The sequence below is a fragment of the Carassius auratus genome, unplaced genomic scaffold, assembly GCF_003368295.1.
Source record: "Carassius auratus strain Wakin unplaced genomic scaffold, ASM336829v1 scaf_tig00216085, whole genome shotgun sequence".
Taxonomy (NCBI): Eukaryota; Metazoa; Chordata; class Actinopteri; order Cypriniformes; family Cyprinidae; genus Carassius; species Carassius auratus.
The window spans coordinates 28,060-100,148 of NW_020528400.1; the positions used below are offsets into that span (position 1 = coordinate 28,060).

The 72,089-nt window shown below is 38.0% G+C and overlaps 1 protein-coding gene across 1 annotated transcript; it reads right to left on the reverse strand.

The window, feature by feature from the left end:
- Positions 1-8,507: 8,507 nt before the first annotated feature.
- Positions 8,508-12,670, reverse strand: pnmt (phenylethanolamine N-methyltransferase). The gene is made up of 2 exons (XM_026262272.1): positions 12,411-12,670; positions 8,508-9,042 (listed from the first exon to the last, which is right to left on the reverse strand). Exons 1-2 carry the CDS (start codon positions 12,668-12,670, stop codon positions 8,604-8,606), a joined length of 699 nt encoding a protein of 232 aa, XP_026118057.1. The 3' UTR covers positions 8,508-8,603.
- Between the last annotated feature and the right edge of the window lie 59,419 nt (positions 12,671-72,089).

Below are 72,089 nucleotides of genomic sequence, written 5' to 3' on the forward strand. Positions count from 1 at the left end.
AACCCATATCAGACGTAAATTTTCGCCAGTTCGGAGGTGTGTGCAAATTGAAAAAAAAAAATATATATACTTTTTGAGTATATTTAGGCCTTCAAAAATACGATCCATTGGGGAGAATAATAATAATAATAATAATAATAATAATAATAATAATAATAATAAACGGAGCAGATACAATAGGGTCCTCACACCTTCGGTGCTCGGGCCCTAATAATAATTAAAGCTGCAAGCAGCGATGAACGGGCCCTCACACCCGGGCTCACCGCCATCATGTGGCTTTAGTAAAAAAGTGAACGGTGAGAAATATGCATTTCAAATTGTAAATATAAGTGGAATGTGTCAAAGTCAATTATATGTGCCAATTTTCCTGTTGCCAACAAATGGCGCTTTCATTATAATGGAATATTGTCCTTCAAATGTGTTCAGGCCAGGAGTCTTATCGAACATGTGAAGTTTGGGGAATATTAAACATTTTATGCCTGAGTTACAACAACTTCTCTTCCTATGGCGAGACATCAAATTTTGTCACAGCGCCATGGACACGCCCTTTAACAAAATCTCAAGATCTCCACAATGTAACATTGCAAAGACCTTTAGATTAGACTGACCAAAGTAAAATGTTGATGTCATAAAATTTCTTGGAGTGTAAAACATGACACTTCCTATTGCCAGCAGGTGGTGCTATGACTGAATATGGGCACGTAGATCTGTCAAGGGCAGAAGTCTTATCTAACATGTGAAGTTTGAGGCAGAGTTACAGCAACTTCCTTTTTCATGGCGAAACATCAAAATTTGTCAGGCCGCCATGGACACGCCCTTTAACGAAACCTCAAGATTTAAGATTTAAGATTGCAAAGGGCTTAAGGTTACACTGACCAAGTTTGGTGATGATCTGAATAAATCCCTAGGAGGAGTTCGTTAAAGTACAACCCCTGAAAATGGCAAAAATGTGTGACCAAAAAACACCAATTTTGCAGGGAAAATTCAAAATAACCGAATTCCTGTTGGGATTCGGATTTCATACCAAGAGACTTTTTTGTAGCTATTTGTGTGTTACATATGTGTACCGATTTTCGTACATGTACGTAACATTTAGCTTGAGGTGCACTCCATTGAAATTGTATAGGTGGCGCTATCGAGCCATTTTGCCACACCCAATGGAATATGGGCCTCCAGATTTGTGCAGGTCAGTACTCTTATCAAACATGTGAAGTTTGGGCAATCAGGAAACATAGCTCAAAGTGCACATTGTTGAAAGTGTATAGGTGGCGCTGTCGAGCCATTTTGCCACACCCACTTCTGAAACCCATATCAGATGTACATTTTTGTCGGTTCTGAGGTGTGTGAAAAGTTTCATGACTTTTTGAGTATGTTTAGGCCCTCAAAAATGTGATTCATTTTGGAGAAGAAGTATAATAATAAGAATAATAATAAGAAACTGAGGAATTCCTAGAGGGTCCTCGCACCATCGGTGCTTGGGCCCTAATAATAATAAACAAAGCAGATACAAGAGGGTCCTCGCACCTCGGTGCTTGGGCCCTAATAATAATAAACAAAGCTGATACAAGAGGGTCCTCGCACCTCGGTGCTCGGGCCATAATTAAAGCTGCAAGCAGCGATGAACGGGCAACTCGCACCCGGGCTCACCACCACCCGGTGCCCATAGGAGGAACCGTGAACGTTGGGCCATATGCTTATACAATAGTAAATATTTTTGCCACATTTCCTGCTGCCAACAGGTGGCATTATGATTATAACTGAATATCGCCATGTAAATGTCATTAGTCCAGGACTCTTACCAAACATGCAAAGTTTCAGGTAGATCAGACATCTCATGTTTAAGTTAGTATGAAATAAGTCATTCCTGTTGCCAGCAGGCGGCATTATACTTATAATTGAATATTGGCCTTTAGTTGTGTTCAGGCCAGGACTCTTATAATACATGTGAAGTTTGGGTCAGATTGGGAATTGTATGCATGAGTTACAACAACTTCCTGTTTCATAGTATTAATAGCATTTTTTAGCACATAGTAAGTGTTGTTAGAATGTTTGAAAATATTTCTAGCATGATTAGCACACAATGGCAAATTTTATTGTGTTGCAAATAGTGCATAACATTTTTAAACATGACACTTCCTGTTACCAACAGGTGGCGCTATGACTATAACCGAATCTGGGAATGTTGATGTATTCAGGACAGGACCCTTGTCAAACGTTTGAAGTTTGTGGCAGATCGGACGTTGCTAGCCTCAGTTACAGCAACTTCCTTATTCACTACATTAGTAGCATGCTTTAGCACTTAGCTAAGTGTTTCTAGCATGTATTAATATGTATGTAGTATGTTGCCAGCCTATTTAACACTTGTTTACACTTTTTAATTTGTTCCTAGGAGTCCATAACATTGTTAACCTTGTCACTTCCTGTTACCAGCAGTTGGCACTATGACTTTAACTGAATATGGTCATGGGTGTTTGTTCAGAGCCGAACACCTATCACACGTATTAAGTTTGGGGAAGATCGGACATTGCTTGCCTGAGTTACAGCAACTTCCTTTTTCACTGCCTTAGTAGAATGCTTTAACACTTAGCTAAGTGTTGCTAGCATGTTTTATTATGTTTCTAGCATGTTGCCAGCCTATTTAACACTTTTTGACACTTTTTAATTTGTTCCTAGGAGTCCATAACAGTGCTAACCTTGTCACTTCCTGTTACCAGCAGGTGGCGCTATGACTATAACTGAATTTGGTCATGGGTGTTTGTTCAAAACAGAACAACTATCACACGTGTGAAGTTTGGGGAAGATCGGACATTGCATGCCTGAGTTACAGCAACTTCCTGTTTCACGGCGAAACATCAAACTTTGCCAGGCCGCCAGGGACACACCCCTTGACGAAAACTCAAAACCTTAGCAATTTAAGATCACAATGATTGATCTTATGATGACCCTCACCAAATTTTAAGATAATCCGATTAAAACTGTAGGAGGAGTTCGTCAAAGTACGAGGCATGGAAATGGAAAAAACTGCACAAAAATCATACAGGAAATTCAAAATAACTTACTTCCTGTTGGGTTTTGGATTTTGCACCAATAGACTTTTTTGTAGGTAACAGTGTGTTACATGTGTGTACCGATTTTCATGAATGTACGTGAAACACAGCTCGAGGCGCACTCAGTTGAAATTTAACAGGTGGCGCTATCGAGCCATTTTGCCACACCCACTTCTGAAACCTATATCAGATGTACATTTTCGACAGTCCTGATGCGTGTGCAAAGTTTCGTGAGTTTTGGAGCATGTTTAGGCCCTCAAAAATTCCCTTCATTACGAAGAAGAAGAAGAAGAAGAAGAAGAAGAAGAAGAAGAAGAAGAAGAAGAAGAAGAAGAAGAATAAACAGAGCAATTCCAATAGGGTCCTCGCACTGCAGTGCTCGGGCCCTAATAATAATTATAAACAAAGCAGATACAAGAGGGTCCTCGCACCTTGGTGCTCGGGCCCTAATTAATGTCTTGTTCACTTTTCCTTTAATTATCTGAAGGACTTGGTGGCCAATAAAAAGAAACAGCATAAATTAAATTATTATTATTATTATTATTATATATATTTTTTTTTTTACAATTAACAAAAATGTAAACAATGATTCCAACCACAATAATATAGCTGCAAGCAGCAATTACGGGGCCAAGCACTCCACCGGCAAATTGAGGAGCTAAGCATGGCATGGAGCATCACAAAAAATGCAACAATGAGCAATTAAAGCAATTTTAGGATGATTGTAATTGAAATGGCGTAAAAATCATAAATACAACCACTAGTAATATGATTCAATGGCTTATCACGTTTGACCAACAGGTGGCGCTGTAATCAAATAATTTTAGCGTGTTCTGTGTGAGATGACAATAAAACAATAAATATTTGGTGTTAATATCCTTAATCATTGTAGAAATACAGCTTGAAGCGTCATTTTTACATCATGCCACAAATTCATCACTGTGGTATGCGAATAAGGATTTATCTATCGACACAAAATCCATAAAATTTTGCCAGCACAGTCTGAAAATCATCTGATTCAATTTTGGTGAAATTCGGACTAATGGTTGAGGAGTTCAAAAAGTAGGTTTTCAACATAAATCAAAATGGCGGACAGCAAGTTCGGCTTACTCTGGCCTATTTGGTATCTATGTTATCGGCATAAGCCAGGGAATATTTAGACACCAGTTTAATTGCAATAGGCTAATGCATTAAAAAGTTATTAGTATTTGTATAAGTGTAATTATTCATGGTTAATGAATGGTTTATTACTCTTGACCAATAGGTGGCGCTGTTACCAAATGTATGGGGCATGGTCAGAGTGGGGTGACAATGACACATACAAAGTTTGGTGCAAATATGTCAAAGCTTTGCAGAGATACAGCCTCAAATGCAGTTTTTTGCACCCTTCCAGCAAATTTGTTGATCCGCTAAATGTGAACCGTTTTGTATACCAACACGAAATCCATAAATTTTTGCCAGCATGGTCTGATGATGATCCACGTCAAATTTGGTGAAAATCGGACTAATGGTCTAGGAGGAGTTCGAAAAAATAGGTTTTCAACATTAATCAAAATGGCGGACAAGAAGTATGGCCAATATTCACATAATTGCTATCGATGTTCTCGGCATGACCCAAAGAATATAGGGAGACCATTTTCATTTCAATAGTCTAATTTATTCAAAAGTTATTAGCATTTTTGTGATATTTCATTATGACTTTTGATCACAAGGTGGTACCTTCAGGGCATGGAGCCGAAGATTTTTGTCATTATTTTTGTAACGATACGTTAAAGTGTTAAAAAAATACAGCATTTTAAAACATAATTCAAAATGGCTGACGCCTAAAATGGCTGGCATGGTAAAATTGGATACCATTCGATTCGACATGGCCCACTGAATCCAAAGGGACCAGTTGTGTGATTTTTGGCCAAACCATTCAGAATTCATAAGCCAAAATATGCATTTTTCATATCTACTGACCACTAGGTGGCGCTGCATCGAAAAACTGCAGGTCGTCTCAGGACATGGTTATCATAACACACACCAAGTTTGGTCTCAATATGCCAAACCGTTGCCGAGATATAGCCTCACATGCATTTTTGCATGCTTTTCGTCAAATTTGTTAACGTGTCGTTCGAATCAACTTGAATTCCATAACTTTTTGCCAGCATGGTCTGAAGATGATCTGAGACAATTTTCATGTAAATCAGACTAACTGTCTAGGACGAGTTCGAAAAAGTAGGTTTTTCGAAAAAATTTAAAATAGCCAAATAACTAAACCTTGCGGGTTTTTTTTTTTTTAATTTTGGGGTTTATTCGACTTGGCATGAGCCAAGGATTCAGAGGAAAAAAGATATTTCATTTTCTGGCTTACAGTTCAAAAGTTATTAGCATAAAAATATTGAAACTTTGGACAAGTGGTGGTGCTAGAGAGTTGGAGTTAGAGACTTCAAATTTGCTATAGTTAATGTTGGGACTGTCCTCTATCACTGTGCCAAATTATACAACTTTCCATAGCACCATAGACTTGCTGCGGAAGAAAACAATTACGCTAACGAATAGAATAGGTGCCTTGCACCTTCGGTACTTGGCCCCTAATAACGCCAACAATTTCAATAGGTGCCTACGCACCTTTCGGTAAAAATGTCATTTCTACATATCTGTAAAAGTATTTTGACTAGTAAAAAGGTTATTTAAAATACCAGTAATTTTATTTTCACTAGTTGCAGGGGCAATTTCAGATATCAGCTGCCTTTGTCGATATCAATAATTACTTTGTTACTAGTTGAAATGTTAATTCTTGATATCAGTAAATGTATTTCAACATGTTACAATTGTTATGTTTGATATCTGAAAATTCATTTCTGATATCAATATAATTTCTGATATCTAAAATGGCTTTCTTACTAGTAACAATCACATTCATGATATCAGAAATAAACATTTTCACTGGTGACAATTAAATTGTTGATATCAAGAATTAAATTGTTGATATCAAGAATAGACTACTGTACTAGTAACCGTGTGATTACTGATATAAAAAATAAAGGTCTTTACTAGTAAGAATTGTATTTCTGATATGTGTAATCTGAATTTCAACTAGTAAGAAAGTAATTCTTGATATCAACAATTAAATAATAATGGAAGCCTATGGTGACATTTAACTAGTGAAAATACAATTACAGATATCAAGAATTATAATTTTTACTAGTTGAAATATAATTCCTGATATCAAGAATTAGCATTGTTACTAGAAATTTAATTGTTTATATCAAGAATTAAAATTTTTACTAGTGAAAATTGAATTGTTGATATCAAGAATACATATCCTGTAAGTGATAAAATTCGGCTTTCCATAGTGAAGCACAACTTGAAGATTTTACAGGTAATGAGCATAACAAAACTTTGGTTTTTAACAGGACTTGGTGTGTGGGGGCTGCACTTGAGAACACCATGTAATATCTGATAACCATCCGTAGGGGGGGTACCCTAATACCATAAATCTTTAATACTCATACATGTATAAAATTGATTTATGCATATGCAACAACAGATGCAACATCTTTTAGATTTTTTTTTTTTTTTACAACTTAACTGACGGGTGCGATCTACGCCAGAGTCTGTCTGGTCTTTATTACATATCCTGGTGCATAGACATGACCTTTCATCTCGGCGGGATAGATAAAGCCTTAGCTTCGACTATTTGAACACGATGGGGTTTTTAACACCTCAAAAATCAATCTCACCCGATGTATTGTGAACCATTTGCATTTGAAGTTCTTCTGTATTACACTGGAAATCAAAGATCTCAGTTCTCTTGTTTGTATTAGGTATGTCTCATAAATGTGTGTGTGTGTGGGTGTGATTGTTTGTAAGTTATATTCTGTATGCTTGTTTATACAGTGTGTTTGCATTTGTAAGTTTGTGTTTGTTTGCGTGTATGTTTATGCTTTCTGTATATTTATGTGTGTGTGTGTGTGTGTGTGTGTGTGTGTGTGTGTGTGTTTGTGATTTTATATTTGTGTTTGTGCACTTGTTTACATTTGCAGTACGTTTATGATGAGGTTGAAAGATCTAGGGGGTTAATAAAAATAATAAATGTAACTAAAATAAACTAAATTAACTAACTAAAATTATGCAAACTTTCCTATACCATAGTCTGACCTGTTAAAAAAAATCATAGGTCTCACATCCTTTTGACCTGTCGTTGAGCTTTTGGCTTAACTTTGGCAAAGTGCACCCTCACATATGTATGTCATAAAATAGTTTACATTTTCACCCTTTGATCAGTGAGCATAATCTATTTTTGATCACCTAACTTTAGATGACGCACAACACCAACATTTAAATGTCAGAACCCTCAAAACTCATCAGTTTCAAAATCCTTTCAAAAATACCATACACTATGTTCGCATCAGTAATCACACAGCCCCCAGACACTCTACGCAGTTTTCATTTCGATGCACTACTTGAAACAAAATATTTACGCTTCGTACCATGTTGTAAAACCTTGTGCTTTTAATGACCTATGTCTGTTTTATTTGCTAGATAACATGACTCGAGCATTACAGAAGAAAATCAAAGACATTCCAAAACACCTCGTTTCTGTTAGATATTTGCACACACGTGTGTGTGCATGTTTTAACTGATATGGCATGTTAGAAGTTAAGATTGACAAAAATAAAAGATCTTTTGGTTATGCGTGATTAACTAAAAAAACTAAAAACAAACAACACTTTTATTATAATAATCATTAACCTAGTTTTCTTTTTATTTAATTTGTAACAAACTATAACTAGTTTTTAAATAGTTTTAACAATGCTTAATGCGGTTTTTATTCTTTAAAAAAAAAAAAAAATACATTGTTTATATTTCAGTTACATAGTTTATATCATTACATTGTTTCTATTTCATTTATGTTTTAACCTTTTTCTTTCAATGCATTGTGTATGTAAAAACCTTACTAAAAACTTCCCTTGTACCGTTAAATAATCATACCACATTTTCATATTTTAAAGTTTAAGTTTTAGTTTTTAGTTTTTGAACAGTTTTCGACAGCCCCGCACACAAAAAACACTTCCCCCCCAATCGTAAATTCCTCCAGATTATTGAAATGGAATGCGCATATGGCTGTACAGCAACAGGTGTCCAAACAGGTGTCCAGTAGGGTGGGAAGGACTCTGGGAGTGGTGACATTTTTATGACCCTCATTAATCAAAGTTTTTGCGACAAAGCATACTATACTCTTTTTTAGCATCTTACTATCATTTTGATTCATCATTTATGTCATTTAGATAGTAATAGACTATCACATATGATGCTCAAGAGACAGACAATATTAGCTGCAATGTATGTGGGGGGAATGTTTATAATTTTAATCAATGAAATAAAACATAAGCAAACACTATTTATTTATAGTTGTATGTAATTTGACAAGCTTTCTTTCATTACAATGCTGACAAATATTTTGTTTTCAAAAACCTTTTTTTTTTCATGCACAGATAAACCAGAAGAATTAAGAACATACATACATCTATCTTTCCAGTCCATGTTTTACTCTTCAACTAAAATTGTTCATGTTTTCTTAGCTTTTGCAAAGAACACACCAGTAACATCATCCACTCCCACCTTCATGTCCGGGGGAAGGTGGTAAATACACAACTGCAACAGCTTATATCCACTGGCCTTCAGGCTAGCACAGACCTGAGACTCATCCAGAGGGACCACAGGGATGTACAGCCCTGGTGCCCCCATGTAGAAGCTCTCTCCCAGGGCACCAATAAGCAGGAGGTAACCGCCTTTTTTAAGCAGGCTGGAGATGTTGTCTAATGCATGGTTGAAGGAAAGCAAGTCATGGCTCACACTCTCCAGACAAAAAGATGACACCAGACAATCTGCTCCAGAAGGTGGCAAGAACTCTGGTGATAATGGAAAGGACTGGTGTACATCAACTGGCAGCACATCAGACACAACTGAACGAAGACGTGTTGCTTTTTCTGCCCAAGTCGTTGAACTAGAGAAAATTAAAATGTTCAGTACATTGGATTAGATTATTAGATATTAAGTGTGCATTTTAGAAAAATGTGTGTGTACAAAACTTTTTAGAAAGTCATTTTTATATAAACTGATTATCACAGAATCACTGGCTCTTAATGTCACTTTTACTAGAATCACTTCTACTAATTACACAACACCTACTTCATTAGACGCCATACAGATAAATAATGGATGATTATCATCATCGATATAAAGTATAACAATCTACACCTAGTTACAGGTTAGCACCTGATGGCATTTCTTCTGGGCTTTTCAGTTACAACAAATGTGTTTTAGAAACACATGGTTATAACAGCCAGAGAAAAGACTAAGACAGAAGTCAAGGCTCAAGAGCCCAACTAAAGCAAACACTGATCTCTAACATGGTTACTTCAAATGAAACAATAAATCAAGATCTAAACCTTAGCTCATTCTCAATAAGATCTTCTGTAGACGTCTGACAGAAATAAAGTCAGTCTGGTTATTAATAAGTGGAGCTGGTGATGCTGTTTGTGGGGTTGTTTAATCAGATCTTGAGAGATTTCATTTATTTTATTTCAGTTGATTTCATCTAAGGCTGTGTCTGAAGTCAGTTGTAGTAGTTCTTCTGTTTCTCTTTTCTTCAGTGATTCTGTTTGTTAACAGCAGCTGTTCATCACTAATGCTCAATCAGCACTTAGTTAATCAATGAATTACTTAAATGCAAAGTTTTAAAACTTACATGGTTTAAATCAAGGCAATCTATTTACTCAATCAGTTTGAGTAAAGTTTACTTATCAGGTTTTACAGTGTATTTCAAATAGAGCTATTAAAAAAAATCAATCAAATTAACTTTGGCTACATCTGGAAAAAGAAGACCCATTATATGAAGAAAGTAGAGATGATAAAACAATATAAAGAGGGACGTTTACAAGCTATTGATTTTGACTCTATAAATGGGACCCTTAAAATGAATTGGTTAAAATCCCTTTTAAATAATAACAGTTTTTGGTTTCATATTCCCAGAGAGTTATTTAAGAAATTAGGAGGAATAGAGTTTCTTTTAAGATGTGACTTCACTGCTCAACGTCTCCCAGTTAAATTATCCCAGTTTCACCAACAGGTCTTGTTATATTGGAAGATTTTATGTAACCATAATTTCACACCACACAATACACCATTATGGAATAATAGATACATTACAGTTAGAAACAAATCATTGTATGACAAGGATTGGATGGAAAAAGGTATTTGGTCAGTGTCCCATTTAATTGAGAATAGTGCTATTATATCATATGAGAATTTCTGTTTTAAATATTTAAATTGCAGTCGAGCTAAATTTGAATCCATTGTAAAAGCTATTCCTAACTCTATTATTTGTTTGATCAAAGAAACTCTTCTTTATTCGAACCCTATGACCCTGTGTTTACCTCCACTGTTAATTGAAGGCTGTGAATTTAAAGGAGGTAAACTATTGTATTCTGTATATTGTAATGTGAAGATGTATTGTTTGGCCAAGTTGTTTGTACATTAATGTTTGTTCAATAAAAAAAAAAAAATACTACAAGGGAAACTTACATACGAAACCTGGCTAGATGGATATAATTAATGTTTTTTTTTTTTTTTTTTTTTTTCAAATTTAACAGCGAATAGTGATATATCAAATACACGAGGAAACATCCTACCTAGATTTTGCGTACCTCTGTGTGAAAATTAATCAATATACAACGCGGAGATTGCTTTATTCTTCTGTTGATTATGTGGATCAGCGTCAGCATCAGGTTAATCAGTCCACAGGGATTTCTTCTTTCAAACACAAACCACTCAAATATGCAATACTTTACATTTTCGGATAGCTGATTTTGTTCTGACTGTTAAATATAAGATCATAAGGTTTCTGACTGTCAAACGAGACCGATATTGTTGATAAAGTATGTATGTTTTATTAACTTTTAAAATTATTTTACAATTTAACGTAATGCTATTAGGTTTGCATTAATTAAAATATTGCTGTTTGCATCCATGTGTGTTTTATCGGTTTATCTGTTTTGTAAAATATCTGCAGCATAAATAATTTTGTCTATAAGCAATGCATGTATTTTGTTACGAATTCTTCAGATAAAACAAATATCAAAATTAGTCATGTGTTGTATTATTTTACAGCCCGTTTTTTTTTTTTTTTTTCATTTCAAAATGTTTGATGCAAAGTTGGCTGTCAACTTGAAAATGATGAAACAAACTAATGTATGTGCACAATTGAGAAATGTGAAGATAAATCACAGCCCATGTCTCACAAGGTGAACATTTCACTAAACAAAAAAAAAATAATAATCAATGTAATACAAACATTTTCGAGAAATAAGTAATTTTTACATTTACATAATTGGTAAGGTAAAAATAAATTATGTATCTGTGTGTACACACCATGAGTTCAATTTTCATTTTGTGAACAGTAGGGAACATTAGTGTATTTAATTCATTCACCGGACCCGCACTGGCTCAGTTAACATTTATAGAATAGTAATAATAGCAGTGTATATCTTATTTGCATTTGAAGTGATATTATAAATCCTTTAAACATATATAGAAGGTAATATTTGGATTTCTTTGGTTCTCTGCACTGGCGTTTAGCACAAACGGAAATATCTACGCACACACTCGCAAGACCGGAAATCCAAGATGGCGGAGATATGCAACTAGCCCATTAGTGAAATGAAATTAAAGTTAAGCTGAGATATTTAAAGTTCTTCTACATGACATTGTTGTCATGACATCCAGAGAGTGTTTGCTGTAATCAGTTGACACTTCACCACTGTGTAATATGATTTAAAGTTTTTACTATTATTATTATTATTATTATTATTATTATTATCACTTAGATCAGCATGCCCAACCCTGTTCCTGGAGATCTAACTTCCTGCAGAGTTCACTTTCAACCCTGAGATAACAGGTCATGCAATGATGTCACAAGCCAAAATCTCCGATTTCATTGTCTAGACGATAACAACGCAACCAGAGTAAAAAAAAAATAATAATAATAATAATAAAATCTTCACCCTGGAAATTAGTTTTCAAACATGTTCGGTTTTAGTGACCTGGTGCTGTATTAGCGTATGGACGATCATCCAAAGCTGCAGTCTAGAAAATACCTGCTTTCGTGGGGAACCGGGTTACAAGGGTTTGAAGAATGGATATCAGGATCCTAAAATCAACAAGAAGAGGCTACCATCTTGAGTTCAGCTCTAACTAATATATTGATATTAAATGGTCAACATTGTTTGTTTGTGCTTCACCTTTCTGTTTTGTTTTTTTTTTTTTTTTTTTATGGGATTAAAATAGAAAAAAAGTTATAGATGGGAATCTCACCTGCGACCCTCCAGTTGACACACATACTTGAAGTAAGCTGTCCAGTCTATACTGCTCTTTCCCTCCTGTAGCCAGTTTTGCAGCTCTCTTCGATTCACTTCCAAAAAATCCGACAGGATGACACGATCAAATCTCTCACAACCACTCATGACCTGGTAGAGAGTGGGGCCAGATCCAACATCAACTAAAATCTCCCCTCTTATATCATCTGTAAAAGAGAGTGAATATTCTAGAGTGACTGCAGTATTGAAAATTTTCATGTTTATTCTTGCACTTATATACAATAATAATAGTAATTATTTTAAAAAATCCCTAAAACTGTCAGAAAAGGATAAGGCCTAAGATATTTCTTAAGCTGTTATGAAAGAAAAAACAGCACAATTATCAACAACAAAAACTATAACAATTTGAAATACTGATTTTTTTTTTCTGGTGATTAAAAAGATGTTAACTCTCTCCCTATCTCTCTCTTTCTCTCTCTCTGTCTGTATCTCTGTCACTCAGCTCATCACCAGCCCCTCCCCCACAGACACACATTCCTCACACAGAGAGAGTGGCCTCAGAGTGAGCTGACAGTTTTTTAAATTTTCTGTTATCCCTACAGTGTTTTAAAGTCATGAAATTATGCATATTTCATCAGAATGACGAGCTGTAAGTATGAAAAAAGTTTTTGGAAAGCTGCAATTTAAAAATACAAGACAATTAATAATTCCCTTTTTAATTTAAAAAAAATCACCACAGCAAAACCGTTCAAGCTATCCAAAATCTGCGATTTAAGTTCTTCAATGTTTTGGCATCATGTAGACAAAGTTTGGTGTGTATAGTGTACTTTTCTCTTCTGCGGACTATGCATTCATTCACAGGTATATTTTTCCAAAAATCCACATTCAATTCAAAATAGCTGACTTCCTGTTGGTCGTAGCTGATGACAGTAAATTAGGAAGTTGTCCATCTTGATAAGAACAATATATGTACTGTAGCTGCACTGGGTAGTAGATTAAAATTAACTCAAATGATATATAGGGAATTTTAATAATTAATCAGGAATATGATTAATATATATCACATATGACTGTTAAATAAAAAAAATTTGAAGATGAAAAATAGGTCAATTGTATATATCAATAACTCATTACAAGGCACTGTAATTTAATCTTTAATATGTCAATATTCCATTATTCACATCAATTATCTTGATACCTTTTTCTGGGAATCAATGCAAATCTAACAGTGGTTTGTCCAACAAACGGCCGTAAGATTAACTTATCACTTCTTATAATTTCAGGAAACATTGCTTCTGGCCATGAAACTATTATCCTGCAGGAAGATTTTCAGATTTTCTGCTGCTTTATATAAAGATAGTAAATGTGGAGTCGCTGATACAGTGGTGATCTCTGTGTTAAGTACTTCAGCACATACATATGTCAATAAAAAAAAATTAAAAAAAACCTTTGCTGAAATTTAGACAGACACATCAAGAATCGGCATATGAATCATAACAATGGTGACAATCCACAAAATAAATAAACAGATAAGTTCTGAGAATTCAAGAAAATAAGTGAACAATTCAGGGGCATAATTTATTAATGCCGCAATGCATGCTGGGAGTCATGGATGAGTTTTATCCTGTGCTGGTACCCAGCATGCAACACTTGAGTGTTGTGGACACCGTTGCCCAAAATATTTAAAACTCAAACTGTTGTCAAAAACATATGTTCTGGTCATCACATTACTGTTCAATCTTATAAAATTCACGAAACAAGAAAAAAAATGTGTCATTCTCTCACATATTTCAACACCAAATTATTATTTGACTACTATAGCAACACTTTAAGTCAGTCTAGTAGATCATGCCTGACAGAAACAATCATAATCACTTGACCATCAAAATTAACATTGCTGTAACAGATGTATCATAAAGATACAAATATAGCTATGAAACAAAATTTAAAGTACAAAAGTCAAGGGTCAGGATCCCAACTAAAGCAAACACTGATCTCCACAATGGTGATGTCAAAGGAAACAGTCACATTATCATCTACATTTCTGTAATTCTGAATAAGATATTTTGCTCTCTGATCTGACAGAAATAAAGTCAGCCTGGTTAGTAATGAGTGAAGCTGGTAAAGCTGTTTGTTGATTGTTTAAATCTTCTGTTGATTTCATCTAAGGCTGTGGCTGAAGTCAGATGTAGTTCTTGTGTTTGTCTTGTTTATTTTTTCTTCAGTGATTCTACTCGTTAACAGCAGCTGTTAATCAGTGTCTGAATTCACTCATTAGAGTTCATTCTCTATGTCAGGTGGACTATATTAGTAAACTCATTTAGGCAATAGTGAATGATTTGAAACACAGACGCTGATGTTGACTTTGAACGTTGTTAATTTACGATATATAGCAGCAGGCTACCTTCTTGAAAATGATGAATATTACCCAGAATGCACTGTTTTAATGAAAAACAGTATGTTACTGTCGAAATTTGGCCGTGTTTTTACAGCGATTTTTAACAGTGTACACTGTAAAAAATTGTGCCGTTAAATAACAGTAGTTTACTGGCAGCAGGGGTGCCAGTAAAGTACTGTTAATTTACAGCTTTCAACCATTAATTTACCACTCTTATTTTTTACAGTTTTTTACCGTAAATTCTACCATGGAACTGAACTCCACTCCCACACTGTTAAAAATTGCGGTAAAAACACGGCCAAATTTCGACATTTTCGACATTATTTAACATTGTAAAGGCCTTAAGATTAGGCATCCAAAATTTGGTGTTGATCTGATTAAATCTCTAGGAGGAGTTTGTTAAAGTACAATGCCTGAACAATGTACAAAAATTGTTTGTGAAAATGGCAAAAACGACACTAATTTTGTCAGGAAAATTAAAATTAACTGTCTTCTTGTTGGTTTTCGGATTTTGTATCAAGATACTTTTTTGTAGGTATTGGTGTGTTACATGTGTATACCAATTTTTGCACATGTATGTGAAACACAACTCCGTTGAAAGTGTATAGGTGGCACTATCAAGCCATTTTGCCACACCCACTTCTGAAACCCATATCACATATACATTTTCGCCAGTTCTCATCTGTGTACCGATTTTTGTACATGTATATAAAATGTAGCTCGAGGCGCACTCCGTTCTGATGTATGTGCAAAGTTTCGTGACTTTTTGAAAAAGTTTCAGAAAAAAAAAAAAAATAATAATAATAATAAACGGAGCCAATTCAAGAGGGTCCTTGCACCACCGGTGCTCGGGCCCTAATAATAATAATAATAATAATAATAATAATAATAATAATAATTAAGCTGCAAGCAGTGATGAAAGGGCCCTCGCACCCAGGCTCACCACCACCCGGTTGCCATAGGAGATTTGTAAATGTTGGACCATATGCTTTTAAAATGGTAAATATTTGTGCCACATTTCCTGCTGCCGACATGTGGCACTGTGATTATAACTGAATTTGTAAATGTCTTCAGGCTAGGACCTTTACCAAACATGCAAAGTTTCAGGCACATCAGACATTGAATTCTTAAGTTAGAGTAAAATAAGTAATTTCCTGTTGCCAGCAGGTTGCGTTAAGACTATAAATAAATATTGGCCTAAAGATGAGTTCAGGCCAGGACCCATATCAAACACATGAACTTTGGGCAGACCGGATATTGAATGTTTAAGTTAGTTTAAAACAAGTAATTTCCTTTTGCCAGCAGGTGGTGGCATGATTATAACTGAAATATTGGTCTTAAGATCGTAAGATCTTAAGAATCATATCAAACATGTGAAGTTTAGGGCAGATCAGACATTTCATGTTTAAGTTAGTTAAAAATAAGTCACTTCCTGTTGCCAGTAGGTGGCGCTATAATTATAACCAAATATGAGCATGTAGATATCTTCAGGCCAGGACTTTAATCGAACTTGTGAAGTTTGAGGTATATTGGACTTTGTATGCACAAGTTACAGTAATGTTCTGCATCACTGCATTAATAGCATGTTTTAACAATGAGCTAAGTGCTGCTAGCATGTTTTAGCATGCTATGAATTTTGCAAGCCTATTTAACACTTGTTGATGCTTTTTATTAGTTTGCAAACAGTCCATAACAGTGTTGCACATGACACTTCCTGTTGTCAAAAGGTGGCGCAATGACTATAACTAAATACGGGCATGTTGATGTGTTCAGGACAGGACTCTTGTCAAATGTGCAAAGTTTGGGGCAGATCCGACATTGCTAGCCTGAGTAGTAAAAACTTCCTTTTTCACTGCATTAGACACATGCATTAGCATTTAGCTAAGTGCTACTAGCATGTTTTAGTATGTTTCTGAAATGTTGCCAGGGTATTAATAACTTCATGACACTTTTTACTATGTTGCTAGGAGTACATAACAGTTTGAAACATGACATTTCCTGTTGCTAGTAGTTGGCGCTATGACTATAACCAAATACGGGCATTTTGATGTGTTCAGACCAGGACTCTTATAAAATGTGTGAATTTTGGGAAGATTGGGCATTGTATACATGAGTTACAACAACTTCCTCTTTGATAGTATTAATAGCATGCTTTAGCACTTAGTAAGAGTTGCTAGAATGTTTGAGAATATTTCTAGCATGTTTAGCACACAATGGCATATTTTACTGTGTTGCTAAAAGGTCATACCAGTTTAAAACATGTCACTTCCTGTTGCCAGCAGGTGGCGCTATGATTCAAAGATGAGCATGTACATGTCTTCAGACCAGGGCTCTAATCAAACTTTTGAAGTTTGGGGTGGATCTTGCCATTGCTTGCCTGAGTTACAGCAACCTCATGTTTCTGCATTTGTAACATGCTTTAACACGTCAGTGTTGCTAGCATGTTTTAGTGTGCTTCTAGAATTTTGCCAGCCTATGTAACACTTGCTTTTTATTATTTACAAGGAGTCCATAACAGTGTTAGGGTGTACTCACACTAGCCAGTTTGAACCGTGCCCGAGTGCGTTTGACCACCAAAGCGCGGTTCGTTTGACTAGTGTGAGTGCTCCAAGCCGTGCCCGGGCGCGGCTCGATTGGCCGGCCCTGGCCCGCTTGGAAGAGGTGGGCCAGGGCACGGTTCAGTTGGACTCGGGCGCGGTTCGCATGCAGTGTGAGCGCTCATCGTGCCGGAGCACGGAAAAGGACGCGTTGCGTCACGGTTTTGCGACGCTCCAAAACCAACATGGCAGGGAAAGGGTCGCTTTGGTCTACGGCAGAGGTGCAAAACGCATAAAAAAATAAAAACTGCAAAGTCCTTGCTGCACTTCAGCTGGTACCTTGCAAACACCCTCATACGAGCAGCACGATTACGTGAAAATTTTCGCGCCACTAAGGCGACACATCTGTTTAACAACAGGCTGTGGACCAAACAACACAAAATTATCCACAAAGAAAACAGAGCGATGCACTCCATTGTGTTCAGAGAGCGCCGCTCTTCCTGTTCATCCCGAAACCGTCGCACCATAATGATGTAAGCGTGCTCCGGCACGAATGCTGAAACCCTATATGTGAGTGCAGGCCAGAGGGGGAGTGGGGAGGGGGGACATTCGTACTCGGGCCCGGTTCATGGCAACCGTGCCTAGTGTGAGTACACCCTAAAACATGCCTCTACCTGTTGCCAGCAGGTGGCGCTATGACTGTAATTACAGGACTCTTATCAAACTTGTTCGATTTGTGGCAGATTGGACAGTGTATGCCTAAATTACAGAACATTCCTGTGGTACTGCATTACTAGGATCCTTTGTGTTGCTAGCATGCTTTAGTAAGTTTCTAGCATGTTGCCAGTGTATTTAACACTTGCTTACACTTTTTAATATGTCGCTAGGAGTCCATAACAGTGTTATACATTACACTACCTTTTGTCTACAGGTGGCACTATGACTATAACTGAATACGGGCATGTTGATGTGTTCAGGACAGGACTCTTGTCAAACGTTTGAATTTGGGGGGAGATCGGACATTGCTTGCTGAGTTACAGCAACTTCCTTTTTCACTGCATTAGTAGCATGCTTTAGCATTTAGCAAGGTGTTGCTAGCATGTATTAGTATGTTTCTAGCATGTTGCCAGCCTATTTAACACTTGTTGACACTTTTTAATATGTTCCTAGGAGTCCATGACTGTGTTAACCCTGTCACTTCCTGTCACCAGCAGGCGGTGCTATGACTATAACTAAATTTGGTCATGAGTGTTTGTTCAGGACAGAACAACTGTCACAAGTGTGAAGTTTGGGACAACTTGGACCTAGCTTGCCTGAGTTACAGTTAAGTCCTGTTTCATGGTGAATTTTGTCAGGCTGCCAGGGAGACAACCCTCGAAAACTCAAAATCTTCACAATTTAACATCACAAAGTTCTTATGATGATGCTCACCAAATTTGAAGATATTCTGATTAACGATATTACTTAAATCTGTAGTAAGGACTGTGAAGAGATGGACCAGCGAAACAGAGCAGGATTTACAATCTTGTTTTGACATCACTGATTGGAGTGTTTTTGAAGCTGCTACCACCGATCTGGACGAACTCACAGAGACCGTAACATCCTATATTAGTTTCTGTGAGGATATATGCATTCCTACCAGGACTTATTTAACATTCAACAATGATAAGCCATGCTTTACAGTAAAACTCAGACATCTTCGTCAGGCCAAAGAGGATGCCTACAGAAATGGGGACAGGGTCTTGTACAATCAGGCCAGGAACACACTGAACAAAGAGATCCGAGCGGCTAAAAAGACCAACCAGGTTTCCCACACTTTCATGAACACCAGATTCAAGGACTTTCAAGGACTTTTTAAAGCACCATTTTATTAAATCAAGCACCTTTGAAATTCACACTCCCAGCACATAACATCTTGAATGTCTTTACTGTACTTACCATTTCACTTACACTTAATATTTATATCTCAGCTTTTGTTTTTTTTTTTAATAAAAAGCTGTTAAATGTTTTAATAACATAGTAAAACCTGTTAATATTAAACATTTGCACATTCACTCAATAAAGACGTGAAGGGACATATCCATCTTTTCAGAAGTGAGGGGGACCGAAATTACACACACACACACACACACACACACACACACACACACACACACACACACACATATATATATATATATATATAACATTACAATATAATAAAAACATTACGATATAATATTTCTGTAATCAATATAGCCTACCAGTCTACAGTTTTTTACATAAGATTTTTAATGTTTTGAAAGAAGTCTCTTCTGCCCACCAAGCCTGCATTTATTTGATCCAAAGTACAGCAAAAGCAATTGTGAAATATTTTTACTATTTAAAATAACTGTTTTCTATTTGAACTTATTGTAAATTGTAATTTATTTCTGTGATCAAAGCTGTATTTTCAGCATCATTACTCCAGTCTTCAGTGTCACATCCTTCAGAAATCATTCTGATATGATGATTTGCTGATGATCAATATTTAAAACAGATACTACATGTTTCAGTATTCTTTGATGAATAGAAGGATCCAAAATTCAGCATTTATGTGAAACAAAAAGCTTTCGCAACATTATACCCTATACCATTCAAAAGCTTAGAGTCTATTTTTTGGATAATAAATTATAGAAATGAATACTTTTATTTAGAAAGGATGATAAAGACATCATTTTACAAAAGATTTATATTACAGATAAATGCTGTTCTTCTGAATTTTCTATTCATCAAAGAAACCTGAAAAAATTCTACTCCACTGTTTTCAACATAATCATAATAAGTGTTTTTAGCAGCAAATCAGAATATCAGAATTATTTTTGAAGGATTGTGCGACTGGAATAACCCTTTAAGCTAAAATACATTTTTTATAATGTTTAAAGTTAATACTTGTTCAAAACAATCACTTAATATTTTATATATATAATTTTTTTATAATATTTTTATAATATACAGATTCACTTAATAAAACAATTACTAAATATTTTTTTGTTTAGTCTATGCATATAGGCGTTTTGTGGCATACCGCCGAAAATAACTTAAATTGCACTTTCAGTTTTGATCATACAGGTAAGAGCAATACATAAATTGAATCTGTAAAGAATCTACTTTAATTTGTATGCACACATAATGAGAAAACTTTGTGCATTTATAAAATAAAGAAAACAGAGTGCGCTGTCTGCAGCATCTTCATTTAGAAATGAGTCATGAAAATGAACTGAAACTCAACAAATACTCCACAAAGAGATATGAGAGATATTTCTATAGAAATCTTGACTTGTCTACTTTTAAACTAAGCAAGTCTTATCAACAACAAATATTAAGTAATAAAGTAATCCATATGAAACCAACGCAATGTCCAGTCTTTTACGTCTCCCTTCATTAACTCTTACGCGACCACACGCTATAGATACATAATCATCCATGTGAAGCGTGCTGCGTGTAAACATTATTAACCCTTATGCGTTGTTGGGGACGTTTTCGTCCACTAGGGGGTAAAGTTGAGTTTTATTTTGGCAACAACTTTCTCTGCATTTCAGCTAATGGAATGATTTTTGGTGACAAATCTTATTTTGAAATTTTTCAAAAACTCAACGGTAAACTGTGGGCAAATTCACTACCCTTTCATTATGTTTGTGGATGAAAACATCCACTAAGTTAAACTGCTGTAAAAATGTATCAGATAAATATATATATTTTTTTTTTCAATTTTCTTTTGCATAAATATATTAATCAACCTCAGTCCTGATCAAAACTACAAAATGTAAAAAAAAAAAAAAAAAGATTTGAACTCTTTAATTACCAAGGTCATTTTCAATATAAAAATTGATTGTAGACTGGATATTATTTTACCTTTTATCACAGTGTTGCGCATATCAAAGATTAGTAACAAGATTGGCTTTGATGCATTGTTAGTTTTTGTGTAGCATTAGATTTTAATTTTTTCTCCCTCATTTGTTGTTGGTTGCTGTTTTTGCCCCATTGACTTCCATTATAATGTCATTTTTTGATTGCAGAGCCATGACACCATATAATCATGCATTCTTGATCTTCTCACCATCAAATGACCAGCAGGATGGCATGCAAGTGTCTAAATCCACGTACTTTAGTCAGTCTATACTTATCACCACCATCAAAAGGCAGCAGGTGCATAAATACACTTTTGTTTACTCCATGTAGTTCTGAAAGCTGAGGTGTACATTTTGATTTTCTCAAATACATCAAGGTAAGTGCGCAAAGGTCTCTCTCACACTCTCTCTCTCTCTCTCTCTCTCTCTCTCTCTCTCTTTCTCTCACACACACACATACACACACAATATAATATGGTGTTATACTCCATATAACTCCATATACAAGCCAGAAACTAAGCCTTTTTTGCACAGGCCTATCTAAAGGGTTAATGGTCCCACCTAGTGATCAACTGTAAAAATAACAAATGTTACCTCTTACCAACAGGGAAAACCACCAACAATCAAGAATCTCACACACAAACACTATAATTTGCTGTTATACTCCATATAACTCCATATACAAGCCAGAAACTAAGACTTATTTTGCACAGACCTATCTAAAGGGTTAATTGTCACACCTAGTGATCAACTGTAAAAATAAAAAAAAATACCTCTTCCCAAAAGGGAAAACCGCAAACAATCAAGAATGCATGATTATATGGTGTCATCATCATTTTGCAATCAAAAAATGTCATTATAATGGAAGTCAATGGGGCAAAAACAGCCACCAACAACAAATGAGGGAGAAAAAATTAAAATCTAACGCTGCACAAAAACTATCAATGCATCAAAGCCAATGTTTCTACTAATCTTTGACATGCGCAACACTGTTATAAAAAGTAAAAAAAAAAAATCTGGCCACGATTAATTTTATATTGAAAATAAGTAATTTTGTTTGTTTTTTTTCCCCCAAAATCAGTGCCATCATTTATGAACTTGGCAATTAAAAAGTTAAAATCTTGGATTTAAAAAAAAACATTAGGTAGTTTTGATCAAGACTGAGGTTGATTAATAGATTTATGCAAAAAAATATATATATTTATCTGATAAATTTTTACAGTTCAATTGAGTGGATGTTTTCATCCCAAACATAATGAAAGGGTAGTGAATTTGAACAATGCACATGGATTAATATCATGTTTTTAAATATGATGGTTTCATTCTAAACATGGTGATTATCTCCAAGGACACCCAACATAATATGGTATTTAGCAACTGAATCTAACCATATCATGTCAACAAATGGAAAAGTCAGCGGTCTATTAATTATAATGTTAATCACGGCACCTTTAGTCACTACAGCAGGGTCGCTTTTCACCCTAAATACCATACATTTACATATTCTTTTGTTATTTAAAAAACGTTGCTTTAATTATCATAAACAAAACAGAAAATCATAAAGAAGACCTTTGTCTCAAAATATATGCATTGATTTTTTTAGCTATTCTGATTTGCTACTTAAATTGACAACATTTAAAAAAAAAAAAAAAAAAATATTAGATCAAGCAATCACAGAATCAACTTTGCGGTGCTGCGCACGATCACGTCAGAGATCAAACAGATAATCTCCCGTGTTTAGTTCTGTTTTTGACAGAAGCACATATTGGACAATTTAAAAAATAGCAGCACAAACAAAACTGATTTCAAATTTAATTCAAGCACTTTCAAGGACCTATGTTAGTTTTCAAGTACTTTCCAGGCCTTGAATCCATATGTCTGAAATTCAAGCACTTTCAAGTACTTTCAAGAAGCGTGGGAACCCTGACCTACGCTAAAAAGTTGAAAGACCAGTTTACTTCCAACGACTCAACTTCAGTGTGGAGAGGTCTAAGAGCCATCACCAACTACAAAACACCATCCCCTTGCACTGAGGCTAATCAACGACTTGCTAACGACCTGAATGAGTTTTATTGCAGATTTGAAACCCCCAACACCCATTCTGACCATCTCCCTACACAACCATTAACACATCCTGCAATCTCACCCTCCACACCTCCTGCTCTTCAAATCTGTGAAGATGATGTGCGCCAGGTCTTCAAGAAGAACAAAAGAAGAAAAGCACCAGGCCCAGATGGTGTTACACCAGCCGGTCTGAAAATCTGTGCTGACCAGCTGGCCCCCATCTTTTCACAGATCTTCAACAGATCCCCGGAGTTGTGTGAAGTGCCTTCCTGCTTCAAACGCTCCACTATCATCCCCATCCCAAAGAAACCCAAGATAGCAGAACTTAACGACTACAGACCTGTGGCTCTAACGTCTGTCGTCATGAAGTCGTTTGAAAAACTGGTTCTGGCTTATCTCAAGGACATCACTGGACCCTTACTGGACCCCCTGCAGTTTGCTTACTGAGCAAACAGGTCCGTGGATGATGCAATCAACATGGGATTGCACATCCTGCAACATCTGGACAAAACAGGGACTTATGTGAGGATCCTATTTGTGGACTTTAGTTCGGCTTTCAACACCATCATCCCAACAGCCCTTCAGACCAAACTGAGCAAGCTCTCTGTTCCTAGCTCTATCTGTCAGTGGATCACCAGCTTTCTGACAGATAGGCAACAGTTAGTGAGACTGGGGAAATTCACATCAAACAGCTGCACCACCAACACTGGCGCCCCCTCAGGGATGTGTTCTCTCCCCTCTGCTCTTCTCCCTGTACACCAACGACTGCACCTCTAAAGACCCCTCTGTCAAGCTCCTAAAGTTTGCAGACGACACTACAGTCATCGGCCTCATCCAGGACGGTGATGAGTCTGCTTACAGACAAGAGGTTGAGCAGCTGGCTGTCTGGTGCAGTCTTAACAACCTGGAGCTGAACACGCTCAAAACAGTGGAGATAATTGTGGACTTTAGGAGAAACCCCGCTGCACTTTCCCCACTCACAATCATGAACAGCACTGTGACTGCAGTGGAGTCATTCAGATTCCTGGGAACCACCATCTCTCAGGACCTGAAGTGGGACAATCACATTGACTCCATTTTGAAACAGGCCCAGCAAAGGTTGTATTTCCTTCGCCAGCTGAGGAAGTTTAACTTTCCACAGGAGCTGCTGAAACAGTTCTACTCAGCCATCATTGAGTCTGTCCTGTGTACTTCAATAACTGTCTGGTTTGGTTCAGCAACAAAATCAGACATCAGAAGACTACAGAGAATTGTTCGGACTGCTGAAAGGATTATTGGTGCTCCCCTGCCCACCCTTCAAGAACTGTATACATCCAGAGTGAGAAAAGGGCTCAGAAAATCACTCTGGATCCCTCACATCCAAGTCACCCCATCTTTGAACTTTTGCCATCTGGCCGGCGCCTCAGAGCCGCAAATACCAGAACAGCAAGGCACAAGAACAGTTTCTTCCCCGAGGCAAGCTACCTCATGAACAGTTAAATGTTCCCTACTTATGCTTATAAACATGCAATATCCTTATATTTATTTGTTAACCCTCCATCCTAGAACATTCCTGCATCTCACTAAATCCTATTCCATTATCATTTATAGCACAATTGTTTATACACTTATTTATTTACCAATTTGTAAATCTCTTTTTTTTCTGTGTGTTGTTATCTCTGTGTACTGGAAGCTTATGTCAATAAAACAAATTCCTTGTATGCGTAAGCATGCTTGGCAATAAAGCTCTTTCTGATTCTGATTCTGATTCTGATTAAAACTGTAGGAGGAGTTTGTCAAAGTGCGAGGCATGGAAATGGCAAAAACTGCACAAAAATCAAAATAACTTACTTCCTATTGGGCTTTTGACTTTGTCTCAAGATACTTTTTTGTAGGTAATGGTGTGTTACACGTCCTGTCCTGATTATTCTAATAAGAATAATCCTTAGGAAACAAGAGGGCTCTGCGCCTATTGGCTTGGGCCCTAATAATAAGAATAATCCTTAGGGAAACAATAGGGCCCTAATAATAATAATAAAGGGAGCAAGCAGCGATGTCGGGCCCAAGCTGTCAGTGCAAACACCACTCCGGTGGTATGATGAGAACATTGTACAATGGTGACATGCATTTACAGTAACCCTCTGGCAGGCTGGTTTGAAGGGATTCGGCAATTAAAGGGTTAATCCAAGCCATCAAGTCTATAGTTTCATCAAGTTTCAGTTATTTATGAGTTGTCAATGGTTCATAAGAACAAGAAAGTGTAAGTAAATGATTACTAAACTATTTAAATGTACATATATTAATCTTAATATTAACTGATAGCCATCTAGTGTACCGCTCATGGGCGCTCAGAATTCCAGATCGGATTTGTGAAAAACAAAACAAGTGGACAAGTGTTAATGTCGAGCCCTGGCTTAGCATGCTTATTGGCTACCTGCTGTATTTCGGCACAGTGCCACCTAGTGGTCAAGAGATGTTTTTTTTTTTTTTTTTTTTTTTTGCTTATAAGTTTTCAATGAGTTGACCTAAAATCATTAAACTGGTCCTATTTAATTTGGTGTACCATGCCAAGATAAACCATACTCAATTTTCCCATGTCAGCCATTTTGGGCACCAACTATTTTGAAATTTGTCGTAAAATGCTATAATTTATTAATTTACGTATCATCACAAAACTCGATATATGCATCTTTGACACCATGCCCTAAATGCTTGAGGGTGGCACCACCTTGTTATAATCCAATTTCTAAAAATGCTAATCACTTTTGTTTACATTAGCCTATTGTAAAGAAACTGATGTTGGTAGAATCCTTGAATCACACCGAAAACACTGATACCAATTTATGCCATGATTGGCTGAATTTTCTGTCCAACATATTGATTAATGTTGAAAGCCTACTTTTTTGAACTCCTCCTAGACAGTTGGTTCAATTTTTACCATATTTGACTTGGATCACCTTCACACCATCCTGGCAAACATGTTTTGATTTTGTGTCGATATACAGTACAAAACATTTTTTGTTTAACCCATCAACACATTTGCTGGAAAGGTGTTTTCCAGCAATTGAGATGAAACTTTGTCATTTTCACCTCGCACTGACCACACCACATCAATTTGGTAACTGTGCCACCTATTGGTCAATGTACGAAAGCCTGTCCTAGGAACCAGAGTTTGTTATTAACACGGACTGATTTACTGTGTGACACACAAAGGACGGTTTGGTGAACGGTCATCTCTGCATGATTGTTTTGTTCTGTATAATGCGTTTATGCCTTAATGTAAGTACATCTGCATATGTATGTCTATATAATGTATCTTATTGATGTCCCGCGATTGTTCTGCGGTTATCATCGGCGACTTTTGAACGCCGTAGCGGCCGTAATTTGCCGCGAGAGAAATGCGCTTATCTGTATTAGCATCAGCTGTATTATTATTCTGCGTCAGACTTGTGTTTACATTAATATCGCATCATTGCACAACTATGTCATGTTTATTTGCATATATTAGGCTGCTGTTAATGTTAAAGATGCAGACTTGAGTGTTTAATCAGTGTTTATTCGCATATGTTTGATTATCATGTTAGAGTGTAAAATGATTATCAGTATATGGTTGTAATTATATTTCTTTATTATTCTTTTAGACCATTAATACAGATGTCAGTGCCAAAGAATGACTAGTGCAGATGACAACCCAAAGACTGTTAAATAAAAAGCATCTTTGTGAAGAATCTCTTCTCCAACCCTGATTCTCTTACCGGAATCCTGTCCATATTTGGCCGCCTCAGCCAGTGTAATATAGAGTTGTAACGTGCCTCCGTTACAAAGGTGGTCCTTCGAGACGGATTGAGAGCAAGACTGAACCAATATGGACAAAGCACAAAGTGACGCATCTGAGACAAGCTCCAGACCTCGACGCAAGACTAATCTGCCTACCCATCTGGATGATTATGATGTTGGCTACCAACCTTCAAGTGACCCTCCTCCAAAAGCTTCCTCTCATTGTCCTAGTGAGCCCCGAAGCAGCTCGAGGAAAACGTCTCACAGTGGTGTCAGCTCTCACTCCAGGACGAGTAGGCGTTCCATTACTTCAGCTGGCGTCTATGTCCCACCAGAGCTCTCTAGCGTCCAGACTGCTATGTTGGAGGAGAAGATTAAACAGAGACAGTATGACAGTCTAAGGCAGCAAGTAGAAGAGGACTCACTGATTGATCTGGAACACCAAAGACTGCAAGCACAAGCAAAAGAAGCCCAGCGTATGCAAGAGGAGGCGCTTGCCGCAAAGGAGGCCTTGTCGAAACAACAAGAACGACAGCGTAAGCTTCAACAAGCAGAGACTGAACTTGAAGTAGCTAAACTTGTATCCTCCATGCTGTCTATGGACTCTGGTACGACCACTCCAGTTCATCCAGACTCTGGTTCTCCAAACACGCAACAGCTTACAATGGAGATCAAGCAGGCTTGTTCACCTCAGCAGCCCCACTTCCAGTCACCAGCTGTGACATCATCGCTGCTGCCCTGTCCTACTAAACTGCCTGATCCTGATGTCTCTGCAGTTTCCCTGCCATCACCTAGATCGCCACAGCGGGCCCCACCTGTTACTTACTCTGCAGGTACGCACTTGCCTGTTGCACCTCACCCAGGGCCACAAGCATTCTCATTGCCAGTCCCTGACATTGCACCATCTGCCCATACTGCCGTTCCAGTACACTCTGTATCATTAACATCAAATGTGGCACCTCAGCCTCCAGCAGTGTACACCATCCCGACATCCGCTGCATACCAGGGTGTGACCCAGCAACCTGTTACTGCCACAGTACCTACCCTTGGCTACGGGCTACAACAGACAGGAGCAATGCCAGTGAAAACACTCCCAGTGCCATCGCAGCTCCCTGTCTCCAGCCACCAAGCATTGGCGACAGCACTTCATGCTCCTGGTTACGTTCAAGCAGCTTCATCTGTGCCTTTCCCCCCAGCTTTCCACTCACCTCACCCGAGTCCAGAGCTCCTGTTTGCATCAGCCTATGGCATTCCACGACCCACGTTACCAGTTTTCGAAAGTGGTGCTGAGAGTGACTTTGCATTGTTTAAACTAGCATTGGACAATTTGTTGAGTAATCACAATCATATCAGTGAACAGTATAAATACCATGTTCTACTAAGCCATTTGAAACTTTCCAGTGCTCATCAGCTAGCTAAATCCTTCATGTACCACCCCCAGCCTTACTCCGCTGCTCTGCAGGCACATCAAGACAAGTATGGACAGCCAAGACAGCTTGTTCAGTCCGAGTTGGGTGCCATCCTGAGCACCCCGCCTCTTAAGTTGGGTGATGCTAATGCCTTTGATTCATTTGCATTGTCAATACAATCCTTAGTGGGTATGCTGAGAACTCTTGAGGGCCAGAATGGTTATGAGCTTTTGTGTGGCTCACATGTGGACCGTCTCTTGAGTAAACTGCCACCAGCCTATCGCGACAGTTTTGTTGAATACTGTTTAAGTCGGGGTATTCTCCAAACGGGCACAGACAAGACCTACACACTTCCTGATTTTGCAGACTGGCTCCAGATAAAGTCCCAAGCAAAACGGATCTCCAGCAGAGCCGCGGCTATGTACCAGAGTGAGACTCTAAAGGCCCCTGGTAGAGCTAGAGGAGCACCTCATCCCAGAGGAGCAGCCAAGGCCAGTTCTCCTGACAAGGGAGAATACAACCAAGACTCCTGAGCCGACAGCATCTAAGTTCAGCTCCAAACCCAAGCCATACTGTCCACACTGTGACAACAGGGAACACTATCTCAACTCTTGCGAGGCTTTCAAGAAGTTGACTACTTCCCAGATTGTAGCTTGGATTAAAGATAGTAAACGCTGCTGGAGATGCGGACGATTCCATGCTGTAGAGTCTTGCAACCTCAAACGTCCATGTACAATCTGTAAAGAGCTACATCTCACAGTTCTTCACAATTCTATCAAAGACACCACCAGTGCTGTCCTTACCGTCAGCCTTCCATCCACCCGTGTTTAATTGGACAGACCAAACTGTACACCCAGAGTCATGCTGAAGGTCGTCAAGGTCCTCCTCCATAATGGACACCACACAATGGAGGCACATGCCATTCTCGATGATGGGTCAGAGAGAACACTCGTGCTTTCCCCAGTCGTGCAGCAGCTCAAGCTAACCTGTACCCCAGAGTTACTTCATTTACAGACTGTTCAACAATCTCACACAGAACTTGAAGGTTCGTCTGTTTCCTTTGAGGTCTCATCAGTCACCAAACCCATGCAGAGGTTCACTATCCCCAATGCCTTTACTGCGACCGGTTTGAGCCTGGCAGAACATAACTACCCAGTGGCTGCGCTTCAACGAGCTTATCGTCATCTAAGAGCTCTTCCTCTTCACCCTGTTGACAGAGTAAAACCATTACTTCTCATTGGTTCTGACATGCCACACCTCTTAATGCCAATACAGCCTGTATGCCGAGGTCCAGACGGAGGTCCAATAGCCATCAGAACACAGCTGGGATGGTCTCTTCAAGGTCACATGAGCCCCAAGCAGCCCTCACAGTGTTATCAGCAGTGCCTTCATATCACCACAGCTCCGCCACATGATGATCTGGTTCGGCATGTTGAACGACTCCGGTCGGTCGACACCCTCCCATACAATGAGAGAATGGTCACCAGGTCCAAACAAGACAAAGATGCTCTCGCCATGCTCCAGAATGACACCACTAGAGTGAACATAGATGGCGTTCAGCGTTATGCCACACCTTTGCTCCGACGCCTGCCCATGACCATACTCCATGCCGACAAGGATGCTGTTCTTCCCAGTCTTCGAAGTACTGAGCGCAGACTGGCACGAGATCCTGAACTAGCCAAATCTTACTGCACTGAAATCCATAAATTGGAATCTGCTGGATATGTAGCCAAGATAACCACAGAAGAAGCTCAAAATACTTCAGAGTCCTGGTACATTCCACACCATTTCGTACACCATAATGGCAAGGACAGGATCGTCTTTAACTGTTCCTTTCAATATCAAGGGCAGTCCTTGAACAGTCAGCTACTTCCTGGTCCGATGCTGGGACCATCATTGTTAGGTGTGCTCCTGAGGTTCCGACAACACAGTGTGGCTGTGAGTGGAGAAATAAAGGGTATGTTCCACCAGGTTCGCTTGCTACCCAAAGACAAACCAGTGTTGCGGTTCATTTGGAGGAACATGTGCAGAGACCAGGAACCTGAGATATATGAATGGCAGGGGCTTCCGTTCGGAACTACATGCAGCCCATGCTGTGCCATCTACGCCCTCCAGCGCAATGCCCAAGAACACCAGGATGTCAAGGTCAGTCTGGTTAACATAGTTGAGAATTCCTTCTGTGTTGATAACTGCCTGCACAGCACTTCAAACTCTGATGAAGCTAAGAAGGTAGTCGATGGACGTCGTCAACAGTTGTCTGAGGGAGGATTTGATATAAGACAATGGGCCTGCAATGTACCCTCTGTCATTGAACATCTTCCCACAGAAGCCCGGTCTGCTAACACTGACCTGTGGTTGACCAAAGCCAGTACCGACCTACAAGAACCCACTCTAGGTTTACGGTGGGATTGTCTTAGTGACACCCTGGGCTATAATTTGCGCTCAACTAAGCCCCTAGAGCCTACTATGAGAAACGTGTAGAAAACCTTGGCCAGCCAGTATGACCCACTGGGGTATATCATCCCATTTACCACCCGGGCCAAGGTTCTCATCCAAGACCTCTGGAAGCAGAATTTGGGCTGGGGCGATCTGATAACACCTCTACAGTTAAGAGAGAAGTGGCTATCATGGATAAGAGAGATTCCTAACCTCCTACAGCTGCAATTTCCTCGGCCTTATGCACCAGCCTGTGCTGATAACCCTAGTGCCATCCGGGAACTCCACATCTTTTGCGATGCGTCAGAAAGAGCATACGGCTCAGTGGCCTATTTGCGCACTACTGATGATCAAGGCCACGTCCATATCACTTTCATTTTGGCCAGATCCAGAGTGGCTCCCAGAAAATGTCTCTCCATGCCTCGTTTGGAACTGAGTGCAGCCCTGACCGGCGCTCAGTTAGCCAAAGTGATCAAGACTGAGTTGTCTCTTAACATCTATACAGTCATCCTCTGGTCTGACTCAACAACCGTGCTGAACTGGCTGACATCTGAGTCCTGTCGCTACAAGGTATTTGTGGGGACACGTGTAGCAGAAATCCAGACCCTCACAGACAAAGCTGAATGGCGGTACATTGATTCAGCTCACAACCCTGCTGACCACATCACAAGAGGTCTGACACTGACCCAGCTAGCAAGTCCCCACCAGTGGAGTTCAGGACCAGACTTCCTCCTTCAACCTTCTGAACAGTGGCCATCTACACCCGTAATTAAGGTAGAACCAGAGGTCAGTGAGTTGAGGAAAACTGCATTCATCGGCACAGTCACAGTCTCCAGTCATTCACTTCTGGACCCCAATCAATTCCACACATGGCTAGAGCTTGTTCAGGCCACTGTCAGGTCCCTTCACGGGGCGGCTGCCACAGACAGTGACTCTTCCCTGCAAGCTGACAATTATGTAGAAGCAGAGAAACTTATCCTGGCTCAAGCTCAACAGGACTCATTCCCACTAGAAATCCAAGCTCTGAAGACTGGATAGCCGATTCCAGCTAACAGCCGTTTGGCATCCCTTGCACCAGAGTATGATAAGGACACAGGTCTCATCAGAGTAGGAGGGCGATTACGTCAAGCAACTAACCCTGACTTAGATGCCATTCACCCGATTGTGTTGGATCCTGGTCATTCTACAACAAAGCTGTTAATCAAAGAGACAGACTGTAGACTTCTGCACCCTGGTTCTGAAAGAGTGTTAGCAGAATTGCGTCGTCAGTTTTGGATACTTCGGGGCAGAGAAGCCATCCGTAAGCATCAGCGCAAATGTCAAGATTGTCAGTTCTGTCGAGCTAAGCCTGAAGTCCCCCAAATTGCCGATCTTCCATCCTGCAGGCTGCAACTTCACCAACCGCCATTCTATTCTACTGGGGTAGAATGTTTTGGCCCTTTTTCAATCAAAGTTGGTCGTCGCCACGAAAAAAGATAGGGCATCCTCTATAAATGCATGACCACCCGATGTGTGCACCTTGACCTGTTGGAACACCTTGACACTGATGCATTCCTGCTCTCTCTGCCTCGGTTTATAGCACGACGAGGTAAGCCCATGGAATTGCTCTGCGACAATGGTACCAACTTCGTAGGAGGGGATCGAGAACTACGTGAGACCTTCAATGTCATGGCCCCCAAGCTTCAAGAGCTGCTTGCTCCACAGAAGATCAGATTCCGCTACATTCCACCTAATGCTCCTCATTTCGGAGGAACCTGGGAGCGTGAAGTCAAGTCTGTAAAGACTGCACTACGTGTCATTCTGCGAGAGCAAACGGTGCCAGAGCCAGTGCTGCAGACCTTGTTAGTGGAAGTCGAGGGCATTCTAAATGCCAAGCCTCTTGGCTACGTCTCTTCTGATGTCGCAGACGTGGACCCGGTGACTCCGAACCTACTCCTTATGGGCCGTCGCGATGCCTCCCTACCTCAAGTCTTATTTGACTCTACCAACCTGCTCGGAAGACGCAGATGGAGACACAGCCAGGTTTTGGCGGATCATTTCTGGACTGCCTTCATCCGAGATTACCTCCCAAGTTTGCAGAATCGGCATAAGTGGAAAAAGGATGGCAGAGAGCTGACTGTGGGCCAAGTGGTTCTCATTGTTGACCCCCAACTTCCTCGTGCCCTCTGGCCTGTAGGCACATTGTCTGAGACGCTGGCTGGACCTGACGGAAAAATTCGCACTGCTCGGGTCAGAGTTCATGATAAATCCTACACTCGCCCAGTTGTTAGGTTGATTCCACTTCCTCACTTTGAGGAAGAGCCTAAAACACTGTAGACAGACTTTCTTGATTTTTACAATTATCCAGTCAGATAATTGGGGGCGGCTGTGTACGAAAGCCTGTCCTAGGAACCAGAGTTTGTTATTAACACGGACTGATTTACTGTGTGACACACAAAGGACGGTTTGGTGAACGGTCATCTCTGCACGATTGTTTTGTTCTGTATAATGCGTTTATGCCTTGATGTAAGTACATCTGCATATGTATGTCTATATAATGTATCTTATTGATGTCCCGCGATTGTTCTGCGGTTATCATCGGCGACTTTTGAACGCGAGAGAAATGCACTAATCTGTATTAGCATCAGCTGTATTATTATTCTGCGTCAGACTTGTGTTTACATTAATATCGCATCATTGCACAACTGTTAACTGCTGCTGTTAATGTTAAAGATGCAGACTTGAGTGTTTAATCAGTGTTTATTCGCATATGTTTGATTATCATGTTAGAGTGTAAAATGATTATCAGAATATGGTTGTAATTATATTTCTTTATTATTCTTTTAGACCATTAATACAGATGTCAGTGCCAAAGAATGACTAGTGCAGATGACAACCCAAAGACTGTTAAATAAAAAGCATCTTTGTGAAGAATCTCTTCTCCAACCCTGATTCTCTTACCGGAATCCTGTCCATATTTGGCCGCCTCAGCCAGTGTAATATAGAGTTGTAACGTACCTCCGTTACAGTCAAGAATGATAAACCATTCATTAACCATTAATTATTACATTTTCAAAACTGCTAACTTTTCATTGAATTATCTTATTGTAATGAAACTAGGCTCAAAATATGCCTTGGGTCATGTCAACAACATAAATATAAATTATGCCAACTTCCTGTCGATTTTGATTTATGTTGAAAACCTACTTTTTCTAAATCCTCCTAGACCGTTGGTCTGATTTGCAGGAATTATTATTATTATTTTTTTTTAAATCCAGATCATCTTCAGGCCATACTGGTAGAAAGTTATGGACTTCCCCTCCGGATTCCATCGCGGAAGCAGCAGGCTCCGGCCCCCACCGCCTCGAGCGTCCATGGCGGCACATACTTCGCCAGCTCGAGGGCACCGCGGATTCACCACAGCGGCGAGGGATCTTCAGCAGCGCGTCCCTCCTTCTCCCGGGCTTCGGCCTGGTCCTCTCTCGTCCTTCACGGTCGTCGCTCCGGTTTTATATCCTTCCATCTCCTACGTGGGACTCGATACCGGCGGTGGGTCGCAGGTGCAGCTCATCTTCAATCACTACACCTGGCCTCACTACACCTGGCCTCACTCCTCATTCCCACAAAGAATGGCATTGGTTTTATTTTTAGTGGTAAAAAGTTTTTTTTTTTTTTTTTTAAAGTAGCATATTTTTGTGTTTTGCTTTGGTACCGAAATTGGTACAGAAGAACCGTGGATTTTCACTGGTATCGATACCGAATACTGAAATTTTGGTACCGTGACAACACTAGGTTCTACCTCCACTCATTCACAACGCACACCCTCACCTGAATACTGAGCACTTTCACCTGACCCTCATCATCATCCAATCACCTCTGCTCTACAAATACCACACACACGCACTCAGTCAGCGTCCAGTCTCGTTCACAACAAGGTCTTACCTGTATGCTAACTCTAAGGACTAACTCTATCTCTACTTACCAGCCATCTCCTGAAGTCTCCAGCCATCTCCGTGCGTGTGTGTGGTACACTCCTGGAGATGCAACCGCACTTATACCCAACCAAAAGATCCAAGGTAGCATTCGTAATTCCTCAACTGCAATATAAAGCACTTCTGTGGGCAGATTCAATTTGGACTCAGAACAACCCAGTTATCCAGTCTTATTCCAGCTTCACTGACCATTTCCGAGAAGTTTTTGGCAGACCAGCTTGGGACTCGTCAATTGGTGAGAAGCTGTATAACCTATATAAGACAGACGAAGTCCTGAAGTGGGGCGATTCCTGTTTCAAGAGCTGCATCACTGGTTGTCCTGTCCCCTGCACCTCTTCCAGTTTATACTACCTCTATTGAGAGCCCAGTGGAAAACCAATCCATTTCCTTCCCTACATGCCCCCTTTCAGTGACGTCTTCTGCCCAAAACGGGCTTCCAAGCTGCCTCAACACCGCAATTAACCCACTTGGTGCTCCAGACACCCCCCCCCCCAATCCCCCCCCCCCTTCTCTCTCCCTCCATGCTACATTCGTCACATGTTGGACAGAGTTTGGGATTTGCAGACCTGCTTATCATCCTCCAAAAAGGAACTTTCTGTGAAGCCAACTTCCTCTCGGCTCAAGGCTTTTTCAGCCACTACCACCAGGCCGGCTCCAGGCTTTCAGCCACTACCACCAGGCTGGCTTTCAGGCTTCCAGCCACCACCGTCTGGCCGGTTCCAGGCTTCCAGCTTTCAGGGTTAGCAGAACATGGCTCCTCCAAAGTTTAGGAACACAGAAGAGGAATATGCAACTATTATTCAGGTAAATGAACTGTTACAACAGCAAAAAGATATGTTCATGGCTCTATTACAGCAACAGCAGGAAATGTTCAAGAACTTTGTTAAAATTATTATGGACTCAGTGAACACCAGAATGGATAATGTCTCCAAAGAATTACATTAGCTAAAATAAAGTTTAAAATATACACAGAAGGACATAGATGAACTTAAAGTCACTCAAGCAGTCTGAGCATGGAAAAAACACAGAAACTGATATAGTGAAAATCTGTGAGAGTCTGCAAGTTATGTGTGACAAACAAGAATATCTTGAAAGTCAATCAAGGAGAAATAATATTGTGATTGATGGAGTTCCTGAATCCACTGGTGAATCCTGGGCAGACTCTGAAGACAAAGTGAAGGACATTTTTAGGCAAAAACTACAACTACAAAGAGATTTGGAGATGGAGCGTGCACACCGAATAGGAAAACCCGAAGCTGCTAAAATAGACCAAGATCCATTGTTGTTAAATTTCTGAACTTCAAGGACAAAGCTGTTGTTATGCAAAGAGCAAAGAACCTCAAGGGCACAACAAATTTCATTAATGACGATTACACTGATGCTCTGTGGTTAAAAAGAAAGGAATTGATGACAAAGTTGAAAGAAGCACGTGACAAAGGAGACAGATATGATAAACTCATCATCCATTCTCGCACTAGCACCCCTGAGTAATCTCTGTGCAACTCTGAAGGTATGACAGCACATAACATTCATGTACTCATTACCAAGAAAAGGCTTGAGACTAGCACATATTAATATAAACGGTCTCAGGAATAAAATCAATGAAGTTGCTGAACTGTCAAATAGAATAAAATACACATTCTTGCTATCTCAGAGACTCACTTGGACTCTTCCTTTGATGACACAGAACTGTTTATTGAAGGTTACAACATATACAGAAATGACAGAAATGGTTTTGGTGGTGGATTAGCTTTTTATATTCAGAATCATTTGGCAGTAAAAATAATAATTGATTTAATGAGTTTTAACATCGAAATATTATGGTTGCAAATGCATCTACCTCAACAAGTGCCAATTGTGAATATCTTAATACTATCTGTAAAATGTTGGATATAAATACTAATGTAAGTCAGGACACATATTTCATGGGTGACTTAAATATTGACTGGTTTTCTAAACATTGCTACTTGGAAAAAAAACTGTTAACTACTGCAAATGCATGTGCACTTACTCAACTTATAAGTAAGCCTACAAGAACATGTTTTAAGAGCGACGGCTCCAGAACATCTACCTGTATACATCATATTTTCACAAACCGACCTGAATTGTGTAAAAAGGTATCTTGTCTATTCCCACTGGTAGCAGTGATCATAATCTGATCATTTATGTGTTAACAACCAAGCTGAGTGGATCTGGAACTGCAGTCTTATTTAAAAGATCTTATAAATTGTTTAAAAAAGACAAGTTTATTGAAGATGTTCAAGCTATATGCTTGTCTGATCTGTTGGCAGCTAGTAATACAGAAATTGCTCTCTTTAAATTTAACAATCTATTCTTGTCATTGATTGAGAAACGTGTGCCTTTAAAGAAGTTTACTGTCAGGAATAATGTCACACCTTTTTTGGATGATGAAAAGAACAGCAGTTATTACAGGAAATAAATGTGATTGGGACCTATATCGTAAAATAAGAAATCCTGTTACTAAACTTAATAAAAATAAGAAGAAAATCTATTTTGATAATCATGTTAAAAATATAGTTAATGATAGTAGGAAGTTATGGAATTTTTAAATCAGTTGACTGGTAAGAAAAATAAAATAATTCCATCTGTTTGGAAACAGGTGATACATTTATAACTAACCCAATAGATAATGCAAATTATCTTAATGATTATTTTATAAGAAAATTAGATAAACAGAGAAAATATGCCTAATCTAAGTAATGATATATCTCACCTATTAATAAGAAATTAACTGATGAAAAATAAAAACTTAAGGTTTAAATTAGAAAGTGTAAATATAGATCAAGTAAAGAATCTTTTAAAAGCCTGTAAAAACAAACCACCGGGTGTCTACGGTCTTTACAGCAGGCTTCTTAAACTAGCTGCTGACTCTATTGCCCCTGTTCTAACCCACATCATTAAAAGCAGGATGCATGGAAGCAGGATAAAATAGTTCCTCTGCCCAAAGATAACAAATCTCTTTCTCTGGTCCCAACAGTCGCCCGATAAGTATATTACCTGTATTATCTAAAATAATGGAATCTATAGTATATGATCAAATTAACAACTATTTTTATACAAATGATTTATTAACAGATTTTCAGCATGCATACAGAAAAAGTCACTCCACTGCCAATGCACTGACTCACATGATTATCCGTCGGATGATTGGCTTAGAGTGACTGAAAAGACAAATATTATTGGTGCTGTATTTTTTCTGCTGCCTTTGACATCATATATCACAAACTGTTTTTGACAAAATTATCTTGTTATGGTTTTGAGCAATCAGAAATCACATGGATGTACAGTTATTTGTCAAACAGAACGCAGACAGTGTTTTTTAATGGCAGTCTCTCAGGTATCAGAAACATCACATGTGGAGTACCCCAAGGCAGTTGTCTGGGTCCATTATTATTTAATATTTTTACTAGGGCTGTCAAATGATTAAAATTTTTAATCAAATTAATCAGCATTTTCAGTGGATTAATCAGGATTAATCACTATTTGCAATTACACCTGAATCATAACCATTTTTTTTCTGAAATGCATACCAAAACAGGACACAGATACATAATTTTCATGTATTGATTCATCAATATGTGGTTCTTTTTTTCTGAATTTCAAAAGTTTAACATTTACTTAATCAAATTCACCTGAGCACTATATCAAACCATGCCATTTAACTACAGATAGTGTAAGAGTTTTAGGTGAACCAGTGGTTAAATATAGCCACATATCTATGAAATTATGCATAGAGAAACTCGAAAGAATGAACTCAGAAACACAAACATGCACCACCATCACATAAGCAGCACTCTGGGCACTCTTGTTTTCGGGAGGTGTTAATTTGCTCTGCCACAATACTTTAGGATCAATATTTTCACGTTCTGAAGGCTTCAAGTGCCAGTAAAACCAAGTAAAAATGCATATGCTTTTCCAAACAGCTGTAATTTTCGCTGCATTGCATTTAGGCGTTCTGCGCATGCGCAGTGTGAAACACAGGACGCTATAACAGGAAGAAGCTCCAGCATATCAACTACCAAAGTCGTCTCTGTTTATCGAGCTTGGCATGAATGTATTTGAGAGTAACTGGGGTAAAACCTTAAGCTTCTTCGGTGTTTTCGTCGCGCCGCTCGCCGCTGTTTTTTACTATCTTGAGAATTCAGAGATCGACGAGACTTTCCTGACCTGAATAATTTGTCACACTGCGCATGCGTGAAATGCGTAAAAAAAATTTACGTAATTAACAACAAACAACTAATTAACATCGTTAACGCGCTATTTTTACTAATTATTTACCGTACACTTTACATAAGGCTAGCATTGTCATGTACGCTGATGATTCAACTATATATACATCAGCAAGTACACAAATGGAACTAGAAACGGTTTTAAATATAGAATTACAATATGTAGTAGATTGGATCAAATTAATTAAAATGGAAGCTTTAGCCTAAGTTCTGCCGGGAAGACTCAATCACTTCGTCACTAATTACCTTCATCATTATCCAATCACGTCTTTATACTCCGGTATAAAAGATCGTACTTACACATGTTTGAGTTTGCAGATGCCGACGCGACAACAACCTCCACCCTCCCTGCCACCACCAAGATGGTCCTGTCCTTACCTTCCAGGGGGGTCAGCTGCGCCCCTGCCTTCTTCTTCAGGCAGGAGATGCAGATTCGCTACCCTCGGATTACGAACCATGGACGGGGCCTTCCGCCAAAGAAATTTGGCATTTTATCTCCCGAGTCTTTCTGGTAGAACTTGCATTAAACACAGTAAAAACGAACTGCATGATTTTAGGTTCAAATTATAGCATTAATCAAAATCCTTTAATATTAAAATTAATAATGCAATTATTAAACAGGTGCATGAGACCAAACTGCTGGGTGTAACAGTTGACTCTAGATTATCATGAATAGAAGATATTAATAATATTATTGCAAAAAATGGGAAGAGGTATATCTATTATGAGAAGACATGCACATTTTTTTTTAAACTTCAAATATTATGAATTATGTGATGAAAGCACTAATATTGACGTACCTCGACTATTGCCCAGCAGTTTGGTCAAATGCGACTGGTGAGTATATGAATAAATTACAACTTATACAGAATAGAGCTGCTCATGTAGCACTTAGGTGCAGCTATAGGAGAAATATTATATTAATGCACAAAGATCTTAACTGGTTGTTGGTCAAAGATAGACTTTTGTATTCACTGTTAATATTCATAAGAAACATTTCCATTTCAAAATTGCCTTCTGTTTTGTTTAAGTATCTTTCTTTTAGTGTAATCAATAATCAGTATAGTACCAGACATGCAACTAAAGGCAACTTCACCTTACCCATAGCGAGAACAATGCCGTAAAAAACACTGTTATGTTTAGAGGTATGAAGGAATGGAATAAACTACCAAAGCATATAATACTTACTAAAAATGTCAATAAATTAAAATTATATGTAAAGCAGCATCTATCGAAATATTCTATCTGACTGTTTAGATTTATTTATTTTTGTGTGTGAACATGTGTAGGTATATATATATATATATATATATATATATATATATATATATATATATATATATATATATATATATATATATATATTAGGCGTATGTGTATGAATGTGTTTTCCTATATGTGTATATTTCATGCCCGTATGAGGGTACATTTGTGCTTTGACATGTGTGTGTGTATATATATATATATATATATATATATATATATATATATATATATATATATATATATATATATATATATATATATATATATATATATATATGTGTGTGTATATATGTGTGTGTGTGTGTGTGTGTATTAGTATGTGTATGTGTATTAACCTTTTCCATTTATTTGTTGTATTTTTAATGATTTATTTTTCTTTTTGTTTATGTATATATTTTTCAGGATCCCAGGAAGAATAGCTGCAGCACGGCTGTAGCTAATGGGGATCCTTTCAATAAAAAAAATAAAAAAACTCAAACACCGGCCATGGGACTGTGCCATCGATCTGCTGCCGGGTGAACCAGTGCCTAAAGGAAGGATCTACCCCCTTTCCATCCAGGAGGAGAAGGCCATGGAGGAATACATCAAAGAGGCACTGGCCCAGGGTTACATTCGTCCATCTACCTCCCCTGCTGCTTCGAGCTTCTTCTTCATCGAAAAAAAGGACGGATGCATACGACCCTGTATCGATTATCGGGCTGTTAACAACATAACCGTCAAATTCCGATATCCACTTCCCCTCGTCCCAGCTGCCCTGGAACATCTCTGTGGTGCCATTGTCTTCACCAAGTTGGACCTCCGCAGCGCCTACAACCTCATCCGGATACAATGGGGGATGAGTGAAAAACTGCCTTCATAACCCATACTGGCCACTATGAGTACTGCGTAATGCCGTATGGACTTGTTAACGCCCCCTCCGTCTTCCAGGATTTTATCCATGAAGTGCTCCGGGAGTTCCTCCATAAGTTCATCCTCGTCTACATGATGATATCCTCATATACTCCCGGAGCCTAGCGGAACATCATCGCCACTTTGCAGAGGTCCTGCAACACCTGAGCCCTACGCAGGTGCAGAATGACAGCCGACCTTCGCCGATCTGAGGCCCCTACATACCAACCCATTCAGAAGGTGCACTTAAAAACTACAATTACCACTTGAATACCAGATTCATCCCACTTTCCATGTGTCTCTCCTGAAACCTCACCATCCCTCTGTTTCTCCCTCCACAGGACCTGGCGAAGCCGAAGCCCCCACTCCACTCCTCCTAGAAGTCAGTGCTGCCTACAAAGTTAGAGACAACCTGGACTCCCTGCGGTGTCGTGGACAACTTGAATACCTAGTGGACTGGGAAGGATATAGTCCAGAGGAACGTTCATGGGTCCCACGCAACGTCATCCTGGATCCGAACTTACTAAACACCTTCCACTCCAGTCATCCTAACCGGCCAGAGGAAGAGGACGTCCACCATGTCGTCAGGGTCCTCGACCCTCAGGAGTGGGCGGTGGGGAGGGGGGTACTGTTACAAACACGCCAGGTTCCACCTCCACTCATTCACAACGCACGCCCTCACTTGAACACTGAGCACTTCCACCCGACCCTCATCATCATCCAATCACCTATACAACACACACGCACTCAGTCAGTGTCCGGTCTCATTCGCAACAAGGTCTTACCTGTATGCTAACTCTAAGGACTAACTCTATCTCTACTTACCTCTCTCCAGCGAGCTCCTGAAGTCCCCAGCCATCTACGTGCGTGTGTGTGGTACACCTCCCTCCTTTGATGTCTCTAACCTGCTACTATGGATCACTTCATCACTGCCATATTCCATATCACTCTACCTAGCACTACCCACTCCTGAGTGGTGCAGTGGATAACACACATGCCATTGGTTTGAGAGACCCTGGTTCGAATCCACTGTGTCCCTGAGCAAGACACTAATGCAGTTTTGAGTAAATGTTTTATGAAAACTGTTATGGGGCGCTGTTTGTAAAGCGGCTAAAGCTGAAAATAACAGCAACATTTTGTCATATTTAGCTTCAAACAATGTTAAAAAAAATTTTGACGGTCACTTTTTAGCACATTTACAACGATATTCGTCAACTTAGAGATATTTGAAATAGTTAAATATAAATATTAATTGTTACACCTAAATGTTAAATGTTACTTCTGAATGCTAAATCTAAATTTTAAATCTAAATCTAAATGTTAAATATAAATATAAATGTAAATGTTACATATAAATCTAAATGTTAAATATAAATCTAAATGTTACATCTAAATTTAAATCTAAATTTTAATCTAAATGTTAAATATAAATCTAAATGTTAAATATAAATCTAAATGTAAAATCTAAATGTTAAATATAAATCTAAATGTTGAATCTAAATGTTTCGGTTGAAACAAAATATTAGGCAATATGCAAATTCAAAATGCCAATAACCGGAAGTGCCAAAATAAAAGCTTGATGAGGTCAGTGTGTGTTTATAGCATCGTGTCAAATAAGTAACAAATAAAAACCATCTCATCCGAGGAAATTGACTTTTGGACATGGATTATCGTGATAATGACTACCTAAAATAATAAACACGCTTGGAGAAACTGTATTTGAAGATTATGCTAGTGTTACTTTTATGAAAATGTTCGCATGCTTAAACGCCAGCAAGAGCCTATGCTCTCAGTTAATGCCGATTCGTTGGACATTTTGAATGACCGTAGCGCCAACGGTTACCGTACCTGGTCAGGGGCAGGTGGGGAAATAGGCTCTTGCTGGCGTTTAAGCATGCAAACATGACAGAGAGTGATGACATGATGAGTAATACAGTCTATGGTAAGGACATAACATTCAGTCAAAGTGAGACCCCTCGTGGCTGGCTATTTTGACTTTTTTTTTAACATTTAAATTTAACATTTAGATTTAGATTTAAAATTTAGATTTAACATTTAGATTTAGATTTAATATTTATATTAAACATTTATATTTATATTTAGATTTATCATTGAGATTTAACATTTAATTTTAACATCTAGATTTATATTTAACATTTAGATTTAGATTTAACATTTATATTTATATTTATATTTAACATTTACATTTATATTTAACATTTAACATTTAGGTTTAACATTTAATATTTATATTTAAGTTCCCAGACCCACTTTATATTAAGTGGCCTTAACTACTATGTAGTTAAATTTTAATTTTAATTTGGTACAATGCACTTATTGTGTCCATACATGTTTTTACATTGTACTTATATTTGAAAAATATCTGCACATAATTACATCTGTAATAAATTTCTGTAATTACATGTATAATTACACGTTGACCCATCCCTTACACCTTAATTGTAAATGCACTTATTGTGTTCATATTGTATTGCAACTTTTTTTTTTTTTTTTTTTTGCTGCTATTGAGGTGGGAAACAGGTAAGGTTAGGGACAGATTTGGTGGTATGAGTAAGTTTAAGGGTAAGGTGTTAAGGTAAGCTACATGTAAGCTAACTAGCATAAATCAACAAGCATAGGCACGGACTAATTTGGAGAAATAATTCTCTGGAACCGTAGTGAATATAAAAAAAAATCTGTTTAGTCATTTCAATGCAGCTCAGTCCAAAGACCAAAGACCAGATTTTGGACAAAATTAGTTTTTCATTTACTTCAATATGGTGGATAAGCACATAAATGGAAAATGACAAATGAGATATCACCAGAATTTGCATAACTCAAGGAATGAAACGACACAAAAATAACAAAATTTGGATAATGATTTCAAAATTGTTTATACAAAAATCATTATATCTCTGGAATGCTAGGTTACACTGTGGTCAAACATCTCAAGTATATATTCAAGTATTCCTTTTTGCATGAATATCAAATGAAGATGAAAAACAACTGGTTCAGAATTATGGAGAAATATGCATTTAAAGTCATAAATATAAGTGGAATATATGTGCCAATCTTCCTATTGCCAGCAGGTGGCGCTATCATTATAATGGAATATTGACCTTGGGATGTGTTCAGGCCAGGACTCTTATCAAACATTTGAAGTTTGGGGAAGATCAAACATTTTATGCCTGAGTTACAACAACTTCTCTTGCTGTGGCGAGACATCAAATTTTGTCATGGCGCCATGGACACTCCCTTGAACAAAAACTCAAGATCTCCACAATTTAACATTGCACAGGCCTTTAGATTAGACTGACCACAAAAAATACATTTGTCAAAAAAGTTCTAGGACTATTTTGTTGCAGCGTAAAATATGTCACTTCCTGTTGCCAGCAGGTGGCGATATGACTATAACTGAATATGGGCATGTCAATCTGTTCAGGTTAGGAGTCTTATCAAACATGTGAAGTTTGGGGCAGATTGGACATAGTATGTCTGAGTTATAGCAACTTCATTTTTCATGGCGAATCATCAAAATTCGCCAGGCCGCCACGGAACACACCCTTTGACGAAAACTCAAGATCTTCGCGATCTAACATCGCAAAGGCCTTTAGATCAGGCAAACCAAATTTGGTTTTGATCTGAAAAAATCTCTAGGAGGAGTTTGTTAAAATACAACACATGGAAATGACAAGAATTGCACAAAATTTGCTCATAATATTAAAAATAACCGACTTCCTATTGAGTTTAGAATTTTGCTCCAAGAGTCTTTTTTGTAGGTATTGGTGTGTTAGATGTGTGTGCCAATTTCCGTGCATGTACGTGAAACATAGCTGGAAGGCTGTTGATTTTCTTAGTATAGGTGGCGCTGTCGAGCCATTTTGCCACACCCTCTTCTGAGTCCTATATCAGACCTAAATTTTCACCAGCTTTGACACGTGTGCAAAGTTTCATGACTTTTTGAGCATGTTTAAGCCCTCAAAAATGTGATTAATTTTGGAGAAGAAGAAGAATTAAAGCTGCAAGCAGCGATGAACGGGCCCTCGCACCCGGGCTCCCCACAAGCGAGTGGCTTTAGTAAAAAGGTGAACGGTGAGAAATATGCATTTAAAGTCATAAATATAAGTGGAATATATCAAAGTATATTCCATATATGTGCCAATCTTCCTGTTGCCAGCAGGTGGCGCTATCATTATTATGGAATATTGGCCTTCAGATGTGTTCAGGCCAGGATTCTTATCAAACATGTGAAGTTTGGGGAAGATCGAACGTTTAATGCCTGGTTTACAACTACTTCTCTTGCTGTGGCGAGACATCAAATTTTGTCATGGCGCCATGGACCTGCCCTTTAACAAAAACTCAAGATCTCCACAATTTAACATTGCACAGGCCTTCATATTAGATTGACCACAAAAATACATTAATGTAAAAAAAATCTCTAGGAGTAGTTTGTTGCAGCGTAAAATATGTCACTTCCTGTTGCCAGCAGGTGGTGCTATGACTATAACTGAATATGGGCATGTAGATCTGGTAAGGGCAGAAGTCTTATCTAACATACAAAGTTTGGGGCAGATTGGAAATTGTATATCTGAGTTACAGCAACTTCCTTTTTCATGGCGAAACATCGAAATTTCTCAGGCCGCCATGGACACGCCCTTTAAGGAAACATCAAGATCTTTGCAATTTAACATCGCAAAGGCCTTTAGATTACACTGACCAAGTTTGGTGTTGATCTGAATAAATCTCTAGGAGGAGTTCGTTAAAGTACAACCCCTGAAAATGGCAAAAACAACACCAATTTTGCAGGGAAAATTCAAAATAACTGACTTCCTGTTGGGATTCGGATTTCGTACCAAGAGACTTTTTTGTAGCTACTGGTGTGTTACATATGTGTACCGCTTTTCATACATGTATGTGACACGCAGCTCGAGGCGCACTCCATTGAAATTGTATAGGTGGTGCTATCGAGCCATTTTGCCACACCCAATGGAATATTCGCCTCCAGATGTGTGCAGGTCAGTACTCTTATCAAACATGTGAAGTTTGGGCAAGATCTGATATTTTATGCCTGAGTTACATCAAATTCTACTCCCATGGCAAGACATCGAATTTTGTCCCGTGTCATGGACAGGCCCTTTAACGAAACATCAAGATCTTCACAATTTAACATCGCAAAGACCTTTAGATTAGGCATACCAAATTTGGTGTTGATCTGAATAAATCTCTAGGAGGAGTTCGTTAAAATACAGCACATGGAAATGGCAAAAATGACACAAAATTTGCTCATAATATTAAAAATAACTGACTTCCTGTTGGGATTAGAATTTTACTCCAAGAGACTTTTTTGTAGATATTGGAGAGTTACATGTGTGTACCGATTTTCATACATGTACGTGAAACATAACTCGAGGCGCACACCATTGAACGTGTATAGGTGGCTCTGTCAAGCCATTTTGCCACACTCACTTCTGAAACCCATATCAGATGTAAATTGTCGCCGGCTCTGAGGTGTGTGCAAAGTTTCATGACTTTTTGAGTATGTTTAGGCCCTCAAAAATGCGATTCACTTTGGAGAAGAAGTATAATAATAATTAAAGCTGTAAGCAGCTTTTAACGGGCCCTCGCACCCTGGCTCACCACGACCCGGTGCCCATAGGAGGAACCGTGAAAGTTGGGCCATATGCTTATAAAATAGTAAATATTTTTACCACATTTCCTGCTGCCAACAGGTGGCGTTATGATTATAACTGAATATCGCCATGTAAATGTCTTTAGGCCAGGACTCTTACCAAACATGCAAAGTTTCAGGCAGATCAGACATCTCATGTTTAAGTTAGTATGAAATAAGTCATTCCTGTTGAGCAGGCGTCGCCATACTTATAATTGAATATTGGACTTTAGTGTTCAGGCCAGGACTCTTATAAAACGTGAAGTTTGGGTCAGATTGGGAATTGTATGCATGAGTTACAAAAACTTCCTGTTTCATAGTATTAATAGCATCCTTTAGCACATAGTAAGTGTTGTTAGAATGTTTGAAAGTATTTCTAGCATGATTAGCACACAATGGCAAATTTGATTGTGTTGCAAATAGTGCATAAAATTGTTAAACATGACACTTCCTGTTACCAGCAGGTGGCGCTATGACTATAACTGATTACGGGCATGCTGATGTGTTCAGTACGGGACTCTTGTCAAACGTGTGAAGTTTGGGGAAGATCGGATGTTGCTAGCTTGAGTTACAACAACTTCCTTATTCAATGCCATAGTTGCATGCTTTAACACTTAGCTAAGTGTTGCTAGCATCTTTCGTTATGTTTCTAGCATGTTGCCAGCCTATTTAACACTTATTGACACCTTTTAATTTGTTCTTAGAAGTCCATAACAGTGTTAACCTTATCACTTCCTGTTACCAGCAGGTGGCGCTATGACTATTACTGAATTTGGTCATGGTTGTTTGTTCAGGACAGAACACCTATCACACGTGTGAAGTTTGGGGAAGTTTGGACATTGCTTGCCTTTTTTACAGCAACTTTCTTTTTCACTACATTATTAGCATGCTTTAGCACTAAGCTAAGTGTTGCTAGCATGTATTAGTATGTATCTAGTATGTTGCCAGCCTATTTAACACTTGTTTACACTTTTTAATATGTTCCTAAGAGTCTGTAACAGTGTTAACCATGTCACTTCCTGTTACCAGCAGGTGGCACTATGACTATAACTGAATTTGGTCATGGTTGTTTGTTCAGGACAGAACACCTATCACACGTGTGAAGTTTGGGGAAGATCGGACATTGCTTGCCTTTTTTTACAGCAACTTCCTTTTTCACTGCCTTAGTTGGATGCTTTAACACTTAGCTAAGTGTTGCTAGCATCTTTAGTTATGTTTCTAGCTTGCTGCCAGCCTGTTTAACACTTATTGACACTTTTTAATTTGTTCTTAGAAGTCCATAACATTGTTAACCTTGTCACTTCCTGTTAACAGCAGGTGGCGCTATGACTATAACTGAATTTGGTCATTGGTGTTTGTTCAGAACAGAACGCCTATCACACGTGTGCAGTTTGGGGAAGATTGGACATTGCTTGCCTTAGTTACAGCAACTTTCTCTTTCATATATTTTTGCCACATTTCCTGCTGCCAACAGGTGTCGTTATGACAATAACTGAATATCGCCATGTAAATGTCTTTAGGCCAGGACTCTTACCAAACATGCAAAGTTTCAGGCAGATCAGACATCTCATGTTTATGTTAGTATGAAATAAGTAATTCCTGTTGCCAGCAGGCATCGCCATACTTATAATTGAATATTGGACTTTAGTGTTCAGGCCAGGACTCTTATAAAACGTGAAGTTTGGGTCAGATTGGGAATTGTATGCATGAGTTACAAAAACTTCCTGTTTCATAGTATTAAGCATTCTTTAGCACATAGTAAGTGTTGTTAGAATGTTTGAAAGTATTTCTAGCATGATTAGCACACAATGGCAAATTTGATTGTGTTGCAAATAGTGCATAAAATTGTTAAACATGACACTTCCTGTTACCAGCAGGTGGCGCTATGACTATAACTGAATACGTGCATGCTGATGTTTTCAGTACGGGACTCTTGTCAAACGTGTGAAGTTTGGGGAAGATCGGATGTTGCTAGCTTGAGTTACAACAACGTCCTTATTCAATGCCATAGTTGCATGCTTTAACACTTAGCTAAGTGTTGCTAGCATCTTTCATTATGTTTCTAGCATGTTGCCAGCCTATTTAACACTTATTGACACTTTTTAATTTGTTCTTAGAAGTCCATAACAGTGTTAACCTTGTCACTTCCTGTTACCAGCAGGTGTCGCTATGACTATTACTGAATTTGGTCATGGTTGTTTGTTCAGGACAGAACACCTATCACGCGTGTGAAGTTTGGGGAAGATCGGACATTGCTTGCCTTTTTTACAGCAACTTTCTTTTTCACTACATTATTAGCATGATTTAGCACTAAGGTAAGTGTTGCTAGCATGTATTAGTATGTATCTAGTATGTTGCCAGCCTATTTAACACTTGTTTACACATTTTAATATGTTCCTAGTAGTCTGTAACAGTGTTAACCATGTCACTTCCTGTTACCAGCAGGTGGCACTATGACTATAACTGAATTTGGTCATGGTTGTTTGTTCAGGACAGAGAACACCTATCACACGTGTGAAGTTTGGGGAAGATCGGACATTGCTTGCCTTAGTTACAGCAACTTTCTCTTTCACTACATTATTGGCATGCTTTAACACTTAGCTAATGTTGCTAGCATGTATTAGTATGTATCTAGTATGCTGCCAGCCTATTTAACACTTGTTTACACTTTTTTAATATGTTCATAGGAGTCTGTAATAGTGTTAACCATGTCACTTCCTGTGACCAGCAGGTGGTGCTATAACTATAACTGAATTTTTTCATGGATATTTTTTCAGGACAGTTAACCTATCACACGTTTGAAATTTGGGGAAGATCGGACATTGCTTGCCTTAGTTACAGCAAATTCCTTTTTCACTGACTTAGTAGAATGTTTCAACACTTAGCTAAGTGTTGCTAGCATCTTTAGTTATGTTTCTAGCTTGCTGCCAGCCTGTTTAACACTTATTGACACTTTTTAATTTGTTCTTAGAAGTCCATAACATTGTTAACCTTGTCACTTCCTGTTAACAGCAGGTGGCGCTATGACTATAACTGAATTTGGTCATTGGTGTTTGATCAGAACAGAACGCCTATCACACGTGTGCAGTTTGGGGAAGATTGGACATTGCTTGCCTTAGTTACAGCAACTTTCTCTTTCACTACATTATTAACATGCTTTAACACTTAGCTAATGTTGCTAGCATGTATTAGTATGTATCTAGTATGCTGCCAGCCTATTTAACACTTGTTTACACTTTTTTAATATGTTCATAGGAGTCTGTAGTAGTGTTAACCATGTCACTTCCTGTGACCAGCAGGTGGTGCTATAACTATAACTGATTTTTTTCATGGTTGTTTGTTCAGGACAGAGAACACCCATCACACGTTTGAAATTTGGGGAAGATCGGACATTGCTTGCCTTAGTTACAGCAAATTCCTTTTTCACTGACTTAGTAGAATGCTTCAACACTTAGCTAAGTGTTGCTAGCATCTTTAGTTATGTTTCTAGCTTGCTGCCAGCCTGTTTAACACTTATTGACACTTTTTAATTTGTTCTTAGAAGTCCATAACATTGTTAACCTTGTCACTTCCTGTTAACAGCAGGTGGCGCTATGACTATAACTGAATTTGGTCATTGGTGTTTGTTCAGAACAGAACGCCTATCACACGTGTGCAGTTTGGGGAAGATTGGACATTGCTTGCCTTAGTTACATCAACTTTCTCTTTCATATATTTTTGCCACATTTCCTGCTGCCAACAGGTGGCGTTATGATTATAACTGAATATCGCCATGTAAATGTCTTTAGGCCAGGACTCTTACCAAACATGCAATGTTTCAGGCAGATCAGACATCTCATGTTTATGTTAGTATGAAATAAGTCATTCCTGTTGCCAGCAGGCGTCGCCATACTTATAATTGAATATTGGACTTTAGTGTTCAGGCCAGGACTCTTATAAAACGTGAAGTTTGGGTCAGATTGGGAATTGTATGCATGAGTTACAAAAACTTCCTGTTGCATAGTATTAATAGCATTCTTTAGCACATAGTAAGTGTTGTTAGAATGTTTGAAAGTATTTCTAGCATGATTAGCACACAATGGCAAATTTGATTGTGTTGCAAATAGTGCATAAAATTGTTAAACATGACACTTCCTGTTACCAGCAGGTGGCGCTATGACTATAACTGAATACGGGCATGCTGATGTGTTCAGTACTGGACTCTTGTCAAACGTGTGAAGTTTGGGGAAGATCGGATGTTGCTAGCTCTTGAGTTACAACAACGTCCTTATTCAATGCCATAGTTGCATGCTTTAACACTTAGCTAAGTGTTGCTAGCATCTTTCGTTATGTTTCTAGCATGTTGCCAGCCTATTTAACACTTATTGACACTTTTTAATTTGTTCTTAGAAGTCCATAACAGTGTTAACCTTGTCACTTCCTGTTACCAGCAGGTGTCGCTATGACTATTACTGAATTTGGTCATGGTTGTTTGTTCAGGACAGAACACCTATCACGCGTGTGAAGTTTGGGGAAGATCGGACATTGCTTGCCTTTTTTACAGCAACTTTCTTTTTCACTACATTATTAGCATGATTTAGCACTAAGCTAAGTGTTGCTAACATGTATTAGTATGTATCTAGTATGTTGCCAGCCTATTTAACACTTGTTTACACATTTTAATATGTTCCTAGTAGTCTGTAACAGTGTTAACCATGTCACTTCCTGTTACCAGCAGGTGGCACTATGACTATAACTGAATTTGGTCATGGTTGTTTGTTCAGGACAGAGAACACCTATCACACGTGTGAAGTTTGGGGAAGATCGGACATTGCTTGCCTTTTTTTACAGCAACTTCCTTTTTCACTGCCTTAGTTGGATGCTTTAACACTTAGCTAAGTGTTGTTAGCATCTTTAGTTATGTTTCTAGCATGCTGCCAGCCTGTTTAACACTTATTGACACTTTTTAGTTTGTTCTTAGAAGTCCATAACATTGTTAACCTTGTCACTTCCTGTTACCAGCAGGTGGCGCTATGACTATAACTGCATTTGGTCATTGGTGTTTGTTCAAAACAGAACACCTATCACACGTGTGCAGTTTGGGGAAGATTGAACATTGCTTGCCTTAGTTACAGCAACTTTCTCTTTCACTACATTATTAGCATGCTTTAACACTTAGCTAATGTTGCTAGCATGTATTAGTATGTATCTAGTATGCTGCCAGCCTATTTAACACTTGTTTACACTTTCTTAATATGTTCATAGGAGTCTGTAGTAGTGTTAACCATGTCACTTCCTGTGACCAGCAGGTGGTGCTATAACTATAACTGAATTTTTTCATGGGTATTTTTTCAGGACAGTTAACCTATCACACGTTTGAAATTTGGGGAAGATCGGACATTGCTTGCCTTAGTTACAGCAAATTCCTTTTTCACTGACTTAGTAGAATGCTTCAACACTTAGCTAAGTGTTGCTAGCATGTTTTATTGTGTTTCTAGTATGTTGCCAGCCTAATTAACATTTGTTTACACTTTTAAATATGTTCCTAGGAGTCTGTAACAGTGTTAACCTTGTCACTTCCTGTTACCAGCAGGTGGCGCTATGACTATTACTGAATTTCTTCATGGGTGTTTGTTCAGAGCAGAACACCTATCACACCAGTGCAGTTTGTGGAAGATCGGACATTGCTTGCCTGAGTTACAGCAGCATCCTTTTTCTCTGCATTAGTAGCATGCTTTAACACTTAGCTAATGTTGCAAGCATGTATTAGTATGTATCTAGTATGTTGCCAGCCTATTTAACACTTGTTTATACTTTTTAATATGATCCTAGGAGTCTGTAATAGTGTTAACCATGTCACTTCCTGTTACCAGCAGGTGGCGCTATGACTATAACTGAATTTGGTCATGGTTGTTTGTTCAGGACAGAACACCTATCACACGTATGATGTTTGGTGAAGATCGGAAATTGCTTGCCTTTTTTACAGCAACTTCCTTTTTCACTGCCTTAGTAGAATGCTTTAACACTTAGCTAAGTGTTGCTAGCATCTTTCGTTATGTTTCTAGCATGCTGCCAGCCTATTTAAAACTTATTGACACTTTTTAATTTGTTCTTAGAAGTCCATAACAGTGTTAATCTTGTCACTTTCTGTTTCTGTGAAAGTGAAGTTTGGGGCGGATTGGACATTGTATGTCTGAGTTATAGCAACTTCATTTTTCATGGCGAATCATCGAAATTCGCCAGGCCGCCACGGACACGCCCTTCAACGAAAACTCAAGATCTTCGCAATTTAACATCGCAAAGGCCTTTAGATTACGCATACCAAATTTGGTGTTGATTTGAAGAAATCTCTAGGAGGAGTTCATTAAAATACAACACATGGAAATGACCAAAATTACACAAAATTTGCTCATAATATTAAAAATAACCGACTTCCTGTTGGGTTTAGAATTTTGCTCCAAGAGTCTTTTTTGTAGGTATTGGTGTGTTACATATGTGTGCCAATTTTCGTGCATGTACGTGAAACATAGCTGGAAGGCTGTTGATTTTCTTAGTATAGGTGGGGCTGTCGAGCCATTTTGCCACACCCCTTTCTGAATCCTATATCAGACGAAAATTTTCACCAGGTTTGACGCGTGTGCAAAGATTCATGACTTTTTGAGCATGTTTAAGCCCTCAAAAATGCGATTCATTTGGAAGAAGAAGAAGCGGAATAATAATAATTAAAGCTGCAAGCAGCGATGAACGGGCCCTCGCACCCGGGCTCACCACCACCCGGTGCCCATAGGAGGAACCGTAGAACGTTGGGCCATATGCTTATAAAACAGTAAATATTTTTGCCACATTTCCTGCTGCCAACAGGTGGCGTTATGATTATAACTGAATATCGCCATGTAAATGTCTTTAGGCCAGGACTCTTACCAAACATGCAAAGTTTCAGGCAGATCAGACATCTCATGTTTAAGTTAGTATGAAATAAGTCATTCCTGTTGCCAGCAGGCGGCGCTATACTTATAATTGAATATTGGACTTTAGTTGTGTTCAGGCCAGGACTCTTATAAAACATGTGAAGTTTGGGTCAGATTGGGAATTGTATGCATGAGTTACAACAACTTCCTGTTTCATAGTATTAATAGCATCCTTTAGCACATAGTTGTTGTTAGAATGTTTGAAAATATTTCTAGCATGATCATCACATAATGGCAAATTGTATTTTGTTGCAAATAGTGCATAAAGTTGTTAAACATGACACTTCCTGTTGCCAGCAGGTGGTGCTATTACTATAACTAAATACAGGCATGTTGATGTGTTCAGTACGGGACTCTTGTCAAACGTGTGAAGTTTGGGGCAGATCGGACGTTGCTATCTTGAGTTTCAACAACTTCCTTATTCAATGCCATAGTTGCATGCTTTAACACTTAGATAAATGTTGCTAGCATGTTTTATTATGGTTCTAGCATGTTGCCAGCCTATTTAACCCTTTTTGACACTTTTGTAATTTATTCTTAGGAGTTCATAACAGTGTAAACCTTGTCACTTCCTGTTACCAGCAGGTAGCGCTATGACTATTACTGAATTTGTTCATGGGTGTTTGTCCGGAACAGGACACCTATCACACGTGAGAAGTTTGGGGAAGATTGGACATTGCTTGCCTGAGTTACAGCAACTTACTTTTTCACTACATTATTAGCATGCTTCAACACTTAGCTGATGTTGCTAGCATTTATTAGTATGTATCTAGTATGTTGCCAGCCTATTTAACACTTGTTTACACTTTTTAATATGTTCCTAGGAGTCTGTAATAGTGTTAACCATGTCACTTCCTGTTACCAGCAGGTGGCGCTATGACTATAACTGAATTTGGTCATGGTTGTTTGTTCAGGACAGAACACCTATCACACGTATGATGTTTGGGGAAGATCGGAAATTGCTTGCCTTTTTTACAGCAACTTCCTTTTTCACTGCCTTAGTAGAATGCTTTAACACTTAGCTAAGTGTTGCTAGCATCTTTCGTTATGTTTCTAGCATGCTGCCAGCCTATTTAAACTTATTGACACTTTTTAATTTGTTCTTAGAAGTCCATAACAGTGTTAATCGTGTCACTTTCTGTTTCTGTGAACGTGAAGTTTGGGGCGGATTGGACATTGTATGTCTGAGTTATAGCAACTTCATTTTTCATGGCGAATCATCGAAATTCGCCAGGCTGCCACGGACACGCCCTTCAACGAAAACTCAAGATCTTCGCAATTTAACATCGCAAAGGCCTTTAGATTAGGCATACCAAATTTTGTGTTGATTTGAAGAAATCTCTAGGAGGAGTTCATTAAAATATAACACATGGAAATGACCAAAATTACACAAAATTTGCTCATAATATTAAAAATAACCGACTTCCTGTTGGGTTTAGAATTTTGCTCCAAGAGTCTTTTTTGTAGGTATTGGTGTGTTACATATGTGTGCCAATTTTCGTGCATGTACGTGAAACATAGCTGGAAGGCTGTTGATTTTCTTAGTATAGGTGGGGCTGTCGTGCCATTTTGCCACACCCTTTTCTGAATTCTATATCAGACGAAAATTTTCACCAGGTTTGACGCGTGTGCAAAGATTCATGACTTTTTGAGCATTTTTAAGCCCTCAAAAATGCGATTCATTTGGAAGAAGAAGAAGCGGAATAATAATAATTAAAGCTGCGAGCAGCGATGAACGGGCCCTCGCACCCGGGCTCACCACCACCCGGTGCCCATAGGAGGAACCGTAGAACGTTGGGCCATATGCTTATAAAACAGTAAATATTTTTGCCACATTTCCTGCTGCCAACAGGTGGCGTTATGATTATAACTGAATATCGCCATGTAAATGTCTTTAGGCCAGGACTCTTACCAAACATGCAAAGTTTCAGGCAGATCAGACATCTCATGTTTAAGTTAGTATGAAATAAGTCATTCCTGTTGCCAGCAGGCGGCGCTATACTTATAATTGAATATTGGACTTTAGTTGTGTTCAGGCCAGGACTCTTATAAAACATGTGAAGTTTGGGTCAGATTGGGAATTGTATGCATGAGTTACAACAACTTCCTGTTTCATAGTATTAATAGCATCCTTTAGCACATAGTTGTTGTTAGAATGTTTGAAAGTATTTCTAGCATGATCATCACATAATGGCAAATTGTATTTTGTTGCAAATAGTGCATAAAGTTGTTAAACATGACACTTCCTGTTGCCAGCAGGTGGTGCTATTACTATAACTAAATACGGGCATGTTGATGTGTTCAGTACGGGACTCTTGTCAAACGTGTGAAGTTTGGGGCAGATCGGACGTTGCTATCTTGAGTTTCAACAACTTCCTTATTCAATGCCATAGTTGCATGCTTTAACACTTAGATAAATGTTGCTAGCATGTTTTATTATGGTTCTAGCATGTTGCCAGCCTATTTAACCCTTTTTGACACTTTTGTAATTTATTCTTAGGAGTTCATAACAGTGTTAACCTTGTCACTTCCTGTTACCAGCAGGTAGCGCTATGACTATTACTGAATTTGTTCATGGGTGTTTGTCCGGAACAGGACACCTATCACACGTGAGAAGTTTGGGGAAGATTGGACATTGCTTGCCTGAGTTACAGCAACTTACTTTTTCACTACATTATTAGCATGCTTCAACACTTGGCTGATGTTGCTAGCATTTATTAGTATGTATCTAGTATGTTGCCAGCCTATTTAACACTTGTTTACACTTTTTAATATGTTCCTAGGAGTCTGTAATAGTGTTAACCATGTCACTTCCTGTTACCAGCAGGTGGCGCTATGACTATAACTGAATTTGGTCATGGGTGTTTGTTCAGAGCAGAACACATATCACACATGTGAAGTTTGGGGAAGATCGGACATTGCTTGCCTTAGTTACAGCAACTTTCTTTTTCACTACATTATTAGCATGCTTTAACACTAAGCTAATGTTGCTAGCATGTATTAGTATGTATCTAGTATGTTGCCAGCCTATTTAACACTTTTTGACACTTTTTAATTTGTTCCTAGGAGTCCATAACAGTGTTAACCATGTCACTTCCTGTTACCAGCAGGTGGCGATATGACTATAACTGAATTCGGTCATGGGTGTTTGTTCAGGACAGAACACCTATCACACATGTGAAGGTTAGGGAAGATCAGTCATTGCTTGCCTAAGTTGCAGCAACGTCCTTTTTCACCTCCTTTAGTAGAATGCTTTAACATATAGTGCTAGCGCTGATAAGATGCTCGGGAGAAAACAAACACATAACTTTATAATCATACTTACAGGTTGTGATTCGGAGATGCTTGTTGGTCCAAATAAAGTTGGTAATGAACCCTCTTTATGGCCATACGCTTTGAAAATCCCGCCTTGAACTCATCAGGTCAAATCAGGTATACTAAGTTTCATTTTTCTTGAATTCTGGGTTTGAGAGTTATTACAATTTCAATGTTGTATTTTTGAACTGGTGGTGGTGCTATAGAGTTGGTACTAAAGACTCCAAAGTTCACTATTCTTGTCCACCACTACAAGTGTGCCATTTTTCAACATTTTTCTAGGTTGCATTTATAGGGCTGCCTTATACTCCCATTGGACATGGAGAAGAAGAAAGAACACATACAGATTCAGTAGGGGCCACAGGCCTTTGGGCTTGGCCCATAATAATAATAAAGAAAACATACAGATACAACAGGGCTACAACCATGAAGGAAAAAAAAAATCTAAATTGCAAGAAAATTTGTGTGATGGAAAATAACTCACAGTTTCCACTTGAGTAGTCTTGAGCCAAGGAATCGTTGGGAGCGGGGGAAGTAATTTTGTTATGCAGCTACACAGCTGGCTATGCAGCTTTTTTGCTTGGCCCCTGATAATAATACTTCCCTGATAACAAATATTTAATAGATGAAGATTTTGTTTCCCTTTTTTTTTAATATATATATTTGTTTCTAAAATATGGTAATACTTTAAAATTAAGTTTTTAGTCACTTGATTTAGCTTATTGTCACAGACAGCATTCAAATACTTTATACTTGAGTCACCTGGACAAAAAGACAGCATATGCACATCACCAGCATAACTATAAAAACTAATGGCAACGGATGATCTTTCAGTTTTTATTTCTTCTTTAAAAGCTGCTTTAATCAGAGTGGGACCCCACATGTTGAGATCAAATGACCAGAATACCAACGATGGACAGTAACGGAGTAATTAATACTGTAATTTTTCAAGCATATGTACTTTAAAGGGGGGTGAAATGCTCGTTTTCACTCAATATCCTGCTAATCTTGAGTACCTATAGAGTAGTACTGCATCCTTCATAACTCCAAAAAGTCTGTAGTTCTATTGTATTCATAAGAGAAAGATAGTCTGTACCGATTTTTGCCGGAAAAACACGACCGGCTGGAGGCGTGACGTGTGGGCGGAGCTAAAGAATGACGAGCGCCAGTAGGCTTTTGCGTTGAGAGCGTTTGGAAGCTGTGACATTACCATAAGGAAAAACACATCCAAAACAAACCATGGCTAACATTCAGATTCAGCGTATATTTATGATCCAGAATCAGATCCAGAGGCTGAAATTTAACAAGAGCAGCATCAGCAACGACGTCTCTATGTGGTATGTACTGAAACTGTATATATTTGCTTAGCGGTTTTGGAAAATGACTAAGTTCCACCTTGTCGTCTTTTTTTTTTTAAGCTGTACATGTGGAAAGTGCAGTTTGATGACAAAATTGCATGTTGTTTACTTGATGTGCTTACGCACCGATAGCTAAGTTAACAACACAGAGATATTTGAAGCAGTTTTACTCGTGCAGTTTGATGACAACATCGCATGTTGTTTACTTGATGTGCTTACGCGCCGAAAGCTAAGTTAACAACACAAAGATATTTGAAGCAGTTTTACTCACCGCATGCGGTTCCAACACACGATCATGACCCTTTTTTGTTGGGACTGCATTATCCTTAAGAAATAAACTATGTGCAAATTTGGCGTCAAACTGGGCCTTGTTTGTAAAACAAGCATCTTCGAAATGCAGGGAACAAACACAAACACTTGCACAACTCCGTTGATGCTCTGTAAAAATAAACTCCATCCACTGGTCCCTTAATGCTGTTTTTTTTTTTGGTAATCTGTGCAGGGTTGTCTTGCCCTGGCAACCAAAAACACACCTCTTTTGTGACATTTCGCGACGCTCTCGCTCTGATCAATGAATGTCTTCTGTGCTCTCAGTGCTCTGCTATACGGGAGTGTGGCTCTTCCGGCAGAAGTGCCCTTAGGACCAATATAAGGAAATTCCGCTCCATCTAACGTCACACAGAGCCATACTCATAAAAAACTTTCCGAAACTTGTGACAAACCGGAAGGAGTATTTTTGGAACAGAAATACTCCTTCAAACATACAACTTAATTTTTGAAACTTTGTCCATGTTTAGTATAGGAATCCAACTCTTTAACAGTGTAAAAAACTGAGTATGCATGAAATAGCATTTCACCCCCCCCCCCCTTTAATGGAGTAGTTTTATTTTGAGTAACTTTTACTTTAAATTCACTACATTCCAAAGCATAAGGTCATACTTTTTTCTTCACTACATTTCATAAAACAATCCTTAATATATCATGTGCTCCGACACACATAAACGGTGTCAGATTCAAGGATGAACTGATTCTTTCTAATGAACCTTTTAAATCGGTTCTCAAATCACACCAAACTATTCATTAATGAATTATAATGATCTGACTGCAGATGTTCTCGAGTCGAACAACTCACTGATTTAAAAGAAACCTTTTAGTGTTAAGGTTTGCAGTGAACTGAATTCACAAGTAAGAACCGGGAGATCTTATGAGCACGTGCACACATCTGATTCTGCTAAAATTAAGTAACCGATTTTTAGGACTAATTATTGTAACTGAAAATCATATTTAGGTTAAAACTGTCAGCTGTTTGTGAAATAAATCTGCTGTAAACAATCTATTTAAGCCCACTGAAATACTTGAATGCAGACACATCAACATCAGTGTCATGTGTTGGTTAGGTATGTTTTTACCCTATGTCCTTTGCCAGAACATGACCAGCATAAACCAGCAAAGGACCTGCATATGCTGTTTTTTTTTTTTTCATCAGGGAGGTAAAAATATGTAAACATCAAAATAACACAGATTAAATAAAATAAGTCATGCACATTCAAATTCCCCGCTGACCTAACGTGAAAAGTTTAATTAAAATTCTACATGTGTCTGTTTTTATATTGTTTATAAACAGTATACAATTTTATATTGATTAACTAGCCAAGTAGACCGATATGAATGTCTCTTCATAACCATACTGAAAATAAGTAAATATCGTTATCTTATGCTAACTGTCTAGCTAACAAGCTTGCTGGTGCTAAGTTGCGGTAATTTTTTAGATATAAAGTCCAAATATTTTTATTCAACCACCTAGATATATTACAACTGGGGAAAAAAAGAGAAAGAATGTGATGTTCAGAACATGGTAACTACAATAATTATCAAAGTGGGAAGTGATGCCCTCTAGGGGCATTTGGCTGGGGTGATTTTACACCACAGTCAAGGTTTAAGAAGAAAAAATTCATTCCGGAAATATAATTATATTTTCCTTAAATATTCTTACAAACTTCAGGCGTTATTCTCATGTCATATTTTACTGTGATGTTCAGCAAAACAACAAACTTGAAAACACTTTTTTCTTACTGGTTAAAATCAGATGATCAAATCTGTTTTCTCTAAAGTACATCACAGTGTTACCTTCACAGTGAACATTACTACGTCACTCTTGTCAACATAGGCCATATAAATATATATTAAATATATATTTTGACTCCATATAGTGCCCATTTTGGGTAAATCCCAGGTATTTTAGGGTTACACTGTAAAATGTAATTGCTGAGCTTACTAAAATGATTAAGTAAACTTAACTTATTTTATTAAGTTTGTTGACATAACTTAGTTTAACTAATTAATTCCCACTTTTTCCCCACACAAAGTGCTTAAACTCAAATTCTTAATTTAGCTCAACTTAAAAGTTTAAGTATTGTGAATGCACCAGATATACAGTAGGTAGCGGTAATACTCCAAAGGTGTGAGAGGCCATTAACTGGAAGGAGAACGAAGAAGAAGACGACTGCACATGTATAGTTACTTGGTACAGATTGCAAGTTCATTAATTTGCATGTGGCTGGATAAGAGCATGATAAGGTGAGTCTCATTTCTTATAGTTAACTGCTACATTTTCATTACAAAATAACAAAATACCAATCAAAGTTCATAAACAGTAGTATTTTGTTAATATATTGATATGAAATCGATGGATGAGTTGGATTGCTTTTAGCAATCTAATAATTGGTAATCGTCTAGCTTTAAAGGTAAACATGTTTTAGGTCAACAGACAAGTTACAGAGGTGGATAGAGTAACACAAACTTAAGTAAAATGCAAGTAATTGTGTGAATGATTAGTTGAAGCTATAGACTTAATAATTACTTGAGTAAAAGGAAAAGGTATGCAATGGGAAATTAACAAGTTTATAATTAGTGTTCATGTCGTTTTTATACATATATAAGCAACTGTTTTTAGATTAGTGATTGACGAGAAAATCTTTACACGTGTAACGTTACTCGTACCTGCAATTGAACATTTGAGCATAGTATACAGGATGTTTGGCTTCTGTTTTAAAATTCTAAAGTATTTCTGTGTTTTCACTTATCGGCAAAGAATTGATTCAAATGAATCGATTCAAACGAATCGACCCAAAAAAAACATTATTTAAAGGTGCTGTAGGGAACTTTTGTAAAAAAAAAATATTTTTTACATATTTATTAAACCTGTCATTATGTCCTGACAGTAGAATATGAGACAGATAATCTGTGAAAAAAATCAAGCTCCTCTGGCTCCTCCCAGTGGTCCTATTGCCATTTGCAGAAACTCCATCGCTCCCGGTAAAAAATAACCAATCAGAGCTGCGGTCCGTAACTTTGTTTGTGTTCAAAATGTAGAAAAATGTACATAATAAGCGAGTACACCATGAATCCATTTTCCAAACCGTGTTTTTGGCTTGTCCTGAATCACTAGGGTGCACCTATAATAAGTGTTTATATTCTGACTATTTTAGATTGCTTCGGGGGTACCGCGGCGGAGTAACTCAGTACCTTTGTGATTCTTCATAGACATAAACAGAGAGAAGTAGTTCTGGCTACGATGTTCTTCCGCAAGACGCAAGCAGTTCTGTTTATTAACCGCTAGAGCGTCAAAAGTTCCCTACCGCAGCTTTAATGCCTTTAAATGCAAAAGAATATTAAATAAGAGATGTGCTGCAAAGAAAACACTTTTATGCAAGTTTTTAAAGTGGATGCTAAAAAATGTTTTTACAAATTTCTTAATACCATTAATCCATATACTTTGTTAACTGTGTATTAACTTTTTTGCGGACGTTTGTTGGTGCAGTGGACATGCAGAGTGGAAGTGTAAATTCTGTGTTTATTCTGTGAAAAGAGAGCTCTGCTATTAAAGCATTATTGGATTAAACATGGAAGCTAAACAAGAATCAATCAAATTTCTTGCCTTCACACAGACGGTTTGTGTTCTTTTAAATCATTCAATGTTCTAAAAGTGCATTTAACAAGAAATCACTCTGAAAACGCAACACAAACGAGTGGATCAAACCAACACCTTTGATATTTCATTGTCCTCTCTGTGAATTTAAAGAACCCTGCACAGAATCCTTGTTTTTCTGCCATTTGCGTCAACATCTGAAAATTAATTAAATGGTTCAGTGCCCATACAAAGACAGCGATTTTGAAATTTTGTTCCCCTTTACGTAGATTATTGCTGAGTTCAACCGAATCACAAGCAAAAACCTCAAGCAAGAATTCTTCTCAGCCCTTGATAAACATTCTTCTCGTTTTCTGGAAGTTTTCGAATCAAAGAAAGGCACAGCTGAAAAAAAGTATGCAGTGTTTTTTTTTTTTTTTTAACAATAGTGCAATCCATTTTGTCAAGTTTAAAGTGATCTGTTTTCACTGTTGATCTTGATGTTTTATGTATTATTTGTTAGAACATCACTGATGTCACTGCTCGACGGACAGCAGTTCTCTGTGGTCTTGCTGTCCTTCTTGGGGAAGACACTACAGACTTCTTCAAAACATGCTTTGTAAGTATTCTTCTAATTTAATATCTGTAAAAAGTGCTACAAGAAAGATGTCCCAATTTTTTTGTCAGCATTACGTCTATTTAAGATTTTATATAAAGTACATAGAAGATAAATTTAAGTGCAAGTAAAATATACTTTGTTTTCCATAACATTTGATCAAATAAATCTTAAAATGTGGATGAAACTGTCTTCAAACTATAAAAGTCTCATACAGAATAGTGTCTTGAATTTTTTCAATCTAATTTCAATCCAACTACTCAGCGCAAAAAGGTCTCTCTATATAGCTATTCCTTACCAATGTCCCGTGACAGTTTTAGCAGCATCCGTTCTGCACCCTATCACATTGCTATTAAAAGTTAAAATGATGCTTTTGCTGAAAAGGTCCAAATTATCACTGACAATTTCCACTGAAGCCCTGTTACAAATTTAAATGTTACTTCAAGAACTAGTAACAGCACCTTGGGAACATGCACTTGTTTGCGTTTGCAATATAAGAATGTATTTTAATATTGCTTTTCTTTCTTAGGTCTGTGATATAGTTGAACCTCAAGTATCGATAGGAATTCTCACTGTGATGCCAGAGGACAGCCCAATGTCTCCACAAGGTTTGCCATTGGAGGTCACTGATACAGGCATCATTTTGGAGGGTCTTATAGCAATGGATGGACTTGAGAATATTCCACAAGATGTGTTTGTTAGTAATAACAAAGATTTAGTCTTGTGTCTATTGTTGCATTTTGGGTGTTATATCTACAGTAGGTTGATGGGTGACAAATCCCTATACCCACAAAAAAAAATGTTTTGTTTTAATCAGTTATCTGTGTGTATAGAGTAACACAAATGCTTTATTGTAGGGTTGAATTATTGGTTGTTTTAATCACTCACTATCAACCCTTTTTGTTTTAAACATGCTTTAAAGAAGCAATTTTTGTACACAGTTACAATAAAATGAATGTTGTGACAACATAGTTTTTGCTTAACTCGTTTTTGTTAGTTTTGCTTACTTAAAAATGTGAGGCAATCGGTTTCCTTATATTTACAAATAAAGTGAACACTAATAATAAGTTACCTCAACTAATGCTTTTGAGTCACCAGTACTTAATTTTACTTGATAATTAAGTTTACAAATACTATTTAGTTTTGCCAACTTAAAATTAATACTATAAAAAAAATTGCTAATTTAACATCAAATTAAGTAGCCTATATAAAATTGCAAAATAAATCTATATATCAGTACTTTTAAAGTACTTAAAAAAAAAAAAAACTACGTTTGTACTTTCACTCAAGTAAAATTTAAAAAGGAGTGCTTTTACTGGAGTAATATTTTATTATACTTATCTGTACTTTTACTCAAGTACTTGATTTGTGTACTTCGTCCACCACTGCAGAATACAACACACTGAATACTGCACAGTTCTTGAATATTTTCTACAATGGCACTGCAAGCTGAAACCATTTGTGTTTGCTTTTACATTATCATGTATCCATGCAACTATGTGTCAAAATAAGTCCAAACTGACTACAGTGTCAGCATTAAAATATCACATGTCTATCACAAGTCTATTATGTTGATGTTTTTAACAGCCTCTTTAGGCTGAATATTTACAACTGTAGATCCTGCAGCAACATATTATGTCACATATTATGTGACACCAGTTTCAGGAAAGCAGCACACCCCAGACCAGAAGTTGTGTTGGAGCTGGCCTGACCTCACCTTACCTGCCTCCACCAGGAACCTTTTTTCACTTGTTTGTTCATTCATTCATTAATTCATTCAATTATCTTCTTATTTTTTTTTATTTAATTTTATCTTAATTTTATATCTACCACTGAGTGTGGCGTTTTCTCAGATTGATATATAAGTAAAATCTCCACATCCTATACTGTTTCTGTTCTCATATACAATCAAGTAAAAACAAGTGTCATGACAACATTATTATTTAGCATATTTTGCAACTTCTGTCATTTCCTTCAGAAAATACAAATCTAGGTGCTCTCACTTACACACATGTATGCTCACCTTCAGTAAAGGCTTTGTGCAGACAGCTGAGTTTCCATGGGACAATGCTACCTCTTCCCTCAAAATCTGCTCGAGGTGGAGTGTAGTTATAGTGCAGATAAGCTACAGGATCAAAACCCTGGTAATATGCCTCCATAGAAGCCACCGTCTTTAACTTTTCTAGCTTTATCCTTTGTATTTCTCTGTCTCTCTCCATTCCCACTCCTTTGAATCACTGTGCCTGTTATGTTTTTGCTGAAGACCATATTTATACTTGTGTATAAATGAGATTTAATGGTTATTTGGTACTTTTTTCAATGTGCAATGTCTGTGCTACGTCTCCTTATTGCTAGTCTTATCTTTATGAAGATAAAAGTGTTTTGCCTACCTGAGAGCACTCAGACCTCCTGTCTTGACTTTAGGCACTGATGATATCTGAGTAAACTTGTTTTTCAAATGTTATTTAACTGAACAAAGGGTCTATTTAGGTGGAAAAACACATACACACAGACACATGCTTGTTTGTTTTATTAAATTAGTGAGGGCATCTTTAGACTTCCATTGTTTTTATATCAGGTTAATGATATTTTCTATGGCCTAACCTGACTCATACATCTTATAGCAGAGGCGATTATAGAATTTAATCATCAGGGGGGCGAAGCCCTGAGTGTGAATGTGTAGCAAGTAGGGGTGGCATGGTTCGCTGAAAAAAAACCCAGTACCGTTCGGTTCACCACACACTGTTCGGTACTCGCTGGGACCGCGGTTCAACTTAAATCCAAAGCATCTGTAATATTGTTTGCTATAATAGCAGTTTATATATGTTTCTGTAGATGGATGTGCATTCTGGGTTCCCAGACACAACAACAATAGCGATGAGAAAAAAAAAAACACCTGGACAAACCATTCACTCTTGATCAATGTGAACGACTTATGCTGGAATATGAGCAGTTATTTATTCTGTCATCATCCGGGTGCTGAAAGCGCGCGCGCACAGACGAGTGCATGCGCTCCCTTACGAAAAATAACCATGGTTTTATTATAGTAAAACTGTAGTAACCCATGTTTTTTTGTCGTGTTGACCACCATTTGTACAACCACAGATTTACTACAAATACCATGGTTAAACTATGGTTAATATAGCAAAACCGTGGTTATTTTGTGGTTACCATGGTTTAACTATAGTAACCATGGTTTTTTGGTTTTATCCCAGATAGCAAATGACTTGTGGCCCAGTTCTGGCCCACATCTCCCATATTCTTCTGGCCCACATACCGCGCGGAATGACGGCGATGACTCAACCTGAGTCTGGCTGACATATGTCAGCCACAACTGAACCAGATCTGGGCCACATCTCATAAATGGTGTGGGTGACATCTGGGCCAGTTCTGGCCCAGTTTTGTCTGACAGAAGTCAGCCACAACTCTACCAGATCCATGCCGCATCTCACAAATGGCATGGGCGACACCTGGCCCAGATGTCAACCACGCCATTTCTGAGATGTGGCCCAGATCCGTCCCAGTTGTGGCTGACTTCTGGGTTAGATATGGCCCATATTTACCCTTTCTAGACTTTGTGTCTAGAAAGGGTAAATATGGATATGTAATTCATACAGAATAAAGAAAACACTCATGTAGTCTAAAATGCTTTATTAAAATATAAAAATTAAACAAATAAATATACATACATGAATACAACTGCATGTATAGATATAAAACAAATACATTTACATTATTACAAAATAAAAAATACAGATACATATCTATAAATATAGTTAAATACACATTAACATTACATTTACATTTAGCAGACACTTTTATCCAAAGCAACTTACAAATGAGGACAATGGAGGCAATCAAAATCAACAAAAGAGCAATGATATACAGGTGCTGGTCATATAATTAGAATATCATCAAAAAGTAGATTTATTTCACTAATTCCATTCAAAAAGTGAAACTTGTATATTATATTTATTCATTACACACAGACTGATATATTTCAAATGTTTATTTATTTTAATTTTGACGTTTATAACTGACAGCTAAGGAAAATCCCAAATTCAGACGCGGCAGAGAGGAGTGAGTATGAGAAACATTCAGATACACAGGCTGATTCAGTCTTCTGAATTGGGAGTAGCGAACATGCATTATAAACTTCTTTCAAATTAGAATCTGTTGGGGAGATAAAATGTGCAAGATAACGTATATGTACTAATAAAAACATCAAACAAAAAAAATTCATCTTTTACTCTCCAGTACTGAAAGCAGAAGTGATAAGGGAGCCCTTGATACTGTGGCACAGCTCTTTCAAATTAACATTACCTTTTTTTGCAGTGGCGGTAGTTTGTGTGTCCATCTATAGTTGCCATCATCTAAGGTCTTTTGAGTACTGGTATCATCTGAAGTCCTCACAAGTCCTGCAAGTCCTGTGCTGTGCAGTTTCTAATAACCCTGGGATGGAAATTTGCAGAAACAGGAAGGCAAAGGGAGAAAGATTAGCATAGCTGCTGTTCATATCATTTCAGGCAATGTGCACTTTTTACTATTTCATCAATGGAGTACATTGAGTACTATTTTTAATCTAGTAGGTTTAAACTGAAATAATTTTTCTAGATCCCTTAATAAACATTATTTGTTGTCTGTTTTTGGGGAACAGACACAGTCTCTATAGAATGGACTACATATGCCAGAGTAACATTTAATACATTTTAATAAAATTTAACTGGGAGGAACATCATAACTGTAATTTACACAACCATTCAAGAGTTTGGGGTCTGTAAGATATTTTATGCTCACCACGGCTCCATTTATTGAATCAAATTACAGTAAAATAGTAACACTGTGACTATTACAATACAAAACAACTCTTTTCTATGTGAATATTATGTTAAAATGTCATTTATTCCTTTGATCAAAGCTGAATGTTCAGCATCATTACTCCAGTCTTCAGTGACACATCTTCAGAAATCATTCTAATATGATGATTTACTGCTCAAGAAACATTTCTGATTATGATCAATGTTAAAATACAGACGTGCTGAATTTTTTTTTTGTTGGATTCGTTGTTACATAGCCTCCAAACATTTGAATGTTAGTGTTACATGCATCAAACTGTTCAAAATCATCTGTTTCAAATAGTGTTCCTGTAGCTCAACTGGTAGAGCACTACACTAGCAAGCAAGCTAGCACAAGGTTCATGGTTCGATTCCCCGGGAACACATGATATGTAAAAATTGATAGCCTGAATGCACTGTAAGTCGCTTTGGACAAAAGCGTATGCTAAATGCATAAATAAATGCAGGTCTTTTGAACTTTGTATTCATCTGTGAATCCTGAAAAATAAAATGCATCATGGTTTCCACAAAAAAAATTGAAGCAGCAAAACTGTTTCAACGCTGATAATAAGTTTCTTGAGCAGCAAATCAGCATTTCTGAGGGATCCATGTGACACTGAAGACTGGAGAAATGATGCTGAAAATACAGCTGCACATCACAGGAATAAATTAGTTTATAATGTATTCACATAGAAAACAGCTATTTTAAATTGTAATAATATTTCACAATATTAATCTTTTTACATATTTTAATCAAATAATTACTACAGAGGTGAGCAGAAGATAATTATTACAAATTGTATCAACTTCAAGCTTTTGAACACTAGTGTACTGTATATTTGAGGTTTGACTTACTGTTCTAGTCTTGTGGTCAATAGCATCTTGGAGATGTTGTCTTACAGTAGGTTCACTGCGACTCTGCTGGATGCAGCAGGCCATCAGCACTGAAGAATCTAGGAACAAACAAGCAATCTGACACAGAGCCAACAATATTTAATCTGCAGTTCCAGGTTTATTAGATGGAAACAAGCTAGAACAGGTGAAATGCAATAAATAAATAAATAAAATAACAGATTAATTGCGATATATATTGTGAAAAAAAAATGCATATTAGGTTACTCAACCTTTTCAGCGCTTCCTACATCTCTGTCAGCAGCTCCCTTCAGAAATATTGAAATCTTGGAAACTCCCTTCTGTTGTAGAAGGATTATTTTGTCACTCTTGAAATCGCAGAACAGTTTTATGTTTACCATAAAAGATCAAAACAACTTTAGTTTTCTGCCAATTTTCGCGCTCCTTGATAACGTGACGTCATCGATAAACAGTAAAGTGTAAATGTTAAGGTTAAATAAATTAAGCAATTTCCAATCATCCATTGAAAGATTACCAACAAAACAGTCAAAAGCTATCATCTACAGATGAAGATTTGATTAAAAGCCCAAACTTTCATAAATAAGAGCACAAAAGAGTTATCATACCTGACGATACGTCGTCTTAAAACGGTAGAAATGCTAACGGACTTTTCGAAGACAGTAAACCGTTCCTATGAAGTAAATAAACAACAGAAGCGAGTCAAATACAAGTAAGAGAAGTTTCAACAACAGTTATAAGTAATATTTGTGTGATTTTATGGACTTAACTCACCTGAAAACAGTGAAATCAGCGAGAAACGGGGTGTTTCCTCGTGACATTTGCAGTGTTGCGCTCCGTTTCCATGGCAACTCCATCCGGTCCGCGCGCACACCCATGAAAGCACGTCACGAATTAAAATTCACACGCTTACGTTACATAAATAAACATATGAATAAACATATTCCCCTTATTTTTTTTCTGTAAGAGGGTGCGCGTCCATTTGTAAATTTAATGTGTCTGGCTTTCGGTGTCATTCCAGCTATATTAGCTGTACAAACAGCTTGTTTTGCTGTTTACTGTTGCAAACTGCTGTATCTTACCATGTTATTTTTAATGTATTGTCTTAATTATGAACGTACTTTGTAGTGCAAACAGTTTTACCGTTTACTGCACTTTGTTCTTCTTGTTATTTCCCTATAACCATGACCATAAGTCTCACACATTCACATACAATTGTTTGGTGGATAGAATTAGATCACTACATAATTCAAAATGTCATTCAATTATGATATTGCTAATTTAAAATTCATTTTGTAGTTCTATAGCCCAGTGAAAAATGCCAGGCCTGCACATAATAGTGGGACAAAGTGGCACTTTTATAGTTTAAGATTTTGTATTGTTGCTTTTACGAAACACTCATATATGTATGTATGTGTGTGTGTGTGTGTGTATAAGGTGCGTATTGAAGAAATGTGAATATCATGAAAAAAGTTCATTTTTTGTAACTTTTTTTATTAAAAAAAGTGAAATTGTCATATATTCTAAAGATTCATAATTTTTTTTTTTGATGATTAGAGCTTAATTTAATGAATGTAATTATTGCATTTCAAAGTATAAAAAAGGAGTTAAACAAATATTATTTCATTATTTAAAATGATTTTTAAAGAAACTTTGTCCTGTGGTGTGACAGTACAGGTGTCACAATGGAGGACTTTTTTTTTATCACACCAAAGGACGTTTCAGCCTTTTCTGTCAATTAATGACCTTGCTATTCCAAGCTAACTTGTCATTAGTGGCAAGCAAGACACATTTGTAAAATTTTCTAGGATTATGTAGCTTAACATGCACTTTTTAATAAAAAAATATATATATAATTTAGGGGTGTCTTATTAATGCACAACAAAGCAAAAAAAAAATTGTAGTGGTTCCGAAAACGTTCAAAGGACATGGTGTCACACCAGAGGACATGGTACAAAAATGTAAAAAAATCAAATAACATTGCAGCTTCATAACAGGTCCGTGTAGGTCAAATAAATGGGTGTATGTATTTATATTACGTGTCCTGAAATATTATGGGCGTCCAGTACTCAAAATAGTTTTAGAACCACTGACTGGTAAAGTAAGGTGATCTGCCAGGACGTGTCTTCAGAAAATGGCACATCTGGTCACCTGGTATAGGCCATATCTGGCCCACATACAACAAGCCAGAACTCAACCTAGAACCGGTTTGTCACACACGGGCCAGATCTGGCCCACACACAGCAAGCCACGACTCAAATTAAAGCTGGTTTGTCACACACGGGCCAGATCTGGCCCACACACAGCAAGCCACGACTCAAATTAAAGCTGGTTTGTCATACACGGGCCAGATCTGGCCCACACACAGCAAGCCACGACTCAAATTAAAGCCAGTTTGTCACACACGGGCCAGATATGGCCTACACACAGCAAGCCACGACTCAAATTAAAGCCGGTTTGTCACACACGGGCCAGATATGGCCTACACTCAGCAAGCCACGACTCAAATTAAAGCCGGTTTGTCACACACGGGCCAGATCTGGCCCACACACAGCAAGCCACGACTCAAATTAAAGCCGGTTTGTCACACACGGGCCAGATCTGGCCCACACACAGCAAGCCACGACTCAAAATAAAGCCGGTTTGTCACACACGGGCCAGATCTGGCCCACACATAGCAAGCCACGACTCAAACTAAAGCCGGATTGTTGCACACGGGCCAGATCTGGCCCACAAACAGTATGCCACAACTCAAACTAAAACCGGCTTGATGTGTGTGAGCCAGAGATGGCCCATATAACCTCTGCCGCTGACAGAACTTAGCCAGATGTGCCATAGTTGGCCCAGATATGGCCCGGATATGTATGCTATCTGGGATTTGTAGTAAAACCATGGTTAATTTCCGTAAGGGCTCATCCGAAGCGCTCAAACCCGCGCCTCAGAACGTGGGCAAATATAAGATCTCTCTGAAGTATTGTGTTTAAATGGACAAATTCAGACAAAGATAATGTCAAAATGCCCATCTTGATAAGTATCCTACTAGCAGACATAACCGGCTGAACATCAGTGTATTCTCTTAAAGTCTTTATATTAATAGAAACAGCAACAACAAAGAAATCACCCAGCAAACACAGAACGTTGTGAGGACGTCGCTAGTTAGTCGTCATTTGGTCAGCGCGACATTATACTTTATGGCAACGTTGTGAGGACGTTGTGGTAAAGTTCCATTTATGGAGAGTGTATGGCGAGTGGAATGTGACAGGATTACCTGCCGAAGTCGAAAGTCGTGTACTTTTACGTGTGAGAAGGGTACGCCG

What these genes read in the sequence shown, in the direction of transcription:
- pnmt (XM_026262272.1), bottom strand. Translation starts at nt 12,670, where the DNA reads ATGAAAATTTTCAATACTGCAGTCACTCTAGAATATTCACTCTCTTTT. An exon ending in TGTCAACTGGAGGGTCGCAG is followed by an intron (nt 9,043 to 12,410) that starts GTGAGATTCCCA and finishes AATTTTCTCTAG; the next exon opens with TTCAACGACTTGGGCAGAAA.